Genomic DNA, 72,089 nt, shown 5'->3' with positions numbered 1-72,089 from the left:
TCCGCGGTGCTGAAAAATTAATAATCACCTCTTCGGAAAAATTTAAACGTAGGAAAATGTCGAATCTGCAGCATAAACCCGATGGACTATTGGCCTTTTAAAGCGACCGCATAAATCGGTTTGTGAGAGCATCGCGCTACGATCTACTGCAGAAGTGGTTGTGGGTGGTCCAATTTAGGCATTAATGTTTCACGAAATTAACCTACCTAAGCAAAAAGCGTAAGTACGTAAAACATGAGAACATGTTTTACGTAGTTACGCTGTCTGTCTGCAAACAGCACACGTCTGATTGGCGCAAGAGGCGATAGATGGCGGCAGCGGTTTCGTCGCGAACTTTTCATACCTTATAATTCATACTTTAGTGCACTTGAAAGATAAAAAATGGGAATACGAGAGGCGTGCGAGTTCGGTGGAAAGGCGGGAAGCCCATGCATCTGGTGTACCCTCCGAACTGACCATACCATAGCTCTAAAAATAAAAATAAAAATAAAACAAAACGTGGGGGTTTGGGGGGGGGGGGGGCAGGGATGACTGGGACAATCATTTTACAGAAGACAAGTTTAAAAACAAGAAAACCTTAAATGGCATGCGTTACATTATGCTGGTAACACCGGAACACAAAGCCAACAAGGCGACGAGCTCTTGCAGAAACTGATATGAGACTTGTTCGCCCAGGGTGTATCTCAAAACGTTCCATTCGCATTTGAACCTCGCACATTTCGACCCATTTTCATTTGGTCCTTTTCGTTTGAACCTTGTCATAAGATCCGAATCGTGTTTTTCGCAACTGGACCCATTCTCATTTCGCCCGTTCGCGCTACGACCGAATGGCACTAGTTCGGCGTGCTTATAACGTCGTTATGCCTTCGCGGCTTTGTTGATGAGCCTTACCTTGCTTGGGCCCCCAACATACCATCAGATATATATTATGTGTAGAGGTACGCACTGAGAATCGTACATTGACGCCTGCTTCCCTTCCTCTAAGCAAACGAGAAAAAAAAAACGATGAGTATTTAATTTGGAAACTTTGTTTGAACAGAAATAGCATACATAATAGCACTGGTTCTCAACCATTGATGTTTCGCAAACGCCTTGTAGAAAGGCGGAGATGATGGAGGACCCCGTTCAGGGTGAGGGGAATAGAAAGATATAGGTTTTCATGATAATGATTTAATAAATGTATATAATTAATTGCTAGCGTAAAGTAGACTTACCTCATTCACATACACACGAGAGTACTCTGTCGAAAATTGGAACGTTTCTTCTCAACGTGAAGAAAGACAACTAATATTGCCGTGCCTGACTGATGAGACAAGTCTTCGCGGACCCCTATGATGTCTTCGCAGACACCCTTTTGAGAACCACTGCATTATAGAAGTGCTGGCATTGTCCCAAGTCGAGAGACCTCAAACAACGTGACATTTCGGATAATCATCGGGCTGCAATAACTAGTTGGTCTGTTCTATTGTCTGCTAGTAGCTTTCACGACGACCTCGACGCACTGCTAAAATCCTTAGCAGAGAGAGTATGCCTGTAGTGTGGCACACACACACACACACACACACACACACGCAAATTATATCAATGTATTGATATTACCCAAAAAAACGATTTTGGTATAGAACGATTCAAGTGTGACGGGTCAAAGCGAGATATTTTTGAGAATGGCTGCTTTGAAGAGGGCCAGGTGAAAAGGGCGAAACGAGAACGGGCCCAAATGAGGAGGGTTCGAATGTGAAAGACGAAACGGGAGAGGGCCAAATGCGACAGGTCCAAGAGAAAATATCTTTTTGAGAATGGTTGTTTTGAGAAGGGCCAAGTGAGAAGGTCGAAAAGAGAACGGGCTCAAATGATAACCACCCGTTCGGCCCAAGTGGAGGCGATGGTCGCTGCGCACACCCAGAATGTGCATTGTGACGACTTGTTTTAAAGGGAAACCTCCTAGCTGGAGGCCGCAGGACGGAGGAGAAGATCGTTGTGGAGAGATGGTCATGGAGCAGCATTTCGACAGGTGGAAAGAAATAATTTCCTCGCAAAGGCTTTGCCTCCTCAAAGTAGATAACCTTTTAGAGTAAAAAACAGCGTGCTTTGTCAATGTCAGTTTCCAGCGAGTGATTATTTCACTATTACTAAAACATATTGCATGGGTACGAAAACAACAACAACAATACAACTAAACACTTCCTACGAGTAGTGAATGCGAAAGCATGAATGGCGCTCTTGCACGCGTCATTGTGATGTTGTTGCGCCTCGCTGACATCGGCCGTGCCGCGCCGGCACGGAATCGGCTGCAGGAATCGGCTGGAGCGCTAACGCGCCATTCAAACCAAACCGTGACGTAAAGGGCCGGAAGTGATTACGTCAGTAAGGGTTCCGGCTCCCGGATTCCGTATTCCGTGTCTGTTCGAACCGCGCTTTAAGCAACAGCACGGCCGCCCGAGCGCGCCAGCCGATTCCGTCGCGCTGGCGGCGCGGCGCGCAGCGGCATGGGGTGGCGCTGATTGAAACTAACGCGCGGCGGCCTCCTTCTGCTTCATTTACTTGCCGTTTTGCGTGGCTTTTTGAGCGGCTTCAAAGCTGGGATGCCTCAGATCGCGGCTTCACAAATTTATCTGCCGTTTGGCGCGGCTGATGACGTCGGCTCACTTCATGAGCCAGTTAACGCTTTCGCATTAATAACAACAACAACGGTGTTGTGTTTTAGTTGCGTTTCGCTGCAGGCCACGTCAAAATGCGAAAAGAATCCCCTCTCTTCTATGAAGGTTATTTTCTGCTGATTAAACTGCGACAAACTTTGTAGCGGGCCACTTCAAGTATGAATTTTTTACTCCTTGTTTCGTTTTTTTTTTTTTTTTTTTCACACGACCTTCCGTGATATCCAGGGTAGTAAAGATCACCGTTACTAGATCAACTCAGTTATGGAACTTCCCATAGACGCTGTACATGGGAGGGGGTCCGAAACCGTGTCCGATTTTTTTGCAGCTAGGCGGCGCTGCCGGCGCATTATTCCAGCCGGCAGGGTAGCGAGGGAAGAAAGGAGGAAGTGTCAGTTCTAGCGGGACGAACCGCCAGTCCGCAGGCTGTGGTCACTGGTGGTCGGGTGTCCAGCCTGTTGGCTGGCGGGCTCGACGACGCTGGAGAGCTGAGTGACACTCAGCTCAATGGCGCCTTCGAGCAGCAGGCGTCGGGCAGTCAGGTGACAGGAGATAAGTACTACCAGTACCCTAGATCCAGGGGGATCTAGGGTAGCGGTAATGAGGAGCTCTAACGTAGCACGGGTTAAGAGGGGTGTACATAACAGGGTGAAGGGAGACAAGAAGGTAACCGTAGAGGTCCAGCCAGGGAAGTGTATGGTGGATGCTATGGCCACAGCACGTGAGGGGGTGTGGGATAACCGGGAGGGAAGGAACCTAGTAATAGTTCATACGGGGCTTAATGATGTGCTCAAGGGCAGGAGCCAGAACCTTGGAAAGCAGCTAAACGTGGGAATGCGTGAGCTGAGGGACGTGACTGAGAATGTGCACGTGGTTGTGTGCACCATTCCAGAAGTTTGGGGGCAGTCCGGGGCAACGGAGAGGAAAGTTGTCGAAGCCAACAGAGTAATTAAGGGTATGAGTCGACCACTTCGGTACGACGTAATGGAAGTAAACAGGGAAGTGTACGCGGCTGGCTCCCGCCCTTTTGCAAATGTCATTTACTACAGTGAGGCCACGGGTTATAGGGTGGGGGATAGGATGGGCCGCAGGGTGACTGTTTTTTGGGGGGACCGAGGGCCCTGGGGGCACTAAAGTAACTGAAAACCCAACAAAGTCAGGAGAGGCACCCAGGGTTAAAAAGAGGAGAGAACGTAAGAACAGGCATAAACAAACAGCACAATCAGACATTGGATATATTAACATGCAGGGTGGTAGAAATAGGTTAAAATGGGAAGAGGTAGACGAGCAACTAAGAAAGGAGGATTTAATGGTGTATGGGTTTGTGGAACACATCTCAGAGACATGGAGCAGCCACCTTGCAACCCTGACTATGTGTGCGAACAATGCAACAGAATGGGGGGAACGAGGAAGGGAGGTGGAATTGTAGCATTTATTAAGAAGAATATGAACTTTAAAAGGATCAGAAAGGAGTGCGCTGAACATTTGTGGCTGAAAGGAAAAGTCGCTGGGGAACCAACAGTCCTTGGGGTTGTTTACTTATGGAGAGGGACAGGTGCCAAAGAGGAAAACAGAAAAATTATTGACTGCATATCAAGAGACATTACTGAGCTAGGGGAAGGTTCTGAAATAATTATGATGGGAGACATGAATGCCCATATCGAGGGTCTGGATGGGTATACGGACTCAAGTGGAAGCATATTACTAGAACTGGTGGAAAAGCATGACTTAGTTTTATGTAATACCAGTCAGAAGTGCGACGGGCACATAGCGTGGGAAACTGGCAATATACATTCAACTATAGATTACGTACTCATGTCACACAAAATATAGGGTAAGTTACAAGTAACGAAAATAGATGAGGAAGGTTCCAAAAGTCTTGGTAGTCATCACAAGCGTATTAAGATGAATTTTGCCAGAGAAGTAAATGTTGAAACTAGACAACATAATTCAAAGCGAACTTTCTGCAGCGACAAAGAGTTGGAAATAGTTGCTAAAAGAATAAAGGAATCAGTTTCAGGGCAACGGTATACAGATTAGACCGATAAGAGCCTAACCAGGCTTTTTGCTCTGGAACTAGACAAAGTTCAGACCAAACGAAAGGGGAAGCAAGGACATAGACCAAAAAGCTGGTGGGACAAAGAAGTGAAGCAAGCGATACAAAAACGTCAAGAAGCCTCTAGAGAACACAGGTATTCCAAGCGCAGTGGGGATTCAGAAACGGAAGTAAAGAGAAAATGGGACACTTTTATAACATGTCGCCGAGAGACATCCAGTTTGATCAATGCGAAAATTCAGAGAAAGGGTGAGGAATGGATGAGTAAAGTAAGCAAGAAAGATAGAAACGCAGCTAAGAAATTTTGGGAGCACTTGAACTCACTCGGTGAAACGACGCAAGCTAGACAGAGGTTCATACTCTCGCATCAGGGAGATCAATTAGAGGGAGATGATGCAATACGATATATAGGAGCAGTGATGGAGGAGAAATTTCGGGAACGGGTACATGTGGAGGATAGGAGAACCGAAGGAAGTAGCAGTCCAGCTTGTGACATCGCGGATTTTGGACAAAGAGAATGGGAAAAAGCGGAACGAAGAGCCCCTTATGGCACATCGACAGGCACAGATGGGATCCCAATCAAGCTGGTGAAGAATTTGGGTCCTAAATCTAAGGCAAAACTAAGGGAGGTAGTGAGCACTATGATAACAAAAGGAAATATTCCAGATGAATGGAGGCTTAGTAGGATGAGTATGATATACAAGGGAAAGGGAGATAAGTCTGATATTAGGAATTCTCGTCCCATAACCGTGACACCAGTTATTTACAGGTTGGTAATGCAGATTATAAAGAATAGACTGAAAAGTGGGTAGATTGCGAGGGCATACTGGCGAGTTACAGAACGGGTTTCGAAAACAAATAAGGTTGGAGGACAATATATTTTCTGTAACACAGTGTATAGAAATAGCGCAAAAACAAAACAGAGAGCTCTGGCTGGCATTTCTGGATATCAAGGGTGCCTATGACAATGTGAACCAAAGGAACCTGTGGGACATAGTGGAGAGCTTAAACCTAGATGAAGGACTAACAGCCCTATTAAGGAACATTTACAAAGATAATTAGGTGATTATAACATAGGAAGGAAAGGCGACGGGGAAAATAGAGATAAGACGAGGCCTTAGTCAGGGGTGCCCGTTATCGCATTTGCTGTTTATATTGTATCTGAGAGGATTGGAGGATAGACTAGAGAAGAGTGGGCTTGGATTCGACCTTTCGTACAGTAAGCTAGGCCAAAAAATTCAGCAATCCTTACCGGGATTGATGTATGCGGATGATATTGTACTAATGGCTAACAACAAGACAGAGTTGCAGGAATTAATGAGCCTCTGTGGTAAGGAAGGAGAGGAATTTGGTTTAGAATTCAGTAGTGAAAAATCAGCAGTCATGATTTTTAACAATGATGAAGTTGAGAGGCTGAAAATACAGAATATTACAGTTGAGAGGGCTAGTAAATACAAGTATCTAGGAGTATGGATATGTGACGGTGCAGAATGTCTCAGTGTGTTAATCTATTAATCTGAATTTGAGTATATCTCAAGTACAGTTTATCAGTTGTTGTTCAATGCAACAACGGGTGGCGTTGTGGCTAGCATATCCACTGTTGTTGCTCAATGCAACAACGCGTGGCGTTGTGGCTAGCATATCCAACCAGATATTCGATATATATAATCTTTTGTTACTCAATTGCTCAGGGGAGCCTCTTTTTGCTAAGGGAGAATCTGCTGTTGCTAAATGCAACAACAGATTCTATATCCAATATCCGGTCGCATATGCTAGCCACAACGCCACGCCACCAAGAATTGGTGGCGTGCAGTTGTGGCTAGCATGCCCAACCGGATATTGGGAAACCCGGAGTATCTGATACTGAAGGAGACTTCATGAAAACAAAGAAGAATTTGGACAGCCCCTGACGCTAATTGCCGAAACTCTGGCATTTAAAGGTCGACGTACATTTCGCGCTTTCCCCTTTTGGCCGCCTCGTCCTTTCCTCTATCCTCTCCACTTTTTGCCTTGCCCCAACTCCGTACTCAGCCCCACTTGGCTCCCCTGCAGTTTAGGGGAAGGGGGCACTAAAATGAAAATCTTCCCTGCAGAAAACTGAGGTTCTACATCAGCCTAAAAAGCTATCGGAAGAGCGTCACATGAAAGATGTTCTGAATATGGTTTAGTGAGCAATGCCGCTGTAAAGACGCCCATGCTGTGGAACAATCTGGTGAGTGGTGGCTTAAATTTACTCAGGCAGTACGAGAATAAAAGCTCTGTCAGCTGCGGCGTAGTCAGTATCTGTAATTGTGACAGGGATTACTCCACGTTGACGTCACCGTCGCACGCGTAATCAAAATCAGGACTTGTGGCGCTTTTCCTGAATTCAATTTTGAAATCAAAAACCACAAAATAAAAACACAATTACTGAATCATATGTCACGTTAAACTATATTTACGTAACTTTTGATTAAAATGGTTTATCCTTCCCCAATGACTACTTACGAAGCAAAGCTAAGCGGAATTTATCAGAAAGGTAATGAGCCCGCCAGCCAGCAAATATCAACTAATTTTAAAACGACTATAGGGCGGTTTCATGTGACGTACTTCCGGCTCACAACCTCGTTGGACACCATGTTGATGAACTTTGCCATGAGTCTTTGTATGCGCGGAGACAGTGTTTTCCAACACGCTCGAATTATTTTGCATCGTGATCGACTGCTCCAGTTACAGTAGTCTGGAACATAAAGGAGCATCATCTGGTACATGTTTTTTTTTATGCCGTCTTTAATTTGGGTTTAGGACATATAGCCGACGATCAAAAAGTCGATCCATTGGCGGCCATTATGGCCCCAGCAGATGCCGCCGGAGTGACTGGGAAAGGAAGGAAAGCGGAGTAGGCATAGGTCAATGCGGCCAAAAACGTTCTCGGTCGTACTTATTAGCTCCAGCCGCCGACGGACCCACCTGTTATGCTTGTGCGCTTCACCATTGACAAAAACAACGGCAGTAACTAATCGTGTGCATGACAACCAATCTGAAAAGTGTCGGGCTATCTTCATCAACCTGGTGGAAAGCGGCTTGCCCGGAGTGAAAAGGCGTATTGTGAAACCGCCCTACGAGCGCGTATAACCACTGATAAGGGGACGACGGCAGGGCGCCTTTTTCAAGCGCCCGGCCACCACCACGCACTCGTAGCCTTTCGCTGTGTTATTCACAGGCTATTTATTTGCAAACAAGCTAGCTACTGCCCGCTACCGGCGGACACCTGCGCGCTTCCGGCTTTTCTTTTCTTTTTTTCTTGCACCTTTTTGTTCTTTCAGCTACTTGCTACAATAGGCGCGTGTTCTTACGAACGTGTTACAGGTACTTCTTCGAAGGAAACTCTTCTTACCCAATGGCTGTGCGTTGCTGAAGAACAAATAAATACACTACCAGAAGTGTACTGTGCCACCAGATACCGTGGCGCCCTCGTGGTATCAACTCCCGTCAAAGGCAGTGAATAGATGCGCGTGAACGCTCGAGGATTACGAGACGCCGAAGCGCTATCCAACGTAGCGAGCAAACGCTGGAGCATAGCCTCCTCTCTACTAACAAAGCCTGGCAGATCGCCACGAGAAGCGGCCGCCGAAATTGAAGAGGTAGAGCAGCAGCTAACGGATGAGAGGAGAGCCACGTGACTGGCGCCCCGCTGCGACGAGAAGCCGAAACGGACTTCTCCCGAGCGATGGAATGTACGCTCGTGCTCCTCGCGTTCCTCGCTCTACCGCTTCTTTTCTCGTTGCGTTCCAAAACCAAGTTTCGGGTCCTTGCCACTGCAAAAGCTGTGTGCTGAATACCAGTTTCCTCGAGAAATGGTCTGCGCTACCAGGTCCTCGCGCTCCAAATCTGCGGCCGGGCACTCTATGGCTCCGTCGTCGAACTGCCAGGTTTTGTGAGTAGGAAGCTACGGCTGGAGGCGGGACAATTGGAAATACTCCCTATTGTTCTCATTCCGTCACTGACTATAGCGACAGTCACTCTTCAATAGAAGGAGCGAAGCCCGATAAGTTTGCCCATTACACCAGTATATCGGCATTTATCGAATGAAAGGCACATATTATAACAATTGGACACAAATTATTGCAGGCGTGTGTTTGACATTTTAAGCTTTGTCCTTCAACTGGTAACACATTTTATAAACCTGATAAAAAGAAAGTGTCATTATATGGATTCATTAATCTCTGCGATGTAGGATGTTTACGTTCCATCTGTTCGATGTGGGAAAAGGGCAAGCTTTCAACATGGAGTCAGGCACGCAAAAAGCCCTTTATTCACTTCTTCCTCTTCCCTCGTGTCGGCCAAACCGATACGAGAGGTGAATTACCTCACACATCTCCCCTACTAAGTCTCACACCAACAACCAATCACACATCTCCCCTCCTAAGTCTCACAACAAACACTCACACCTTTTTCCCTCTAAGTCACACCTGCATCGTTCATTGTTCTTGATACCTCTTTGGTGCTTGAACGCATCTTCCACTTTTTGTGTGAGCGTGGCCGCCATCGGCGCAATGAGACCCAGCCTCTGGAGAATAAGCATCGTCTTCTTGCACATTCTCGGGTACCTGTAGTTCTGATCCAGAAGCCTGACTGGGTAAGGGAATCAGGTGTGTTCTGTTTCTGCGGATAGAGTCTCCGGCGTCAGTGTCGATCCAGTATGATCTGGGTTCATTTACACTGCTTTGGACGACTCCTTGTCGTTGCAGGTCGACTACCCACACGTCAGTTCCCTCGTCCAAGTCGACTAAGTCTCGGACGCCATGCCGGCGGTCGAGGTCTTCTTTTTGTTTTCGTCGCTGAGACATTTCAAATTTTCTTACGTTGTTGAGATCTGGAAGGCAGGGAACGAGGCGGCTAGACGAGAGTGGGAGATTTGTTCGTAACCTCCTGCCCATCAGAAGTTCTGCCGGACTGTATCCATTTTTCAATGGACTCGTTCTGTAAGCGAGTAGGGTCTTGTACGGGTCTTCTGTTTTCTTCAGAGACGACTTTATTATTTTGACCGCGGCTTCTGCCATTCCATTGCTTTGAGGGTACCTTGGACTGGAAGTGATGTGGCGAAAACCATAATCCTTTGCGAATTCATCAAATTCGCGATTAGCGAACTGGGGTCCGTTGTTGGATACCACCACGTCCGGTATCCCATGCCTCGCAAAAATAGACTTGCAATGGGTGATCACAGTTCTCGATGACAGACCACCAAGGCGGACCAGTTCTGGGTACCGTGAAAAATAGTCAGTTATGATTAGCCACCAGGCTCCGTCCCAGAAGAACAAATCCATCGCTATTCTTTCCCAGGGACGCTGTGGGAATTCTGTTTGCAGAAGAGGCATTTTGCGGTTGACACTCTGTTTGAGGCATACGTGACAGTTTTTGATGAGCCGCTCAATATCAGAGTCAATCCCAGGCCACCAAACAGAATCCCTTGCTCGTCCTTTGCATTTGTCTATCCCGAAATGACCTTCATGAAGTTGGCGAAGGACGGTGTCGCGCATTTTCTCAGGGATTATCACTCTAGAGGTACGAACTATTACGTCGTCAACGAGTGAGATGTTGTCTTTATCTTCCCAATAGGGTTTGAGCTCTTGCTCGAGATCTCTTCTTCTTGGCCACCCTGTTAGAATGAGTTGACGAAGCCGCGCGCATACTCAGTCTTTCTGTTGTTCACTGGCGACCTGCTCAACACTGTATGACGTCAGCGGCATAGAGGAGACGATGTGTTTGATGTAGCCATCGATCTCATTTTCGAGGTCGAAAGGCTCCGATTGTGAAATAGGAGACCTTGACAGAGCATCGGCTGCCGTTAGATCCTTGCCGGGGACATAGACGATGGCATACGTGAAACGCATGAGTCGCATGCGCATTCTTTGTAAACTCGGTGTCAAGTCATCGAGTACTTTGGACCCAAAAAGTGAGATGAGAGGCTTGTGATCAGTTTCGAGAGTGAAGACTCTCCCTACGAGGTAGTCTCGAAACTTTTCACTGGCCCACACGAGTGATAAGCCTTCTTTTTCTATTTGTGCATATCGACGTTCGGTCTCTGTCATAAGCCTTGACGCGTAGGCAATTACCTTGAACCGTTGTCCCTCCTTCTGGCGCAAGATAGCACCTAGTCCGTATGCTGATGCGTCTGCACTTACAACGGTTTCTTTCGTGGGATCGTAGATACCCAAAACTGGGTCTGAAGAAAGCATAGCTTTCCACTGGTCAAATGCAAGCTGTTGAGGTTGGTTCCACACAAAATCATGTTTTGTGCTTAACATCGATGGCAATGGTTCCAAGACCTGTGCACCATTGGGGACAAAACGTGCAAGATACGTAGCCATTCCCATGATGCGGCGTAACTCCTTTTTTGATGTGGGACTTGGCATCTGCAGAATAGCAGACAGCTTTGCTGGATCCGGACGAACCAGATTGTTCACGATCAGGTGTCCTAAAAAGGAAATCTTCGTAACGCTGAAGAGACATTACTCTTTGTTTAGCGTGATCCCAGCTTGAGTGAGGCGCTCCAATACTGTTCTTAGACGACCATCGTGTTGATCTTGTGTGGACCCCCAGATTAGGACGACGTCCATATGGCATGCAACTCCTTCTAGTCCTAAAAGAACATCGGCTATCCTCCTTTGAAAATGTTCTGGCGCCGAAGAAATTCCGAACGGCAGCCTGTTAAAACAGAACCTGCCAAAAGGTGTTATAAATGTCGTCAGGGTTTTACTGTCCTAGCTCAAAGGTATTTGCCAAAGCCCTGAGTTGGCGTCAATCTTCGAGAAAACGGTTGCTTTCTGGAGCATTCCCAAAGTGTGTTCTACTGATGGAATCGGATGCCATTCCCTCTGGACGTACTTGTTCAGTTGCGTAAAGTCAGCGCAGATACGTATGGCTCCTGAGGGCTTAGGAACCACTACCATCGGTGCACACCACGCCACTGGTTCTGTCACTGGTGAAATTACTCCGAGTTGTTGCGTCCTCTCCAGCTCCATCTTTGTCTTGTTGAAAAGAGGCAGGGGCACCCTGCGAGGCGATGTCAGGGCAAAGGCCGTTGCATCAGGTGCTAGCTTTATCTCGTAGTCCCCTTTCATAGTGCCGAGCCCTTCAAAAAGACAAGGAAACTCCTCCTCGGGGCAGAGGCTCCGCACCTGGCAAATCACTGGGAGAACCTTGAGCTTTTCTATAGCTGGCCTTCCAAGAAGCGGTGTTTTGAGGCCTCGGAGGACGTAAACTTCCTCTTCGTTCCTGTAGTTTTTGAATGAGAGGTTCAGGCTTGCGACGCCCAAGACGTGAAGTCGTCTTCCGTCGGGCCCCTGAAGCTGGCGCCTCGGCGGGTTTAGAGTAGGGTCTTTGAAGAGACTCCTAAAAAGGTATTCGGGGATTACTGTTTCGTCTGCCCCGGTGTCTACCTTGAATAGTACTGGGTGGTTCTAAACCAGTATCATTAGTTCCCACTTTGAAGTTTGGGTGTTTGACGTTGTGCCGAGGAATCCTGGCTCTTGACCGTCGTTTCTTGTTTGGGTAGCTGGACCTGAGGTCGTCATCAAATGTCCTTTTGAGAAAAATCCTTCTTCTTGCTCGGTGACATTCCTGAGAGAAGACGTCGACCGGCAAACTGTCATAAAGTGTCCTCTTTTTCCACAACCTCTGCACACCGCGTCTTTTGCTGGACAACTTGCCCGAGAGTGTGTTGCGTGTCCGCACCAGGTGCAGGATCGTTCTGGATTTTTGGCGTCATGCTGGTGACGTTTTGACAAAGTCCTATCCCAAGCGACCGCAGCCTTTTGTGGCACTGTAAATGATCTGCTAGTGCGAACCTGGTGTACTGACTCTGGGCTTTCTGTGGGACGTAGCTCTTTCTGTTGTATTCGGACTGTTTCATGTTGACGGGCGATCATGAGCGCCTTCATCAAGTCTAACGACGAGTACAACTGTAGTTTTTCTGAAACTTTCTTGTCCTGCAGGCCTACTACCAAGCGGTCTCTGATTAGTTCTTCTCTGAGTTCGCCGACGTTGCACGTGTCGGCTAACGTGTGCAGGGCCGTTGAAAATTCCTCCACTGATTCACTCTCCCCTTGTGTTCGGGTGTTGAATCGTGCTCTTTCATAGATTATGTTGCGTTTTGAAAAAAAGTAGGCTTCGTAGTGGGCTAGCACGACATGGAACTTCTTGGCGTTTTCTGTACTTAGCTTGAAAGTGTTGAAGATATCTTCCGCTTGAGTGCCCATCAAATAGACGAGCGTGTCAACTTGTCTTTCATCGGCTGCATCTTACAATCCAGAGGCTGTGCGGTACCGAAGAAAACGCTTCTTCCATGAGGGCCATTCATTAGGAGTGGCGAAGGAAAAAGGCTCAGGCGGATCTATCTGGAACGATGCCATGGAGTACCTGGTGTCCGTTTTAAGGATGACCCGAGATATTGCCCGTAGCAGCTGCTTTAGCGGTCGCTTCGGCGTCTGAAGAGGAGCCGGTTGCTTCGCGAGCTGACGGGTTAAAACAGGTAGTATTCCGATCCCACTTCTGACACCATGTTCGATGTGGGAAAAGGGCAAGCTTTCAACATGGAGTCAGGCACGCAAAAAGCCCTTTATTCACTTCTTCCTCTTCCCTCGTGTCGGCCAAACCGATACGAGAGGTGAAGTACCTCACACATCTCCCTTACTAAGTCTCACACCAACAACCAATCACACACCATCTGCCACCAGAGCTAGAATATTGCGCCGAATAACACATGCGGGACTCACGGAGCTGTTGCGAATGCAGGTGCAATTTGTCCTCTGATTCACAAAGTACAAACAGCAAACAAATGTACGAAAAGCTATTCGTAACCATCCATAAAGTAACATAAAGAAAATGAAAAAAAAAAAAAATAGGGAGATCTAATTTTTTTTTAACAAAATGATGAGTTGGGCTGATTAGTTCATTACGTACATTTGAGCGCCGAAGTACAAAGACAGAGTGAAGAGAGACGACAATACAAGGCGCATTCGCAACTGAATTTGTGTTTGAAAGATATTGGCTTAAATACCAATTAAAAAAGCAACACATAATTTCCAAGGTACCCACTCATGCTCTCAAAAATAAAAGTTCCTTATCTATCAAAGCCAATGAAGACTCGCTGACATTCTTATCAGGACCCCTTGTTTTGATTACATGTGCCTCATGAATTTCTCATGTAGTTTTTTCGCTGTGTCCACCCAAAGTCGCTGCGTCAGGAAAACGTGGAGCGCACTCACATCGGTTGCAGTGAACGGCTAAATGCCCTCAGGGTGACTGTTTTAAGGGGGCTGCATGTTCACTGGTGTGGTAATTCATACAACTCCCAGTCGTATGATTTTTTTAATGCGTTAGCATTCGATCGAACACTTGTTTTGACGAAAGCCCGGTCGTGTATTTCGTTTGTCAGAACCGGGAAGAGAGGGAAAGGAAGGGGGAAAGGGTGACGCGCGCAACACTCCCATTGGTTCGCAGCGCTGACGTCAGCACGCGTCAGCCTCTCCCCTCTCCCCGGCGCTGACAAACTGACAGACACCGCCGTGTATTTCGACGAAACGAGTCCTTTCGTTTTCGTCAGTCACGCGCACAGCTTTCGCGGAGCCACAGGAGGAGGCGCCGCGCAACACCAGTGCTGAATGAGATGGCGTCATTAGAGAAGGCCAACGCTGGACACAGATTGGAAACGAGTGCTGCGTCAGCGCTCAGCTTCCAGCCAAGTTTGAGCCGAACGCTGACGCAATCGTCTTGTCCAATCATCGTACAGCGTTGACCTTCTCTGATGACGCCTCTCATTCAGCACTACGGCTTGGTTTTCTAGGAGACGATTCGCCGCGGCGCGGTGGAATGTGGGTGTGCTCAGCCGCCGCTCTGCCCTCGCTGGCTGTTGTTCGCACTGGGTTTCCGTAGTAGCGGTGTGTAAGTTGTGATATGTGTGTTTGTAGTAAAAACGATGAATGCGGTTCCCTCCACCAGCGATAGGAATGCGGTTCCTGCCACGAGTAGTATGAATGTGGTTCTTCACACGGGTGATGTGGATGACCGTATCCAAGGGTGTCGATGTACACTGACAGGCACAGTACGGAAAGGGGGAGCAAACAATTACAGGGAGATTCATTGGTGGTTTTTTAAGGAATTCGTTAGCATGACCCTTGGGAAAGGCCACACACGTCCTACTTTGGGAAACGCTGACACTGAACCCGTAACGAGGTCAAAAAAGGCAGAGAAAGCAAAAGAGAGAGCCAAAAGAGAAAACCTAAGAGGTCAACGTTGGGCGTTTTCCAAAAAGGGGCGTGTGAGGCGTTTTTAAGGGTCATGCTAACGTATTCCTTAAGACTCCACCAATAAATGTTCCTGCAACCTTTTTTCTTTTAATTTTAGCTTATTTATATTAGTTTCGTTTACTGCTTGATTTCTCCTCAATCTATATTAATAATAAGAACAAGAATATTAATAATAATAATAATATCTTTATTTTTCTATCAACTGATGAAAAGGGAAGCTAAAAGAAGCCTGTCAGAATAGGTTGACCGGTTCCCGGACACCTACAATGACAGAAGAAAGCAATTCAAAACAAAGAACAAAACAAGATAAACTTTGCCGAGACACACACAGGCATAGTTATACAAAGTTGTTTTACACATAAAATTTACGAATTTCTTTTATGCTGAGTTAGTCGAAGTGCAAGTCGTGGCTAGTTAAATTGTTCAGTAAGTGCGGTAACTTATATGTTACCATTTGAAGACCGTAATTAGTTCTATGAGTAACCATCTCCCAGCATTCAGCACGTAGGGCTATAACACTTTTGGTCGGGGTGGCAAGACTTGCAAAAAAAATCAAGCTTTTGTTCCTTCTTAAAACCAGCGGTTAACCTGTAATTCTATAACTCCTTATACTGTATAAGTTATGGATACTTATAATATTTACTTTAATTTACTTATATTAAACAGATCAGCAGTATGGGAGTCATATGGAGCGTTGCAGATAATTCTTATATTTTTCCTTCGAAGACAAAATGTATTTTCCAAATGTCCAGCGATAGTCGTACCCCAGATCAGGTGGCAATAACTTCAGCAGGAAAAAAGAGGGAATTGTAAATAATTAATTTGGCAGCGGTTTGAAGAATAGAGCAGTTTCGGTTTAGTAATCCTATGAAGTGGGACAATTTCGAGATTCCGTACTAAACATAATAATTCCAGGACACGTTTTCAGAGAAAAAAGAATGACGCCTAATGTCTTGGAGGTGCTGACAATTTTAATTTGTGTCATGGTTAAGACAAGGCTGTTTGTAATTATATCACGATCATTTTTTGGACGAAAGAGAATAGCCCGGATTTTGTTTGTGTTTATTTCTAAAAAGTTTGTCTGTGCCAGGGTTCATGGTTTACAAAAGGTTAGATTTGGAAGCGCTATCAGTAAGTTTGGATCGTCAGCATAAAAATATATACTAGTGTCGTCGGCATAAATAACTAGTTTTTGCGTTTTTATCCACGTTTACTATAATTTCACATATATATTAAATAGAAAATGGCCCAGTACCTTGAAAGTCATCTGACGTAATGCGCCTAATTAAAGAGCAACAGTCGTTTAAGTGTACGCACTGTTGGTGGTGTTTTAAGTAAGAGTTGAGGAGCGTTAGTACGCCGCCGCGAAAACCATAACATTCAAGTTTCTGCAAGCGGGTCTTAAAATAAGATATAAAAGGCCTTGCTAAAATATACGAAAACACTAAGTACTAGTTTTTTTGTTGTTGTTGTTTTTTTTCCAAATTAATACAAGATATATATTTTTTTCGACTAAAGTGAATATTTTTTGGGAACAACAATCTCTGAACCTTAATTGAGCGACTTTGAGTAACCTATGTTCTTTTTATATAAAAAAAAACATCTAATGCTTTTAGCTAATTGAGCGATGAAGTAGTAAAATTTTTCAAAAACTTTTGAAAAAACCGGAAGTATTGAAATAGGATTTTAGTTTCTTATATCGTCTTCCGCTCCCTTCTTATGTGTAACGGTAATGACATCATATGACGTCACTGCTGGCTTGATTTGCCACCTGGGTTCGGCTATAAAAGGGCCTGCACGATGGCAGATTAAACAGAATGTATCTCGCAACTGATGTGATCATTGCTTACGCTCGAGCCATGGCGCAGCCGACAGGATCGTGGAACAAGTAGGCTTAGCGCTTCCGACGACCGAAATGGATACGCTGAAACCTCCCGAGCCACTGCGACTCTCTGGCAACCTCGAGCAGAACTGGATCAAGTTCAAGCAAAGGCTGGAGTGGTACCTGAAAGCCACGGGTTTTGCGAAGAAGAAGGAAGACGAAAAGGCGGCCTTGCTACTCCGTGTCGCCGTAGAAGAAGCGATCGAGGTCTACAACAACTTCGTATTTCTCGACGGAGAGGACAAAGAATCGTACAAGACCCTGATGCAAAAGTTTGAAGCCTACTGCATTCCACGGAAGAATGAGACCTACGAGCGGTATGTCTTCATAGTGACGCAGCAACAAGAAGGTGAGCCTTTTGAACAGTTTCTTCGAGGCTTAAGAACCAAAGTCCAGTCGTGCGGGTTCGGAAGCATTACAGATGCGATGCTGCGGGACCAAATCGTGTTTGGAATTTCTGAAAAAAAGTTGCGAACAAAGCTCCTACGGGAAGCTGACCTCACGCTTGATAAAGCGGTACGAATATGCCAAGCTGCAGAAGTTTCAGAAAAACAGAATCAAGCATCAGAAACAGACGAGGAGCAGGCCGATTCAGTCAGAAGAACAAATGCGGGACAGATGCGTAACAAGTCGAGGAACCGCTGTGGTCTTTGCAATTTCGTTCACGACTTTCAATGTTGTCCCGCCTCAGGGAAAACCTGCCACAACTGCGGAAAAAACAATCATTTTGCTGCGTGCTGTCTGGCGGGTCGGCAAATGGAAGAGACGCAGAACTGCTGTATAAGCAAGAACAGCAACGGTGGATACAGCAGACAGCTGTCTGAGAATGAAGACTGATATTCTGAATGTTGGCGTCAAGAGTTCACAAAGTCAGGCGGACTGGATTGTACGCGCTTCAATTGCGGGAGGAGGGCAAATCACGCTCAAAGTGGATACGGGGTCTCAGGCAAACTCGCTGCCTTATTCACTATGCGCTAAGCAGCACAAAGCACCAGAGGTAAAGCCCAATCGAGCTGCACTTCGTAGTTACGATGGCGGACTCATAAAACACTTCGGTATGACGAGACTTTGGCTCAAGATCAACGGAAAAGAAGCGTACGTCGATTTCTTTGTTGTGAGGAATGGTCGCCAGCCACTTCTAGAACTAGAGGCGAGTGAGGTGTTTGGACTGGTGTCACGTGTATGTACCGTCCACGCAAGACTATCTATTGCAGACGAGTTTTCCAGAGCTTTTGTGGGAACCGGATGTGGAAAGCGCATTACCATATGGTTCTTTGGGAAGATGCCCAGCCATTCGTGCAGCCCGCTCGACGAGTACCCCTGACGCTACGGGAGCCCCTCCGCACTGAACTCCGACGGATGTAAAAAGCAGGAATCATCCAAGGAGTCGACGAACCAACTGACTGTGTGAGTCCTCTCGTAATTGTTAAGAAAAAAGAGGGAAGTCTACGTGTATGCATGGACCCCAGAAGGGTAAATGAAAGCATTAAACACGAGCACTATCAGCTGCCTCGCAGAGAAGACATAGAGGCAGAACTAGCAGGAGCGAAGTTCTTTACAACCTTAGATGCCAAAGCAGGTTTTCATCAGATCCCCCTGGACGAAGAAACAACAAAAATTTGCACGTTCGCTACTAATAAGTGCACCAATGTATAGGCTTTGGCTGTTTTTGGGCACTCAAAATAAACAAACAAACAAACCATTTGGCAGATACCGCTACTTGCGCCTTCCTTTTGGTAAATCATCGGCACCCGAAGTATTTAAAGAAACACTAAGCGAAATTTTCGAGGGACTCCAAGGAGTGCATGTGTATATTGATGATCTTCTGATTTGGGGCCGCACCCAAGAGGAGCACGACATTCGATGAAGGACGACATTGGAAGTAGCCCAGCTTGCCGGGCTAACGTTCAACGCAGAAAAATGCAAAATTTCCCAAACAGAAGTCACTTATCTGGGCGACGTGATCAGCTCCGAGGGCATCAAGCCCAGCCCTGCGTTAATGAGCAGTTTGTTGGACATGCCGGCGCCTGAAGACAAGAAAGCGGTCCAGCGTCTCTTAGGCATGATTAATTATTTCAGCAAAAACTTACCACACTTCGCAGAAAATGCAAAAGTAGTCAGAGAGCTGACAAGACAGGACGTTATATTTGAATGGCTTCCAAGTCACCAAAAACAATTTAAAGAACTAAAATAATCCCTATCACAACATCCCCAATTGGCAATTTTTGACCCAATAAATCCCACCAAGGTGTCTTCGGATGCATCCAAGTTTGGAATAGGTTCGGTGCTGCTTCAGTGTCATGGTAAAGAGTGGCGACCAATTGCCTACGCTTCCCGAGTCCTGACAGATGCCGAGTCCCGATATTCACAGTTTGAAAAAGAGACCCTTGCCCTAACCTTTGGTTGCGAGAAATTTCACCCGTTTGTTTATGGCATCAAGTTTACAGCCGAAACTGATCATAAGCCACTCATTCAGATCGCCAGCAAGGCGTTGGGGGAGATGCCACCCAGACTTCAACGTTTTTTTCTTCGCCTGCTAAAATACGATTTCAATCTCCAGTTTGTTCCACGAAAGGAGTTGATATTGGCCGATACGCTGTCCAGAGCCCCAAAAACAACAAGCAACGAGGATGCTTTGGACGATGCCACCAATATACTCTTCGACAGAGTGCCGCTAACGACCGTCAAGAGGCTGCAGGAAGCGACTGCACAAGATACTGTACTGCAGAAGGTGGTTACAGCAATCACAAACAACAAAACGATCGATGGCGGTTTTCGACACAAGACACCAGAGCTGTCGGTTCTTAAAGGCATTGTGTCTAAAGGAGAACCAGTAGTCGTTCCTCGGTCGATGCAATCTGAAATATTAAAGCGCATTCATGATGGTCACCAAGGAGTTTCTAAATGCAAAGCCAAAGCTCGTCGCCTTGTTTTTTTGGCCCGGCCTAAATGCGGACATAGAGTCTATGGTCGGTAGATGTAGCATCTGTCAGCGACATGCTTATTCTTAACCTAGTGAGCCACTGCTAATGCGTGAGACTCCTTCTAATCCCTGGACGCGGATTGGCGTAGACCTATTTGAATATGCAGGCAAGACATATTTGGTTACATATGACGCACACTCAAACTTCCTCGAAGTTCAGCCACTTGATGACACTACAGCGCGAACTGTAGTTCAGAAATTAAGTGCCACATTTGCGAGGCACTGTCTACCCATTGAAGTGTGCTCAGATAATGGTCCACAATTCTCGTCAAAAGAATTTAAGATGTTTTCTTCTCTCTATGATTTTCAGCATACAACATCAAGTCCTCGGTTCCCACGTTCAAACGGGCTGGCCGAAAAAGGCGTCCAAATAGCAAAGCGTATTCTGAAGAAAACCACCGAAGGGGAAGAAGACTTCTGGCTGGGTGTCCTTAATTATCGGACAACTCCACTTGAAGATGGCCGGACTCCGGGTGAGCTACTCATGGGTCGAAGGCTATGATCCCGCGTGCCAGACTTCTCTCGGACACCAGGAGCGCAAGTGAGGAAGCACAAACAAAATGATGGTGGGCATTGTCTGCGTGCTCTCCGGCCAGGTGATACTGTCAGAGTGGCATCTCCGACTGGCTGGATCGTTAAAGCGAAAGTACTCTGTCAAGTTGCGCCGAGGTCCTATGACGTTATCTCAGAAGACAACCGCGTATTTCGTAGAAACAGGCAGCATCTGAAGCACACTCAAGAATCCTTCTGCCTACACGGCGACAGTGACGACGACGAAGATGACGGATACCCTTTGTACCAGGCACCCGAGTCAACAACACTTACATCACCGCCACTGCCCCCCCCCCCCCCCCCCCCCCAACCAGCCAAACAACTGCCTCGAGCTATCCCAAACCACACCATGGACAAGTCCATGGACAACAATTCCGCAGGTCAGCTAGACGGCGTCACCCCCTTACAAGACTGAGTTACGACGAAAACTTCCACCAAGAACTCGTGAACTCTGTCTCAAGAGGGGAGATGTATTGGTTACGACATCACATGACGTCACTGCTGGCTGGACCTGCCACCTGGGTTCGGCTATAGAAGGGCCTGCACGATGGCAGATTAAACAGAATGTATCTTGCGACTGATGTGATCATTGCTCGCGCTCGAGCTTAGAAAAGCGCAAATGTGCTTTATCAAGACCTTCTTTAAGAAGAACAGGAAACGGAAAGAACCAACACCACGGCCGGCAAAGACCTGACTCCAAAGACGCTGTCACAAGCAGTCCTTATAAGACCCACTTGCAGAGGTGACGTAAACGAGTTTTTACAAAAGCATACTAAGCCGCAGCCCACACGACGGGCGTGACGTCATGGAACCAGAGAGCTATGAAATACCATGAGAAAGTCATTATTATTGCACCGGTCACTAAAGACGAAGAGGCGGTAGAACGACTTAAGCGTGTTTCACATGCAGCGATTTTGGACCTAGAGCGGCGCAATTTCTGCGGTTGCGGCGCTCGTGCCGCTCAACCGCTGGTGCTGGCCAGAGCGCCGCGACGGCAGAAATTGTGCCGCTCTAGGCCCAAAACCGCTGCATGTGAAACACGTTTTAGGGCCAAAATCGCTGCATGTGAAACACGCTTTACACAGATCACCAAAATCGGCACTCCACACCGAAATCGGCACTCCACACGGAGTCCTGAAAGTGAAGGCGCTGCAAGCACAAGCTCCACGGCTCTGAAGCTCCCAACTAATGTAAAAGGGACGCACACTTTAGATACGCAAAAGACGACACCAACAAGACTATTTTTCTAAAGCTCGAATGCAGGACTCATAATATTCTGGGCGTACACATCGCGGGACCCATGAGGTCCACAGCCATCCTCACGTACGAAGGCAACACGACACCGCAGTACATAAGATGCTGCAGAGAAACCTGAAAGGTTTACGAGTATATACCAAGACCGATGGTGTGCCTCAACTGCAACGCGATTGGGCAAAAAGCTGACATTTTCCCCGGAAAAATCCGCCGCTGCGGAGAATGTGGAAGGACACACACAGAAAGCGATGGCTGCGAAATGCTGCCGGGATGCTACAACTGCAAAGGGCTGCACACTGTGATGGACAAGAAAGGTCCGAATCGAGCAATCCTGCCGCCCGGCAAGGACTCCCAGCATGCGAAAAAGCCACAAACAAACAATTTAACACAGATGAAATTTCCTGACCTCTGCTACCGAACGCTAGTGATGCCGACACGATAACTCAAGGGGCGTCGGGCAAGCCGTGGACAATATTAGGGGTCGATGCTTAGGCAGGAGGCAGAAGTTTGCCTCCAATAAAAGGGGACGGACAATTTTTCCACATCATCAAGGCAGGAAGTGCAAGTCTAAATGAAAGACTACGATCTTTCGAAGACTAGATGACAGACATGAAGGCAAATATTACCGACCTATTCAAAGGCATGACGGGACTCATCGAGGCTTTCGATGACAAAACATAGCTATTTGAAATGCAAAACCAGCAACAAGAAAGAAGGCCTCCGTGGACCCTTCAGTGTAATTGCAGCGGCATCTGTTCCCGAAACAACAGAACTCAAACTAAGAAGCGAAAGAACGGGTAAGAACGTACCTCTTGCTCTATTACTAAAAGAAGTGAATACTCAGAACATCAATATTACAGGGTACAAGGCATGCCAGATACCGACAATCCTAAATCAACAGAAAGGACTGCACAGTCCTAACGGGTCATATGCTCTTCTAATCAGGGACAGTGTAAAACACTCGCACATAGTCACGACACATATTCCATACGAACTCAAAGAAATTGTTGCAGCACGGCTTCACACCGTCAAAGTAAAGTTCATACTAGTCTCGGTCTACATCAAACCATAGAAGGAGGCAGACGAAAGTAGGAATTGGCTACAAACCTGAATCAAAGAACGAAAATGCGATGAAGAAATCATCGTGGCAGGCGATTTCAACTCCGAGAGCAATACGTGGCGCTATCTATATAACAACGCAAGAGGCAAAAGCATAGCAGAACAGGCAAAAGCCGCTACGCTGAGACTTCTCAACCGCCCGCATATACCCACTGGTATCGGACAAACCGCAAGACACAATGACACCTCACCGGACCTCACTTGGGCTTCAAGTGACGTCAGGGCGCGGTGGACCGTCTTAACCGACGGAATAGGCAGCGACCATCTCCACATGCAGATTGACCTGATGGCGGAACGACACCCAGACACCAGGTGGCAATCAAATTTCATCAAATGGGATAAGTTCCGCCAAGCATTTAGTGATCTAACGAACGATGGTGATCTAGGCCTCGTAATCACGGAAGCCCTCCGAAGTGCCACCAAAATGCATCGAATTAAATCAGACGACACCGACCCAGACCTTCACCTGTTTAACCACTAGGCCAGTCGTCTTCCAGCCCAGCAACCCTACAAAAAAAAACAAAAAAAACAGGCGATTACAAATTAAATTCAACGTGGCGGCGGCCAAAGTCAATAGATACACCAATTAACTCAAGAGATCTCGGTACCGCAAACACTGTGACGGTTTTCACACCAAGGGGGAGATCCAAGATGTGGCGGATCTTTCGCGCCTTTACGGGCAAGGAAAAGGCCAAGTGCACCGCCCAAAACCTCGCATTCAAATTCGGAATAACCGAACGCAAGCTAGCTGATACAGCGAACGATCAATTGTTCGCACAACCACAACATCCTAAAGACATCCTCTCAGAAAAACCAGAGTACCATGATAAGATTGGCGTAGACGCTCTGTTCAACATTGGAGAACTACTCGAAGCATTGCATGCAGCCAAGAACTCCACACCTGGCCCTGACCATAGCATGGTTGCCGCCTAACGCAACTTAAACTGTAGTGGGAAAAGAACAGTCATTTCGGTACATCAACAAAGTATGGGAGACTGGGAGGAGACCGGCGGGGTGGAAACACTCTACCAAAATATTTATGCCCAAAGCAGGCAAGCCAACCGATTCGATACTGAACCTGCGGCTGATATCCCTCACTTCCAATTTGTGTAACATAAAAGAACGTATGATACTGGCTGGGAGAACGTGGCAGCTGGAATACAAGAAAAAAGCAGACGACGAAGGTCCGGGCCTTTTTTCGGTACAAATGGGGTTTCAGCCTGGTCTTGCAACCCTCGAGAGTATCGCCCTATTACACAGCGACATACTGGCATGACCCCCCAATATGTACCCAATACCAAAGTTGCAGTCGATATAAAAAAGGCATTCGATACCGTACCTCACGATTAAGTGGTCCAAGGTGCCATCAACCACGGCTTTAAAGGACGCTGTCTTAGACTTATAAAGTCTTTCTTAGAAGACCGGACGTACGAAGTCGTAGTCGGGGACGAACATGGACCGAAGAAGAACGAAATCAGAGTACCACAAGGAGCGGTATTATCTCCAATGCTTTTTAACATGGTGATGGCAGACTTAGCCTTTGCACTAGAGAAGGTAGAAGTTCTGGGACATTCAATCTATCCAGACGACATTATTATCGAATCGAACGAACGAGATGTAGAAGAAAAAAAAGGAATCCTGCAAGAAGGCCTGGCCACCATCCACTCGTTCCTACAAATGGTGGGAATGAGGCTCTCTCCAGACAAGACAAACTTTGTTACCGTAGCAAATAAGAAAGGCAAGTAAGAGAACGGAACCTGAAACAAACTTTACCTAAGCGTGAACAGCACCCACATACAAAAAAACAGACTCTGTCAAAATCCTGGCAGTTACCTTTCAATAAGGTGGCAGAGCAAGCAAATGGTATCGTGGACAGTGCTTAAAGTCTCCCGCAAGCTGAGGGGGGTCCCTACAAGAAGGTTGGGGGGGCGGGGGGGGGGGGTTGACGTATTGATTACTAGATGCACATAAAATAAACCCCACTGCTGACTCTACCCACTCTGCACCTGCAACCCTCAGATTGATAATCCCCAATTAAATGTTACATCCCCGAAAACAAAGCTATTTACTGAAAGATATATTTATATTTAACTAATGCTGGGGCTGTGGAGGAGGGTCTCAGAGCATCCTTTAAAATCAGTGGGGGGTCTGAGACCCCCTGAGACCCCCCAGACTTTAAGCCCTGATCGTGGAGTTAAGAACCACTGGAAAGCTACACTAATTAAAATAAAAAAATGTAACCAGCAAGTCGCCGGGAGCGCCCAAAGTGCACAAACCAAAAAACTAGTCAGAGTCCCGTTAGTATTGAAAAGCAACGGAAGGGACTAGGCAGTACTTAACCGTATGACAAAGAGAGTCGTCACAGGTTTACCTAATTGCACCAAGATAGAAAAACTGGAAACAATCGCCAGAATAAGCTGTCTCAGGGATATCGCTCAAGAAGATTTTTAAGCCAAGCAATTAGGCTGCAGAGGACTACAGCTGGCAGGGACATTCTGATGAAATTAGACATTGAATGCCCAGATACAGCTATCCCCCCCCCCCTCCCCCGGGGGGTGAAATGATGAAACAGTTGTGGACACAAAGCCTTTACCAGAAAACCTAAGTAAAGAGCAACCGTAGAGAAGGAAGACAGCAGCTAAGAAACACAAATATGATCTCCAAAAAATACCTGAAGACCCGAGGCAGACATATACTACACCGATACATCGAAACTAGAGCCACAGGTAACCATCGCAGCACACAGATACAGGGACCAATTCATGGTCACAAGAACGAAACTACCAAAAACGGAAGTAAGAGAAGTGGAATTGATGGCCGTCCAGCTGGCCATCGACACCGCAGCTTTCAGCCCACGCTAGAATTTCTACACCCACACAGACGCCAAGAAGGCTTCCGATAAGTATCGTAACCCCTCGAGCCGAAGAGAAACGCTGCAAACCGTCAAAGCAATTGCACGCATATACAGAAGCGAAGGAAGACAAGTAACCATGAGGTGGATTCTAGGACACCAAGAAATACCCGGGAACGACGCCGCCCACGCTGCCGCACGGGTCTTCGACCATCCTCATCAATTACCCGGATTTGGCACTGACAGCGACAACGCGCAAAAATTGGACACTGGTTTTCTAGTCCAACCAAGGCAGAAGGAGCCGTAGACCCCTTGGCACTCAAGGCTATCGAACGCCAGGCACGCCGCGTGCGGCTGGGGAGCCTCCTCCAAGAAAGCCCGCATCCCTTCCCAGCGGATAACTACACCCGCTGGGAGAAAGTATGCCTTAGAAGACTGCGCACCTATACCGCAATGGTTCCTAAGCGCACAGCCATTTTTAAGAAAAGCTGACAAGCAGCGAAACAGCAAGAGCCAGAACTTCAGGACTCACAAGCAGGACCCTCAATCCAGCCCAGAAACGAGAGCCTCAGTGAATACTGCGAGGAGACCGCCTCGGAGAATCATGTCTTCTGGGACTGTCCCTGCAATCAAGAGACGAGACGGAAAGCCTTTTAAGCAGGGGTGCACAACTTAAAAAGTAGACGGGCCAAGATTACGTTTATTGAGAACTGTACGGGCCGCACCAAGTGCGATGTGTTATATATTTTGGCTGCGGTCAGGCGTCCGATATCAGGTGCCATCGCACTCGTTGCCGTCTTTAGCACATCACGCAGTGTCATGTACGTCATGGCAGATCGAAGGCGGTCATTGTTGAGAATAACATCAGTGAGAAGGTCTGCTCACAAACGGGTCCATATCACAAGAGCGAATGACATTTTAGCGAACGGCGACATTTGAGCGAATGGTCGTTTTAGCGAATAACGGGGGCGCGCGTTAACCCATCCGTCGCGCTGCGCTTTACGCTGCTTCGCGGCGACAGTCTACGGCAACTCATTACAAAAATATGAACTCACTTGGCCCACCCGAAAACGCCGCTTCGCGGCGTCCGATTATTCGCTAAAGTGTCGTTCGATGAAACGTGGGCGTTCGCTAAAACGTCATTCGATCAAGTGAGTGCCTCCCGCTCACAAACATACGTGCTCCCGAAAAGTAACGACAGCTTCAAGGCGTTGTTTACCAGGTTTCCAAACTTGCTTTTGTCCGGGTTATTGCAGACCTGATACAGCTGAGACTCGTGATGCATAGTCTTCAGCGCCGGTGGACACTGGAGGTCGATGAGCTCCAGTTGCGTCATCGGATCGGAGTCCTTCGTTCCGATGACGCACGGGTTTCCGTGCGTCATGATAGTTTCCGCCGTGCGTCATAATAGTCTCCGTCGTGATAGTCTCCGTGGCAAAATAGCGAAGGGAATATGTTGAGACTGAGCAAATGTTTTCGCGTTCCGTGTACAGACATGCTGAGACAGAACCACACTATGGATAGGGACGGCTGTACAAGCTGTTTTATTGTCAGAGAGATTAGTGGAGAGAGAATGTTGAGCTGAGAAATCGTAGTTCCTTCACCGTAGACTAAGAAAAGTGGGTCATAAGGTTTTCTCTACTGCTTGCCAAGCGGAGCGGGCGCTCGGTGGATTAAATAGCATAGTAAGCAACTTTTTGCCCTAAGCCGGTTTGCGGGCCGTAAGTTGTGCACTCCTCCCCTAAAGGCATTACCATTTCAAATACAACCGAATAGCCTCTAAGAATGGGTCGTGCCCACTGGATCTCCCGAGCATCGCAAAACATTCCTCGATTTTCTTCTTACATACGTGAAGGAGGCCAAACCCACTCAATTCATATAAAAAACGAAGAAGAAAAAAAAGCATATCCTCATCCGCTCAAAGAAGATGACTTAAGTCAAAATTGGCGAGCGCAGGATTTCTAGGTTAGACATTGTACATGTTCCTTTTAAAAGTACACGGAAGTGGCGTCTTCGCGTCTGATTGGTTGGAAGCAAAAGTGACGTAATTTCCCTAGAAAAATGGGGGTGGAGTCGGCAAAACTGGGCGGAGTCGGCTACCGGACGTGACAACAAACTGGCGTTTCGTTTTGTACCGAGTACGTTTCAAAAGGTACTTGCTCCTGAGTAGGTGTCCTTCGTTGGTCATATTTTCCAAACCGCGTCGTCGTCGGGCGATTATGCCACTTTTCAACTTATTGAGTTATTGTTTTCGCCGGGAAGACTTACTGGCAGCACCGCGCAGCATTCGAGCTCCCGGAGGATTGCAAGCGTGCGACGCAGTGCCGGCAGCGCGAGACAATGTTGGCGCGAGGAACCGGGGGTGAAGAAACTGCGAAACTAAGCTCGTGGACGTTCACGACTGTGGAGCTTCAAGTGGTGTACACTTCGTTTCTCCGACACGGAGTGCTTCCAAAGTTTGGAGGCGAGCGACGAGCACGTAGCGCGGGACTGAAGACAGTCGGCATCCGTCGCTATCGTGCGCCGTGTCGGGGTCCGGTGCAACTGGCTCCGCTTCCCCGAGACGCCGAGCGAGAGGAACGACGTGGAGACGGGCCTCAGGCCGCTCGGTAGGATATTCGGCGTCATCGGTTGCGTGAACGAAACGATGATCGCCATCGTCGGCGCGTCCAAGAACGATCCCGCCGCCACGAAGGCGGTGCACTGTGCCGCAAGCATTTCTACGCCCTCAACGTGATGGTGGTAAGTACGCTCGTATTACGTACTCAAAATCAGTTCCATGTGTGTCCAAAAGAATACAGCGCAACGCCGGGACGGTGTCGATAAGCCATTTTATAAATGAGAAGTGCGGGCTTGTGTGCTCCACCAGGGGCGGCCGCAGGTATTTCTAGGGGGGGGGGGGGGGGGGGGGGGGAGCAGGTTTTTAATCAGCGTATCATGTTTACCCCCGCCCCCCTCACGGGTTTCCACGCCCTAAATTTTGATACATGCAGTATTCAAGAGGGGGGTCAAGTCATCCGGACCACCCCATCTGAATCCGCTCCTGTGCTCCGACTGCACGAACGTGTGCTCTATGTCGTGACTTTCTAAACGTGCATCCTTCCGCCCGCCACATTATGTTCGCTTCCATGAAGGTGTGTTGCAATCATGTTAATATTGTCAAAAGAAGTTGGAAGGTTCTGGAATTGACACTGCTTTGTGAACCATGAGTGGAACATTCAGGTAAATTCATGTCGTTATCTCTCTCATACTTCCAGATGAGAGAGATACCAGTGTTGTGTCGTTTACCCGCAGTCTCGGGGTTTTTTCAACCATGTGCAATGTACACCAGCTCGTTTGCGCTCTTACTTTTTGTTCATTAACCCTTGAACAACCTTGGTTCATACTTCCAACATTAGTTTATATCTTTAAATTCCAGTGTGAGGTCGAGGAACGTGATGGATTTGTTCACAGGTATTTCATGTGGTGTGTTCAGAGACGGACGGTACTGCCCCCAGATATGTGTTAAGTGCATGGCGGGGATATTGATAGCCTTTCCATTTTATGAGCAGAAGGCATGAAATGCGTGGGATAATGACAGTGAAAGCTTGCTCGTTGCCAAACTTACAAAGGTCACCTGTTTCCCCTGCAAAGAGCCGAGAATTACTTTAGACCATCTGTAGACCTGTAAAGACCTATTTCTTAGTGTTGATAAAAACAGGAATCTTGCCATCTTGGGTACTGTTTCATATCCCCTGTGGTTTTAAACATCCCGTTATTACCTTCTGTATTATGACTACACCACTTAGGTGTGCCTTCTGATGTTAGTATTAGGATTTCTGTCAGTTAAGATCTCCAGGGAATATTTTCGTCATTCCTGTCCAGCTCGCTTGCACCTTTGCATTTAATTGCATTATAATCATCTCAAGTCATTCCAGGTTTCTCCCTCCCCCTTACTTTTTGTCACAGTTCCTATTTAAGCACTTTTTGGAAAATAAAAATTTCAGCTGTGTTTGAGACCTTTCGGTGTATGTGTCCTTTTTTACGTAGCGTATCAGGGTTTATGTTACGTTGCACAGCTAGTGTATTTTTGAAAGGGCTTTATTTTTAGAATGCAAAACCGCAACTTGAAAACGTAAAATGATATGAAAACAGGTTTTGCACTATTTCATTCTCGAAAGTAAAAATGAACACACTAGCATAGCACAGCGTAAACACTTGGAGATTCTTAAAACATACGTTATGTCAAACATTGATCTCTTATTTTAACACGTTTTGAGCACACTACCTCTAGGTTGTATTTCGTAACATATCTGTTAATAAACACGAAGGCCTGCCATATTGAGGAAAAGGTTAAATGCAGCTAGGCAATCATATACTTTAAGCGACCTATTTTTTTGCGATTTAGGTTAAAGCTTAAGTTTTGGAATAATTCGCGGGTTCTAGTTTTCGCGACGCGGTGGGATCTCAATATAGATACCAATGTGTTGACATCTTACCGGAATTGTAGGCGATTCGCGAAAATTAAGTTCTTTACAGTATATACAAAAAAGACGTGGCGAAGTTTGCTACTGAGGTATTCCAGACAAGATGAAAGTAGTTGCTGTTGCAAGTTATGACTACACTGTAGGTCTCAAAAAAAGGTGAGCGCGCGGGCGAGCTCCTGAAAAGTGGACATACCTTGACCTGAGACAGGGAAGGAAAAAAAAGGCGCGTCTCCGAACACACAGTTGTTTTTGGAGACGCTGTTTGTTGACCCTTCCTCTTATAAATCTTGTTTATTCCCTTTCAGGGTAAGTCATATCAACCGAATGTTACTTGGGTTCAACAAAGCAAGCAGTCGTCTTTGTCCAAGTCGTCTGCTTGCTTCCGCGCCTTCATTAAGCGCCGGGACCGCGAAACGCTGGTAACGGGGGCAATTTCTGTGCAGCCATCAGCTCCGCGATCCTGGCTTGCTCCGATATGTTGCTTCAAAGAAGGCGCGAAGCGCGCATCCCGCATTCCTTGTAATATTGAAACAACTTTATCTTCAATTAACTCTTAAGTGTATTGCAAAACGACACAAAAAAGCGGTTTGTTTTAACAACGCCCAAAAGGTTTTTATTGTTTTTCAATAATTTTGCCTGTACTAGAACAGATGCGACGGCCAGCGACGCACAGTATTGGTTGCCGTTCCTTCGCTAAACGCAGGAACTGCTTCCCGCGTCATAGCAAATCTTAAAACGTATCCCGCGCGTAGAGACGCCTCAGGGAATGCGTAGCTCCTTCCGCTCGTCGGGGTTGGCTCCGGACGTCGCTCAAACGGGTGACAGGTGTCAAGTTTGCGATGACGTAGCGGCGTCAAAGTGGGCAGAGCCCCCACGTGAGTGTTGCTAGGATACGTTCCTCTTTTTCATTACGTCACTTCCATGTACCTTTTCTCAAATGTCGAACCTAGCTATCCAGTTCACATTTTTATAATTATAATAAAGGCATTGTCCAACCAACCTTCGCATACCTTCTCCCAAGGTAGGTGGTGCCATCTATTATATGTCCTTCAAAACAGACATCGGAGATGTGTCTGAACGGCCGTCAGTTTAATTGATAGTTCAACCTTTCAATAATATAGCGTTCCTGCACATTCAGAGTCAAAAAATATAGCACATTTTACGCCGTGACACCTTTCCTTTGAGGCTTAAATATAAAACGTTTTCTTACATCACCAAGGTAAGCGTTACCAGACCAGTTATGTTACTTTAACCCGATTACGCGCGGAGTGAATTTCTTTTGTTTCATTATTATCAGTCGTCGGTAAAACAGCCTTATAAAAAACGAATTGCTGAAGAATTCAATTTATATTTCCAACCTGTGTTTTATGATTTAGATGCGTACACCTCCGTTGTTACTAATACCCCGACAGAACCCCGATTTTATCTCGTTTCGCGGTGTGTTTGTTATGTTACTAAACTTGAAAACAAAGTCTAGTTGTGGGCCTGATAAAATTCCAAACGCCTTCCTGCGTAGATATTCAGAATCGCTTGCACGTTTTCTTACTGCCATTTTTCGAGCTTCTTTTAGTTCTTGTGTGCTACCTACTGATTGGCGAACCGCACGTGTCGTTCCCACTCATAAAATGGGTGATCGTTGAGAAGTCAGTAATTATCGTCTTATTTCTATTACGAATACTTCGTGCAAACTTATGAAGCATATTGTGAGTAATTATGTTCGAGATTTCTTAGAAGAGAGAAATTTTTTCACACCATTTCAGCACGGGTCCCGAAGGAGTTTATCTAACGTTACGCAACTTGTCATAACAATTCACGATTATGCTGCTACTGGCAAATCTGGTCAGGTCGATATTATTTTTTGGACTTTAGCAAGGCCAAACTTCTTTATAAATTAGTGTGTCTTGGAATACCGTCCAAGATTGTGAATTGGATGGGTTTGTACTTGCCGAATGGCAGTCAGTTTGTCGACATTGGTGGTCATGCTTCCGGTATTTCGGGTGTTTCCTCGGGTGTTCCTCAGGGCAGTGTGCTTGGCCCGTTGTTGTTTTTAACTTATATAAACGATATTGTCTCAGTTGTTAGCCCAAATGTAACTATTCGTTTATTCGCCGATGACTGTACTTTGTTCAAAAGGATTTCCACTGTTGCCGACCAAATATCACTGAATTATTCCCTTCCGTCTATCTGCAGTTTGTGCTGCACATGGAAAATGCAGCTATATTTTACGAAAACAGTTCATTTACATATAGCAAGGAAAGTGAAACCACCGAAGTTCATTTATCAATTAAACAATGATGTAATATCTGATGAGACTGAATATAAATATCTTGGCGTAACCATATCCCACGCTCTCCGTTGGTCACAACACATTCAAAACATCTGTTCCTCCCGATCTCGTAAATTGGGCTTGTTACGTCGGAAGCTTAGAAGCGCAGCCCCTTCCGTTAAATTGCAAGCATTTAACTCCTTGGTCCGACCGAAGTTTCCGGATTTTCTTTTTCGGACTGCATATAATTCTTTAACGCTAAAACAGCAAAATCAAATTTTTGGTTGGTTTCCCCTTAAGATAAGAGGTAAAAAGCGTTAATCTTTTTATTGCAAGTTTTAGGAGTCGTGTAGCCACCGCAATTATGAAGTTTGTCATTACCAGTTTAAGACGTATTTTTATTATTCATGTTTCTCTGCTTGATCAGGCGAGGCAGATAAAAACAAAACTCGGGTTTTGCTTGGCAGGTCCTTGTCTTCCCCACAGCAACCAAGAAAAACAACAGGACTACAATAATAATACTAATGGCATAAAGAAATATATATTGTATATAGGTGAGGAGAAGAAAGTAATAAATTATCCAGATTCACCTTATTCATAACAGCCATAGGACACACCTAACAAAGACGGAACATATATTTTTCCTGGTTTGACTGTAGATATTAATATGCAACATAGTAATTTAAAATAGGGATAGCATCTGAAGGTATTGTAATAAAACAGGCGAGCTGGTTAAATTCTAACATTTCTAAAACCCAAGACGGAGGGAGGATTCAAAGAGGGGACAAACACAAGACGTCTCACGACGTCTTGTGTTTGTCCCCTCTTTGTAGCCTCCGACTTGGGTTTTAGAAATGTATAGAATCTGAACATCTAATTCATATCGTTTGTTGTGGAGTGCGGCACTAATCACGCGTCTTCACAATGGGTACAATAGATAAGTTGCCTAAGTTAAGGTTGAAGATCTATAAATTTATCGTCGTTAATTCTAAAAATATTTTTTGAATGCGAAAACGTTTATAGTTAGACGAATTGAAAATATTCAAGGGCTAAAGTGTATTAAACAGCGACCTTTTATGAGTATCGTGCTCAATGTGACATGTAATATGAACTGTTTCTATTGAGTGTGTTTGAATACGATTTGTAGAAGTGGTATAGCCCTCTATTGAAAATCGATTGCTTTAGTGTGCGCAAACAAGAGGGAGAATGTAGGGGACAATCATAACCGGAGGTGAAATTGCATGGCAATATTTCAACATAATATGTAAAACGTACGTTTGAATGTTTTTGACATATACGATACATCGTTCCGTCTAATACCATGTATTGATTAAATATTATCCATGTAACTTTAGGCTTTCTGCTATCTGCTTGTGTGCCTAAAGACAAACTTACTTATGAAAAGAATTTGTAGTTCGTGATCTGATTAAGGCTGATCTTGTTTTATTACCATGATGTGGAAAAACGTTTTGAAACTATCTAGGCATTAAGCTTGTTTGGAAGTTTACATTAACTCCTCTGGCCTTGATTAGTGTCAACCCTTTACAATTATGCTCGTATCATTAGCAAACTTAATTAACTTTAACGACTTGCAAAGCATCAATGTCGTTTTGCACTGCTTCTTGCTGCCTGACTGAAACTCTTGGCATGCGCCATCCTACAGGCCTAGTTTCATAAAGCATAGATGGCGACGTTTTTGGCAGCCAATACCGAGTGTAGGAGGAGGCCGCCGTGGCGAAATAAAGGTGTCCTATAAGTAGGTTTTGTAGACCGCCTATATATGGTGATATTCATTCTGCTGGTTCTAAGCACCCTGGAAATCCCTAAGTCATGACGATACATGGCCGATTTCCCTATAAAAAAAAAGCAAAGATCACTCCACACCGAGGGTATCTCCGGCAATGGGAAGAGCATGTTCCGAAACCAGGACCACTGTCAGCCAATAGCAAGCGAAGGATCCCCTCGCCTCCAACCAGTAAATCCGCAGAATGATATCTCGAATGCGCGCGGACCGTTGCCCATACAGACCGGACTGCAATTCAACTCAACGAGCGCGCGCTCGAGAGCTGACGACCAATAACATCAGTCCTGCAAAAGAAAAAAAAAACATAGTGCGTTGTTTTTGAGACGATTATTGCAGTATTTTGTTCCCTCTCCGAGAAAAATTACCATGTTTCGACTACTCTTATTTGCTTTCATCATCTACAAGAGCAGACACATTTTGTAAAAACAGCGTTAGCGATTTCGACAAAATGTCTCGTTTTCATTGGTCACATGTCGTCCTGGCTGCCGGCAAAATGCTCCTCCCAACGCCGGAGATAACCTCGGTGTGTGTTCGATCACCGATTGTTTTTTTTTAATAAGGAAATCAGCGGCGCATTGTTATGAATTATAAATTTTTAGGACGCTTAGAGCCCGCAGAGCGAGTTATCGCCATATTTAGGCGCTCTCAAAAACCTCCGCAGGACACATTTAAGCAGTGCAATATTCGCAACTCCAGGGGCTTGGTCGCTTTTATTTGTGCTTCGCCATTTTCGCGCCCATGCTCTGCCATTCTTACACCATGTTTAAAGGGATTTAAGACGATGTATTAGCACTGTTTTAAAAATAAATTGTATATAGCTTGGGGTTAATAAATCACCGGCATGCGCTGCCATAGGGGTTGCAGTGAGGTCAGCCAAACGCTCCCTTTCAATTTTTTACACGCAGGTTTGCCCAAAGCACATACTCGCTGAACTGTTACATATACATCCCGTACAACAACCAGAAGATCTGACTTGAGAAGCTTGTAAACACCTAAGAAAATGTCTTCTTATGAAACGAAATGTTATACATAGCACTGGATAAGGTATATTGCCGAGTGCACAGGGTCACGAAATGGCTTCCGAACTGTAGCAGCTGCCTCCAAACACCGCGTCTCTCGAGGTTCTTTTTTTTTTTAATTTTGTTTTGGGAGATTAAAACGCCAAATAGCACCACCGAAACCCATGTCAACGACTCTCAAAAATATTTCATCGTAAACTGAGGAAATTTTATTCTGTACTATGTGGGGATTGTGATCCTCAACATTCTGTCGCGTCAGCGTTTTGGCACGCCGTGGCGGCCGCGCTGACGTAGCGAGAGGTGGCGCTGCTTACCACTGGGAATGGCTTCCTCCTCTCCCCCTTTGGGGCGATTTTCGTAACGAACCCCCGCAGGAAGGAGATCGACGTGTCGCTCCTTGATTGGCCACTTCGCCCCCGCCGTTATCTTAAAACCAGCTTGCTCTCTTCTTCCTGGGATTCGGCGACGGCGACAACGGGGAACCGTCCGGCACACCGGTGAGCGTTTTCCCCGTCCTTTGTACCTTTGTGAACGACCGTTCGGCCGTGGGCGATCTCCACACCGATGGCGTTCACCAGCTTATAGCCGCTGTTTTGTTGTTATTTGTTTTGTTGTAAAAAAAAAAACAGAGTTTATCACCGTTACCAACGTGGCTGGCGCCTGTTTGCGCTCAACGAGCAGCATGCCACGCGAGTACGAACCCGCTTCGCGGTAGAGCGTCTCGCCCCGAACGTGGTACTCCCAAAGGCAGTGGCCCTAAGAAGAACCACAACTACAAAATCCATAGCAAATCTTGTTTTGTTTAGTATTTTGTGACACGACACGCACTCGTGTGCGTCGTGTGTAATTTCTTTCCTCTCTGTTGCCTCTTACTTTGAAACAGCGCAAATCTCGTTTCACAGCTTCAAGACTTTAGATAGATACTAATTTTTGTCGCTGGGGTGTCACTGTGCACGTACGTACGTGTTGTTGTTTTTGACCCTTTGACCGCTAGATTTTATGAGAGGAGCTTTCATTGTTACAGATGAAAAAAATCCGCCTTTTGTTATTGAACTCCAGAAGGTGCAAGATACCTACATCTCTTTACTGGCCACTGTTTGCTCGATCGTTGTACATACTTCTATATTTATTCTTTTAAACTGAGTTGAAACATCTGCCCTTGTGAATAACCCCAAATTTAACGCCGTGTGGTGAGCGCTAGTGCACGTATTCTGGTAACCCAGATTTGCGCAGCTGTGTAATTGTCGTTGCCACTGACGTCAACACAACGTACGCAATGCGGAAGTATCTTCAAAACTAATTCAATTACATCTCTAAGTATTTGTACCCTACTCAAGATACTTTACAGTGAAAGTAACTTGAGTAGCATTTTAAACACTTTATGAAGCAGGTATTTAGTAACTTAACTTAAATACTTTTATCGAGAATTTTGTCCAACACTGCTTGTATTAGAACATGGATCGTGCATGATGGAATTCTAGAACGCCGGTTTCACGATCACAACTTGCAAGCCTTGAAGAAAATTTTAGACGGGGCAGGAATAGCAGCCGGACGAAGCCGAGAACGGACGCCGACCTGCAGCTTTCATGTGTGCGTCTTACGGGCACTGCGGACGACGATAGACGGTGATGGAATAGCAGACGATGCCGGAGGTTGCCGCTCGTCTGCTCGCACAACTAGCAAGCGGCGTCGGTATGGCGCCTAGAACGCGTCTCCGACTGATTTGTTTACAGCGTACAAAAAAAAGTGGACCCTCGATTTCCTCCTGGTGACGTCATAAAAGTGTCACGCTGTCGTCGGTCGCGATCCTGGCGGTGTTCCAGCAGCGGTGGTGAATGTAGCAGACGCCTGTTGTGCAGCAGGTCGCTCTTCCGTGTGACAGTCCACGGAAGCTTCAGCAGCCAGAAGTTGGGACGCCGTGACGACAGCGACACTCGCGTTCGGTCGTGCATTTCGCCAGCATTTTTACGACCAACCGCCAGGATCATGACATCCGACAGCATGACTCTCCGGCTTCTGTGACGTCACTTGTTGAAACTTCGGGACCACTTTTAATGTATGGGCAGGATAAGGCAGACCCTAGGCTTCCGAGCATGTTCGGCCGAGCAGCCAAGCCAATCCAGTAGTAATGGCATCGGGGTCACTGAGCTGTAGGCGGGACTTAGAGCGTGCCGTAACCTTTACCTAAGTTACGTCTAACGACGTAAATATTGCGCGAATTTTTTTTTTCGTGGAAACGTTATTACAAACCAATACGTGTCCTATCTATTCCTTCTTTAAAAATTGTTTTTAATGTGCTTTGTTTTTAAGGTGAAACGAAGCAAAGAGAGCAGTTAGCGTTGAACCCAGTGTATGTTACGTTATGTGGGTGCTCCATGACAGGTCCGTAGTGAATTCCAAGATATTTATAGGACAAGCACGTGAAGATGGGGGGTGGCTGCAGAGAGTATACGTTAAAGCGAGCATACCCTGCACGCCCGTAAATGAGATGAGTTGCGTTTAAAAGAGCTAATTGTAATTTGCCACTTCATGCACCAGTAACTTATTTGGTTAGCATCAGTTTGTAGAGATAACTGATAGGTATGGTTAGACACAACATCGTAAATCACGCAGTCATCTGCGAACAATCGAACGCAGAACAATATGTGAGCGGGGAGGTCATTTACAAATACTAATAATAAAGATGTGGTTTAAGAACATTGCCTTGGTGGTCTCCGGATTTGTCAGGACAATGTGAAGGCGCGAGGAAACATTAATTGCGGTGCACTGAGCGTGACTTGTTAAAAGTTCTAAATTCCGGGATGTTATGGCATTGGTGAAGGCAGAGTCGGTTTAGTTTAATCATGAGTAACCTATGGGATACCTCCTCGAATCCTTTAGAAATATCAATATATATGGCATCAGTCTGTGCGATATTATCTTAGTTACTGTGTAGTTCAAGAACAAGCTGAACCCAGTTGTGATTCACGAGAATAGAATTTCCAAATTCATGCGAATTAAAAACCATACTATTTTTGTTTGCTTCATGGCATTTTAATATATTATGTTATCAGGAAGTTTGCAGTGGGAACTAGTAAGAAAAATGTGACGATAGTAAGAGCATACATTTCGGTCGCTTGATTTGTAGATAGCAATGACTGAACTAATTTACAGTCCAGGAGAAGGTGATAAGAATACAAAGATTGTTTCAAGATATGTAATAAAAAATAAGTTTAGATATATTTTGTAATCTTGAGTAGTTTGGAATTGATTTGCTTTTCTTCCGAACTCGATGAGTGTTTTAACATTTATGTAGTGTTGATCATATCTAAAGCGATTTCAATAACATCTATAGAATATTGATGTAAATTGTTAACGTAAGACTTGATGTTGCAAGCATCTGCGACAAAAACGGAGCTGAAATATTGATTAAGTTTGCTGGGACTTTGCTCGTCCGACAATGGTAAACCGCCATCACCCCTTTGCGGCAGCTGAAGAACTGCTTCACGACGTAGCACTCAATGTAACAGCCCGAGCACGCGACACCAACAAATTAATATCGAAATACCAGTTTCGAAGCTCCTGAAATCCATGGAAATTAAATGTGCTACTGCGCCGCTCCTACTTTTTGTGCAAGCATGTGCAAAACGCTCCCTTTCAATTTTTAACACGCAGGTTTGCTCAAAGCACATACTCGCTTTACTGTTGCGTATATATCCCGAACAACTACTAGAAGTTGTAACTTGAGAATCTTGTAAACATCTCAAACAATGTCTTCTTAGGAAACGAAATGTTATACATAGCACTGGATAAGGTATATTGCCGAGTGCTCAGGGTCACGAAATGGCTTTCGAGCTGTAAAAGCTGCCTCCAAACACTCCGTCTCTCGAGGGCAGTACCTAGCATCCGGCTGGCGCACAAACTCTCTTTAAAATCGCGTCATTTTGGGAATTCTGCGCATTTTGGGAATGCGCAGATTCTGGTATGCCAGTTATTGTGTATTACTATGCTACAAAAGAAAGACTAACAGAGTTCAATTGCGCTGTTATCTGCGTGCAAATAAAAAAAAATAGGGAAAACTGTGTCAGACTGGCCGGTCTCCCCGGCGAAAACTGAATCCGGTGGCTGTACCTTTTTTACTATACAAAGTTCGTACTGATGTAGGCCTTTAGCGACCATGAGTGGATGTCTGAAATAATAAAAAAACATGCTCTTTTGCCGCAACACACGCAGTAGTTGAGGGTAGTACTGCCGGCTGACTCAACTGCTATTTAAGTAACGGAAAAAAGATATGTCACTTGATCATTTACCGAAGTAGAACAACAGAGAGCTCTATGCTGATTTTGGAGTAGCCATAACTATTCTAAGAACGCGAACCACTTCACAACGGCCGCCGCGAGCGAGAGTTCGATGTTGAAAAACATCGAACTCACAGGTCCTCTCCGGAGAGTTCGATGTTCCGTACAGTCCGCCGATACAGCCCAAAGATGGAGAATGGCAACCTCCCGGTTTGTCGTCTGCTAGCGGAGTCGGGAGCGTGCCCTCTATCTCGTTTTACCCCGCCAAACCCGCTGAATTTCCCGGATGTATGGAGAGGGCGCTGCTGTCGAACAAAATTGTGCCGCCCAAAGAGCGCTAAATGGAATGGTCTATAGCTTTATTGGTTTTATCGCCCGAAAACCTTTGTGGCACAATTAGCGAAAACGCTTTTTTTTATGTTTTCATTACCAGCAGTCTCATGCTTATGTTTTCTACGTGCCGTCGTGGTGTCACGTGATGACGTATCGTCACGTGACGTCATGAAATCCCGTGACTAACAGTGTCGCATGAAGTCATTATGTCGCTTGGCGTCACTGTGCAACGTGACTTGATACGATTCTGGCAGGTCGTGGTGTCAACCGGTGCCAGGTAACAGGGGCGTGATGCGCGGCGTGACGTCAATGTGGAATCTTTTGGGGGAGTGCCAGAAATGGCCCGCGTCGATATGGAGCCCGGTCGACGGCGCGAAACCAACGCAATATCTTACTAACTACTATTGCAGTGAACCGCTTGCAGGTAACTCTGCTCGAAGTCACCTTCTGCTCAATTTGCGTGTTTTCACCTTTTTTTCTTTTTTTTTAGCACTGCATTAGGTGGATGACTTAATAGTGTTTAGATAACATAACATCACCGGCTCTTAAAAGACAAGGCCTGAAGAGATAAATGTGGGTAAACTCATTCTACAGCGCGGCGTCTTGCACTACGTAGTCTTTGCCTTTTGTTCCGACAGATTGAAATATTTCACAACTAAATCGTGGTTCATAATATTTTATAATGTTTTCTAACCTTATTACAGCCTTATGTACTTCTTCTTAATTAATCATATCTAAAATCAGGCTCATATTTTCGTTTATAATTCTTGATCTCTAAAAATGGACGGAAAGATTTATTGTAAACGTCACCATGGACAATGGACGGAAACATTTATTGTCAACTTCGTCATTTTCTTGGAAGGTGGCGAAAACCTTCCAGGCAAATGAATCGAAGTTTGGGCTGACGCACCGTTATTCAACATTTACTCATACGTGCAGGAATGCTGAGCTAGCATTGTCCTGTCTTTTTGGTTCCGGACGCAAAGGAATCTCTTTGTTCAAGTGTCGCACCTCTACCCTAGTACATTGAATGCTGTCGTAGTTCATGTTGGCGAACCAAGACTATATAAGTGGCCATACACTTTTCTATACTTCAAGATCATCCAGGATGGAGAAAGTCTTTCGATGCCTGCATCTTGCAGTGGCTGTGGCTGTTTTTACAGAAAGCTTTGGTGAGCATACGTTTCTATTTACTATAACTAGAAACACACAACAACAAAACTAACGACAAGTAAGCGAAGCTTTAAATTATTATATGGTTTCTGGCTTAGCTTTGTTCCTTGGGTTTTTGCCAAGTTCACACTCGACAACTGAACATTAAATGCTTTGTGTTGAGTAGTATCCGCATCTTAACTATTCCTTGCATAGAAGTATATACTAAGCCCTTAACTTGTCAAAATTGTTCGCGCAATTTTTATTTAACAAGATATTTTTAGTTAGCACATGTTCTTGCCTATTCAAAAAAAAAACAGGTACGCTTCTGTTCATGGAACTCTCGAGGTATTTGATTTGCAGTGATGTGATTCGTCTGAGCCGTTTTGGAGTACGTTTTGGAGCAGCAAAATATCCAATCTGGAGCACCAAAAATAACTTGTGGAGCCACTTTGATGAATTATGCGAAACTGGGGCGAGAAAACTAGATGCAACAGCCGTGGAGGAGAAAGGTGGACAAAGTCTCCAATTCAGCTAAACATTTATTCAGTAACCCTCTCTTATATGCATCCTTCCCCCAAGGTCGCCATCCTTTAAACACACAAAAGGTAAAAACCTTTCTTAACCTATGTGTAAAGAGGGTTGCGACATTCGGAGTTAGACTTCATAACAGCAAAACAGAGATTGAGCAGCACATTTAATTCTTACATCGTTTTGCATGATCATAATCGAAACTTCACGTGGCTATATTTTCAACCACAAAGAGCTACTATATCTCACTCTTACGCACTTAGTAAAGGTGTTCCTCGCTACCGCTGCCAGCAGATCCTTTATGGCATCCGGTTGGCCAAAAGAGCATGTCAAGCCCTCTTTCTGCGTCTGGATCACGCCCTGGCTCTGCCCGCTCCTCCCATTTACCAAACTTTCTCTATATATACGGCTCTGCGATCGGCCACTGCACCATACCAAATGGTTGACACACAAAAAAAGTAAATGCACTGTACCAAAACGACATCTTGTAAACCCTGAGGTGGGTGTACAAGATGTCGATTAATTATCAGCTCGCCTGCACTCTCTCACTGCTTACAATTGTACCAAAACCTTTTTAATATACAGGGTGTCACAAAAGAAAATTTACACGGTCTTGTTTACCGCAAAAATAAACTAGGCATCGCAGAACGCTCATTCTCCGCCCAAATGTAGAGCTAGAGGTCACAACCAGATGCCAAAGGTTCAGCCCGATCTGATGACTTAATCAAAAGTTATTAGTTATTTTCTAAAAATTTCAATGGGAAAATGGCGGCCGACGGAGTTTTCAAACACATGGGGCTCTGTGGCACCAAAAACCGAAAATGGGCAAAAATGGGCTCCATTTTCCCATTAAAATTTTCAGATAATGACTTACAACTTTTGATTAAGTTGTCGGATCGGGCTGAAACATTGGCATCTGGTTGTGACCTCTAGCTCTACCTTTGGGCGGAGAGTGAGCGTTCGGCAATGCCTAGTTTATTTTTGCGGTAAAAAATACCCTGTAAATTTTCTTTTGTGACACCCTGTATATGAAAGGCTAGTGACGTCACTCCCCACGTCGCAAGGTGCTGTCGCCGCAGCAGTTTACGCAGCTAATCTTTACCAGGTTTATGGTGAGCGCTACGTGCTTCGCGTTGTTATCAGGAGCGCCTTATCATCAATATTGTGGTTCGGATGCTTGTTTTCTGCTTGTTATTTACTTAAACGGATGTTGTGCTGTATGTTAATGAGTAATCTGCACTTTTCGCCTCGATCCCTGAAGCTTTTTTTTTTGTGTCAGGACGCCAACACGAAGAAGTTCAATCTACGAGTCATATACAGGTTGGCTGTAAAATCTTTCTGTGTTCTACCATATATCCTAGCCAGTCTTATTTTTTACCGAAAGGTAAATTTTTTAAACACACACGGCTTTTAGTTTTAATACATTCGACGCTTAGGTGCGTGTATGCCATACCGCTATGGAGGACTGATTTCCCTTTAGTACGGAGGCGTGCTGCGGCGAACCAAAATACGCAACATCGCGATACCTACACTGCAGTCCTCGCCTCACTGCAATGCACGAGAGCCCGGCTAGAAGCGCACTCAACGAAGCTAACTAACTTAGCTGCCAGAACAAATCACGAAAATTATAAATATTCCGAGACCTCGGAGTGCCGTGAGCGTCTGACACAGAGATCAAATCGAGTAGTATGCTGTTCGAAGTTCTGAAAATTAGCACAAGCCTACCGGCACGATCCGGCTGTGTAGCAGAGCCTGAGCGCTTATATATATTTAGTAAAACATAAATCGAAATTATGCTTTGGGGCAATGTTGCAGCAAGTGCATTACATGTTTTGCCGAAATGTAGCAAAATGTAGCAGGGTAAGCATTTCGGCGCAGGTTGGGGCAAATGGCACAGAAATCACATCACTGAATTCGGCCCATGTAAATGCTGTGCCGACATAAACTGACCAAGGTGGAATTTCTGTACATAAATGCTCAGTGAATTTAATATTTACACGCTTTTGTGATGAGACTGCTCCACAGATTTCCGTTGCAGCGTGATCGACTGCGTATCAACCGCTTGTAACCGCCTAAGGCCAAAGAACTCGCTGGCAGACTGGCACATTCGCGCCATCATGTAGCCCTAGAGCATTTTCGGTGCGGGTAAAACTATACTCCGTCTCACTAAAACCGTGCAGTACGGCCAAAGCTACAGGGGAGAAAGTATATTCCGACCTGTCCAGGAGGAGGGAAAGGAGGAATGGGTGAATCCCAGCCCTTCTGTCCCGTTCCTCCTTTCCCTCCTCTTGAACAGGTTGGCATGCGCTCTCTCCCCTGTAGCCTTGGCTGTACTGCGCTGTTTTAGTGAGACTGAGTGCAGACAGAACGCCTGCTGCATTTGCGAGAAAAAAAATCAATTGATTACCTGTAAGAAATGACCTCTGTAGAATTGTCACAATCATTTGAAGCTCGCAGGTGAAGTATTGATGAGTAATAAATGCTTTGGTCCAAAAGGTTTCAGGGCTTTTCGATAGGTGGCGTCGGTATGTTCCCCCCTCGTAGGCGGGCCAAAAGCGATTGCAACGCAGTCGATCTACTCAAACGCAAAGCTGTGAACCAGCTTTTAGGGCGATAGGGTCATGTCATTTCTGTGGCAGGATGCGCGCCCTTGCTCAGAAGTTGTAGAAATTATTTCCTCTGGCAGCGAATGCCAGGTGCTCGTTGTGCATGGAAAGAAGGAGTATCTAAACACATCCGTTCTACATTTATACTCTCGCACTTTTTTCGAGTGATCACGCCTTCCTGATGAGTAGTGGGCAGGCAGCATGTACTTAGATTTGTCAATGCCGAGATAACTATGAAAAATGCTGTTGTAAAATTTTAGCCGCATAGACCGCCTTCTCTGGAACAATGAAATTAAATCAAGTTCTATTTTTAGTTGAGTCTTACTTGGTCCAAAGTTATGATTACCCGATATAACACGAGCTGCTCTGTTTTGAACTGCCTCTAGCTGGTAGACAAGCTAGGCCTGGTGGCTGTTCCAGGAGACACAGGCGTACTCTAAAATTATTCTAATATAAGTTAGATATGGTGTTCGTTTGGTAAACGTGGGACAATATTTAAAGTTACGTCTAATAGAGATCAGCATTTTGGTCGCTTTTGTGGATGTGTAGTCCACGTGTTTGGCCCACGAAAGGTTTTCTGTAAAATATACACCGAGGTGTTTGAATTCAGAAACAGTTGGTAAAGAAATTTCTCTGATAACGTATTTGAAGGCGACAGGCTGTTTCTTGCGCCTGAAACATGCATGTTTACACATGGTTTTGTTCAAAATCATTCCGAATTGTTCACACCAGGCGGAGATACGACAGATATCTTTCTGCAAAGCCAAGCAATCTGACGTGCAGGAACTATCTGCAATTGTGCAGATTGTTCCTGCACGAATCGGGTTTTGGACCAAACAGATTTCTGTGGCTGGTCATTCTCTAAATTTCTTCCGCAGATCACGAATACTATGTCAAGAATAAGTGGTATGCACATTGTTTTAGAGCATAATTTGCTTAATTCCTGGCCAAGTTATGCCTGTCTGGTATGCCACTGAAAGGTCTACGCTAGTAACACAGGCTTCAGTTACATCTGATTTATTTGCGGGCATATGTACAACATTGGGCAATACATTCTTGTGTTATTGGTACCCTGGACAACAGTTTAACGTGCGCACTACTCTCATGAAAATGTGAAACCACTGGGAAGCGCAACTAAGCTTTCTTAGTTTTTTCATCAAGCATTGACAAGGAGCTCTAGTAAAAACCGTCAGGCTCCATTGGATACAACCAATTAGTGATCTATTATGTAGTTACCTTGACAGTGTACTACGGCTTCCCGTAGCACACAACTTTCCGTTCATTTGGTTACAATGAATGCCATCGATTTCACATATATTCGTTAATGTTTCACCAGAAATAAATAAGAACAAACTACGTATGTGCAAAAGTGAGCGTTTATAGGGTTGTCTATTGATTTCACGTATACACTTGCACCCACGCCCCCGTCAACGTTTTTGTACGCAGGTTATAACGAGGATCTTGATGATGTGTGCAACGCTGCTAGACCTAAACCAGGCTATTGCAGCGGGCGCACACGCAAGTATACTTTCAACATATACCTGAAGCAATGCCAACCCGTTTATGTCTGCGGCTCTTCTGGCACTAAGAATACCTTCGACACTAAACAACAATGCCAGCAAACCTGTCCGATTGGTAGGTATCAAATCCTACAAACTAATGCTTCCCCCAAGAAAATTTAACAGTGGCAACATGTCTGCCTTAAAACATCTGACGAATTTATTTTTTCAAAAGCTCGACTAAAATAATGGTTTATAGTCAAACAATGGGAACATAAAATTATCCGTGCCTTTTACACATAACAAAATGAACTAACGCTAACTGCCTTGGCAACGCTCAAGCGTAAACAAACAGAGACAAGAAAATTTGTTTTTGAAAAACCAAGGCTCAAAACAACTTACTGAACAATCTACTGCATATGACTATTCTAAATAACTGCTCAAAAACATATAACGCTTTACACTGTTTAAAATAACTATACGAAATAATTTACTGCCTAAACGCAAAACTGTAAAAATATATATAAAACAATTCTGAGGGCACGCACTTCTTATGAGTTGTGAATGCGAAGGCATGAATGTCGTTGTTCCGCGCCCTTAGCTCGTCCCCGGCGTAGTGGCGTGGACGGCCACGCTTCGCTACTGCCGAGGTTGCGGCCGACGGCCGAGCGCACGCTCTTCTGAAGTGGCCGCGCCGCGCTGAGCTCGGCCGTGGAGCCTATCCGGGATGTACCTAGGCGGGCTCTGCCAAAACCTAGACCTAGACCGAAGGCCTTCGCATGGTCTCCTCTGGGCCCGAGCCCGACATTCGACGCGCTGATTGGACACGAGCCCCGGCCGAAGACTGACATAGCACTCCTGTCCAAATCTCACGCCTCGATCGATCTGACTCTGATGACGGGTGCGGAGGCCTTCTGTCTAGGTGGTGTTGGTTCTGCGGCCAGCCTCTCACCGGCGGCAGGGCCGCTGCGCCGCCATGGAGAGGGCTTCGCTGCGGGGTGGCGTTCCTTGGAACTACGCCGCGCAGCAGACAATGGGAGCCTACCCATCAAATCGCGGCTACGGACGACACGCTTCGCTTCATTGGAACAGGGGATTTTAGGTGCCGTTCGTCGCGGCTTCAAAAGTTGATGACGTCCTTTCGCTCCATGGGATAGTTAATGCTTTCGCATTCAATCAAATAAAACTTAATATTTCTCAAAGAGAAGCGTTCGAAGGAACTTACCTTTTTCTGAGAGCGCTTACTATTGACTGTTTGACAGCCAGTGAGACTAGTGCCATCGTAAGGCTACGCTATTATTAATCGTATCGACAAGCACCACAGCGCTCTCTATTCATGCATTTCTGTAATATAGATTATAAATTAAACTGAAATTTTTTCCAATTTAATAATAACTGCGACTTTTTTAGCTTCCAAACCTTCTAGATTTTGTCTTTCATGTTCAATTATGTATAAAACATGAAGGTTGTACATGCGAAAAGGAGTGACACGGGAATTTTCGACAATAATCAAAGCCTTAACGAAATGTTGACTGCCCCTCCCATGTCTCTATAAGGTTTCTGTTTTAGTCAAATACTTATTTAGTTTTAAGACTCTATGCTTCTTTTTTTAACTGTCATAAAATCTTTATCCTCGTTTTCAAATTCCATACCTCGTTTGAACTAAAAGTACAAGTCTCGGTCAATTTCCTACGCAAATGTAAAAAAATGAAGTTTGATATTTTGATCAATTCATGATTTGTAATATATAGCGTTTATTACATTCACAAAAGACGTGCTTTTAATAGGCATATTGACTAATGCCCGATATAATTATGCCAATTTAACATGTTGTTGTAAACTTCAACGTGCAACGCACATACTCGTTTCTAATACGTTAGTCGTGGTGTAAATAATCAAAATTATTAGCAAATTCAACATGGTGTTAGACGTTGTCGACCGCTGGATACGAGGCGCTAGGAGGGTAGGAGGTTATTTACAATATTTACAAATGGTGCATGCAGGTGCAGCCGAGTCAGGAGTGCGCGGATGTTCTTCGTTTTTCATGTCGACTAATGAATGGCGCAGGCGTTTACAATAATATGGGCCTTCACACCAGTATCGACAACTGCCATCCGGACCTAACAAAATACTTGAGATTTGTATTTGTTTTGTAGTTGCTTTTAGAGCGCAGCTCTTAGACGCCCGTTTCCGGCTTGAGCGGCGTCTGCGTCGCCGTCGGCGTCGGCGCAACCGCGGAAGTTTAGCGGAAAAATTTTCACGCTAAATCTAGCGGACAGTTTTCACGCTAAATCTAGCGGAAAATTTTCCCGCTAAATCTAGCGGAAATCTTTCCCCGATAAATTTAGCGGAAAAAATTTCCCTACTAAATTCAGTGGAAAAGTTTGCCCGCTAAATTTAGTGAAAAACGTTCCCAGCTAAATTTAGAGGAAAAAGTTCCCCGTTAAGTCTAGCGGAAAGTGTCCCCCGCTATATCTGCGGGGAATTTTTTCCACTAAATTTAGCAGAAAATTTTCCCCTAGATGGGGGCGAGCAAGAGAAGAGGAGGGGCATAGCCCGCTCTACGTACCTTCCCCTCCTCCTCCTCAAGAGCTGCGCTCTAATACGGCGTTATAGGGAGTTGTTAACGAATTTCCTTTTCTTCTTCTGATCATTCACAGTGTCTATCTTCCTCCAGATCAGTTCTGCACTATTGGAAGAGCATCCACTTGGTGCAGCGCTGACGCTAAAATAATAACTACGTGGTATCTGCTCCACCTCACCAACAAATGCGTTTATACCACCGGCTGCGCTTTCATGGCGGCCGATTTTCGAACAAAGAGGGAATGCCAAGCGGCCTGCAGAAAACGTAAAATACGATTGAGCCTTTTATGCACGGACTCGTGTGTTCGGCAACCTTTTAGCCACAAATCGTCTCGCGCACAGTCTCCACCAATAAAAAAGAGAGAAAAAAAAAAAAAAAGATCTAATCGGAGGGCGTTTCAAAGACGGCGGCAGAGGGGGGGGGGGGGGGGGCGCTGCTCGCGTTTGTGGCCTTTCCATATAGCGGCGAGTGAAAGAATGGATCTTCGTCAGTGAGCGCTGTTGTAGTTTGGCTATTGCCTCATTTCATTTCTTTTTCCTCGGACTAATACAGAATTGTCGGTAATGCGCACCGCACACCCACCAGTCACTGTCTTCGAGTGGGTCTTTCATATTGGTGGAAACTGTCTATGTCTGCGCGTGCTGTGCGTGTGTGTGCGCGTGTGCGTGCGCGCGGGCGCATGCTTATGGCTGCATGGTAGTGCCCGCGTGCCTCGTGCGTAAGTGCGTGCGTGCGCGCGTGTGTTTGTTTTTGCGTGGTCTCTTTCTCGCGTGAGTTGAAGTGTATGGTTCGGGCGCGGCAAGCAGCCCCCAACCACCTCCGTTTCCGAACTAGACGACCGGGTTTAGCAGTATTTGCAAAATCAAATATACCTCGCCATCTTCAGGAAATGGCAACCTTATAGCACTGTCCGATATAATTTCCTCTCACGATAAAAGAATGATAAGTAAAAAACTGGGAGAGATCCGTGAACCGAAAGTGAGTGGGGGCTACACAATAGATGGCGCCTCTGAGCTTGTTGCCAAACAAAACGGGCAAATATGTTGATATAATCGCACTCGAATTCATAGCTGATTACGTGCCAGACAGGTCAAAGTTCCCAGACAATTATATACTTTATAAATTGATAATATTATTTATTTGCGACAGGTAGACGTACCTTAGGTTGCTCTCACGGCTAGCTATTAGCGACGTTCACTAACAAAAACATCGCCCTGGTCGGAATTCGCATTTGGCCGAAGGTTGACTGTGACGTCTTTATCTGGACCAATTTCTATTTCAGGAACAAAAATCAGCGCAACGTGCAAGTGTAAACTTTGAAGACGTCAACTTAAGGTTGTGATGACTCCAACGTTATAACACGACTTTTGATCGGGCTCGTTGGTTCACACTTGGAATTAATAAAATACATAGCGCAAACTGAACAATGACGAAGGGGCACACATACTACAGGACTGCTATTGTTACAGATACCGTCAAACTTGTAGTGCAAAACTGATGATAATTAGTCAAATATTGTCACGGGTGGTGACCAATAAACAAGAAATAAACAGGAATAAATAAACGTTTAATGTGGCGAACTTGTGCCAAAAATAAAAGGGTACAAAAGATAATAAGAGAGCGTCGCGGGCGTCGAAGTCGGCGTAACAGCAGAGTCGAACGCTGGGGCGAAAACTGACTGTGGCTCGCCATGCGGAGCCCCTTATGTACAGTGCTAATCACACTTGTCTATAACGCGCGAGCGTGCGGCTCTCTCCGGGGAGCGCTAGACTGGTGGCATTCGCAAAAACTCAGCTAGTCACGTGGTGCAACATGGAACGGCCCGCTCGAGGGGTGTCGTCCTGCCCACTCTATCAGCTGGCGGCGAACACGGAAGGCTGCTCGCACGCTTTTTGCAAACATCATTCATTGCTCGAACAATAAACACACTAAAGCATGAAGGCGTATCAACGATTTCGTCATCAAAAAACGAAAAAAAAATATCATAAAGCACTTTACTTTTATCGCTTATCAAGCTGATAGAGTGGGCAGGACACCCCTCGAGCGGGCCGTTCCATGTTGCGCCACGTGACTAGCTTAGTTCCGCGAATGCCACCAGTCTAGCGCTCCCCGGAGAAAGCCGCTCGCTCGCGCGTTATAGACAAGTGTGATTAGCACTGTACATGAGTGGTCTTCTGGAATAATCGGCGTAGAAACTTCGACGCGTAGAACATTCGGGCCTGGAACAAGCAACATGATTCTCGAATTCTCCAGAACACTAAATTGCAGGAATAAACAAAAGACACTTCACTCCCAGGATTCGAACCCTAGCTTTTCGCGTGGGAGGCAAGCGCGATAATCGTTAGGCCACGCGCGCGCTGCCTACTTGGCTAGCTTTGCGCGCGGCATTACTCCCCCCTTTAAAAGGTGCATCGACCCGATGCAACCCAAGAACAAAACAAATAAAAATAACGGTAAACTAAAGAGTCCTTGGAACATATGAGGTCCACAGTCCTATCTATAGCGTAGTACGGCTTCAGTCGCACGACGTGGACGACTTCCGGTCGTGGTGGGCGGCGTGATGATGTTCTTGTTCCGTCGGGCATCACCTCGTAGTTCAGGTCCCCGAGTCGACGAAGCACTTTGTAAGGTCCAAAGTAACGTTTCAGGAGTTTCTCGCTGAGACCGCGGCGGCGAATCGGTGTCCACACCCACACCCTGTCTCCGGGCTGGAAGTGGACGTCCCAACAACGAAGGTTGTAGAGGCCAGTGTCGATACGTTGTTGGGCTTGAATCCGGAGTCTGGCGAGCTGACGGACTTCTTCTGCCCTTTGGGCAACCACCTGGGCGTCGTCGCTTGCTTCGACAGCCGGTTCGTGGGGTAACATAGCGTCCAGCATTGTCGTTACCTTGCGCCCATGCACCAGTTGAAAGGGTGTCACTCCGGTGGTTTCTTGTACGGCCGTGTTGTAGGCAAAGGTGACATACGGCAACACCTCGTCCCATGTCTTGTGCTCCACGTCGACGTACATGGAAATCATGTCGGCGATGGTCTTGTTGAGTCTTTCCGTCAGCCCGTTGGTCTGAGGGTGGTACGCCGTGGTGCGACGATGGCTGGTGTGGCTGAGACGAAGGACTTCTTGTGTCAGCTGGGCCATGAACGAGGATCCACGGTCTGAGATCAGGACTTCGGGAGCACCGTGCCGGAGGACAATGGATTCAATGAAAAACTTGGCAACTTCCACAGCAGTTCCGAAAGGAAGGGCTTTCGTTTCGGCGTATCGCGTGAGATAATCTGTGGCGACGATGATCCAGCGATTTCCTGACGTCGACGGCGGAAAAGGGCCAAGTAGATCCATTCCGATCTGCTGGAAAGGTGCCGTTGGCGGAGGAATTGACTGCAAGAGTCCGGCCGGCCTCGTTGGAGGTTTCTTTCGTCGCTGGCATTCATGGCATGATCGTGTGTATAGGTGGACGGTTTTGGGGAGCTTGGGCCAGTAATACTTTTCACGAATACGGGCCAGTGTCCGGCTGTAACCAAGGTGTCCGGACGTCGGGTCGTCGTGGCAGGCTTGGAAGATCTCCTCTCGAAGGTCGGTCGGGATTACCAGCAGCCACGTGGAGTTGTTGTTGCCGAAGTTCTCTTTGTAGAGAACTCCTTGTCTAATGGCGAAGGTCGGCAGGGCTCGTGAAAAAACGCGTGGTATGGCACTCCCACGCCCATCCAGGGGCTCTATTAGGGCACGCAGCTCAGGATCGTCTCGTTGACGTCGGGCCATGTCGTCGCTGTTCACTGCGCCCAGGAAACACTCGTCGTCATCGTCGTCGCTGCTGTCGGAGGGTGTTTCGACGGAGCTCTGGACAGGCAGTCGGCGTCGCTGTGCTTGCGGCCCGACTTGTAGACTAAGGTCATGTTGAACTCTTGTAGTCGGAGACTCCATCGCGCAAGGCGTCCTGACGGGTCCTTGATGTTCGCAAGCCAGCAGAGCGAATGGTGGTCCGTGACTACGCGGAACGGGCTTCCGTATAAGTACGGACGAAACTTCGTGATCGCCCAGACGACCGCAAGGCATTCTTTTTCAGTCGTGGAGTAATTTCGCTCCGCCTTGGACAATGTCCGACTTGCGTAGGCGATGACTCGCTTGGTGCCCTCTTGTACTTAAACCAGTACCGCGCCAAGTCCTGCGTTACTTGCGTCCGTGTGAATCTCGGTTTCCGCATCCTGGTCGAAATGTCCAAGAACAGGAGGCGCCTGCAGTCGTCGCTTCAGCTCGTCAAATGCCTGCTGCTGCTTCTCGGCCCATTCGAACTTCTCGGCGTCCTTCGTGAGGCTTGTGAGCGGTGCGGAAATCCTTGCGAAGTCTCGAACGAAGCGCCGATAGTAGGCACATAGCCCAAGGAACCTTCGCACGGCCTTCTTGTCCGTCGGCGCTGGAAATGCTGCGACGGCGCGAGTCTTCTCTGGGTCGGGGCGAACGCCTTCGTTACTGACCACGTGACCTAGGAACTTCAGCTCGTCATAGGCGAACCGACATTTTGACGGCTTCAGGGTGAGTCCAGCGATTCGTATGGCTTGGAGAACAGCTTGTAGTCGTCGCAGGTGCTCGTCGAAGTCGCTGGAAAACACTACGGCGTCGTCGAGGTAGACGAGACAGCTCTGCCACTTCAGTCCTGCCAGTACGGTGTCCATGACACGCTGGAAAGTTGCTGGCGCCGTGCACAGTCCGAAGGGCATCACCTTGAACTCATACAGCCCATCCGGCGTGACGAAAGCTGTCTTCTCTCGGTCCCGTTCGTCGACTTCGATCTGCCAGTAGCCGCTCTTCAGGTCCATCGATGAAAAGTATCGGGAGTGGCGCAGCCGGTCTAACGTGTCGTCGATGCGGGGGAGTGGATAGACGCTTTCTTCGTCACCGCGTTCAGTTGCCGGTAGTCCACGCAGAACCTAAGTGTTCCGTCCTTCTTCTTAACCAGTACGACTGGAGAGGCCCAGGGACTGCTTGAAGGTTAGATTATGTCGTCGTTCAGCATCTCTTGAACTTGCTCCTGGATCACTTCCCTTTCTTTAGCGGAGACTCTGTACGGTGACCGATGCACAGGCCGCGCGTCGTCCTCGGTAACGATGCGGTGCTTCGCAACGGTGGTTTGGCGCACCTTTGACGACGTGGCAAAGCAGTCGCGGTATTCAGTGAGGAGGTCACTGAGCTGTCGTCGTTTCAGGCCCAGAAGCTTAGGGTCAATGTCGAGCTGCGCTGGCGACGTACTGTCTTGCTGAGGTGGCGAGGATTCGTCAGTAATGGTGGCGATAGCGGCGGAGTTTCGCAGTTCCTCGACCTGGCCGACGGCTGTACCTTTTGTGAGGTGTTGCGCTTCATTTCGGAAGTTCGTCACGAGGACCACAGTGCGGCCATCCTGAAGTTCAGCAACTCCTCTTGCGACGCCTATTCCTCTTCCAAGAAGCAACTGGAGGCTTCCTTCGAGCAGAACTTCGCCGCAGAAAGCTTCGGTGATCCCGACGGGTACGAAAACACTCGACCGCGGCGGTAAGTTCACGTGGCTTGCGAGGACTCGTACCGCAGACGACGTCGCTATGGGTTCCTCCGGTGGTGAAACAGGTTTTCGTAGCGTTAACCGGTTTGCTCCGAGGTCGATGACGGCGCCATACTCGCAGAGGAAGTCCATTCCGAGGATAACGTCCCTGGAACAGTCTTGCAGAACGACGAACTTCACAGGGCACGTCTCACCGTGGATCTCGACGCGAGCAGTGCATCGCCCGACTGGTGTGATGAGGTGCCCACCGGCGGTTCGTATTTGAGGGCCTTCCCACGGCGTTGTCACTTTTCGCAGGCGGCGAGAGAGCCTCCCACTCAAGACTGAGTAGTCTGCTCCGGTGTCCACGAGTGCCGATGCGTCGTGGCCGTCGATAATGATGTGTAGGTTGTTGGACACCGATGCAGGGACGTCGTTGTGATGCGTAGTGTCGAGAGAGTGGGAGCGCTCCGGCGTTCTTGGAGGCTCTTTACGTCGGTCGTCTTGGGCAACTCCACCTCCAGGGGTTGCCGCGCCTAGTTTCCCCGGCGTGGAGCGAGGGGCGACAGGCTTTCACGTCGGGGTCGGTGCATCGGCGAGGCTGGACGTCGTGGCGACGGTGACCGGAACTCTCGGTGGGACGCTGGCTCAGGGGACTGAGGTCGTCGCAGGTACTCGTCGATTTCCCGAGGGCGTTCACCATAACGTGGCCGCGGGTCGTTCGGGTGGAACCCGCGCAACCCGAGTCGTCGGTACGGGCATCGGCGGTAAGTGTGGTCTGCTTCCCCGCAGTGGAAGCACAGGGGGCGTCGATCGGGCGTCCTCCACACGTCTGTTTTTCTGGGTGCGGGCTGTTCCGGACGGACGTACGGGACCCGCTCTTCTTGTCGTCGGACGTAGTGTGGCGTTGGGGCGTCTCGTCGAGGTGGCGGCGTGTATTGGTGAGCAGCCGGTGGTGGTCGTCGCGCTACTGAAGCGTAGGTTACCACCGGTTCTTCTGGTTCAGCGATGTCAACAGGAGACTGCGGTTGAATGGCACGCTGCACTTCTTCTTTAACGAGCTCGGTGAGTGAGAGCGCAGCTGGTCGTTCTGCTGCCGGCACCAACTTCCTAAGCTCTTTGCGGACAATGTCTCTGACCATCTCACGGATCGCAGTGGGGTCAGAGTTGCCGGAACTGATGCTGCGTGTAGATGGTGAAATCACGGTGACGCCATTATACCGCTGGTAATGGCTCGCCCTCGCGAGGAGCGCCCTTTCAAGGTTGGTTGCCTCCGAGATGAAGCTTTCCACCGTCGACGGAGGGTTACGGACAAGGCCGCCGAAAATGTCATCCCTGACACCTCGCATGAGTACCCGCAGCTTCTTTTCATCTGTGGCCTGCGGGTCGGCGCGGGCGAACAGGCGGAGGACATCTTCAGTGAAAGATGTCACGCTTTCCTTGGGTCCCTGGTTTCTCCCTCGAAGCAGGTCTTCGCCGCGCTCACGTCGGTGTTGACTGACAAATGTTTTCTTCAATTCATTCTTACAAACTTCCCACGTGGTCAAGGCGACTTCGTGATTTTCACACCACTGCCTTGCCGTTCCTTCCAGTGAGAAGTAGATGTTCTGGAGGCGCTGCTCATCAGTCCATCCGTTGTGGCGGGCCACTCGGTCGTACTGCAGTAGCCAGTCTTCTACGTCTTCGTAGAGTTCACCGTGGAAGGGGGCAGCCGTCCGCGGTGCGACGGGCATGTAGATGACGGTAGAAGCGGCGGGGGCTTGCGACTGGTTGGCCATCGTCGGCCTCGTTGGCTGCCTGGTCCGGGGTGGCAGGAGTCCGTGTTCCGGGGGTAGACCTTGGGTGCGGCGACTGGATCGGGTCTCGATCTGGTCTTCGCTCGGTCCTCGGGAGGCTGGGTCCGGACTTGTACTGCGGGAACTCGAAGGGGAGCGCTGCACGGGCATGCGGGTACCCCGCACCTCCACCAAAATGTCACGGGTGGTGACCAATAAACAAGAAATAAACAGGAATAAATAAACGTTTAATGTGGCGAACTTGTGCCAAAAATAAAAGGGCACAAAAGATAATAAGAGAGCGTCGCGGGCGTCGAAGTCGGCGTAACAGCAGAGTCGAACGCTGGGGCGAAAACTGACTGTGGCTCGCCATGCGGAGCCCCTTAGGTACATGAGTGGTCTTCTGGAATAATCGGCGTAGAAACTTCGACGCGTAGAACATTCGGGCCTGGAACAAGCAACATGATTCTCGAATTCTCCAGAACACTAAATTGCAGGAATAAACAAAAGACACTTCACTCCCAGGATTCGAACCCTAGCTTTTCGCGTGGGAGGCAAGCGCGATAATCGTTAGGCCCCGCGCGCACTGCCTACATGGCTAGCTGCGCGCGCGGCAATATTACATCTTCTAATGTCACGGCGAGGAACAGTCTAGTCGTAACGTCATGAGGAGAGATCATAAGAAGGCGCCACCGAACCACCCCGACCCTAATGCTCCGTTTCACTTTAAGTGCGAACGCATCGACGCTGCAGTCAAATCGAGTCAATGAAACAGCGCCAAAGGTTCCTTCTCAGGTCGCCCATCGTTTTTGTACGTCGTCCATCGCCGGTTAAACCAATCACGCATACTGAATGTACCACGATTGTGCGGGTCTTTCACGAGAAATTGAGGAACCAGTTTTTTTTGTTTTTTTTAGGACGCGGTAACGCGCCCTCAGAGACGCGTGTTAGGCACCGTGCCTGAAGTGATTTACGTGTCCTGCCACTGAACGTCATTCGTGCAAACCAGAAAGACTAATCATAAATGATATAACATATGTGTTGCGTGAGGACCTTCCGATGATCCATGGGGCGCATGTTTTAGATTTCGGTTAACTATCGATTACCAGCTATCCAAGTAAATATGATAGAAAAGTGAACAGACAAAAAAATATGGGCACTGACGAAAAAATTAAAAAAATGTTCGACAAATATATCTTAATAAAGTGAAATGTTCCTCTAATATTGCAGACACCGTGTGTTATCAGCCAAGCAACGAAGGAGAACCCCCTAAAAGAGCAAGAAGCGTTTGGCATTTCAGTCCTGAAGACCAACGTTGTATTCGCACTACAAATTCTGAAAGAAATGGAAGCACCTTTCGCCCTGCATATTATGACAGAAGTGGAAACAACTTTAAAAGTGAAAAGGAATGCATGGAAACCTGTCCCTACGGTAAACATTAAGTTTTAAACAATTATTGTTAATATTCGAGAAGAAAAGAACAACTACATTGCTTTAGTAAAAACATGTATAAACCCCTGCAACTCCCTGCTACCTCAAAAATCAGTAAAATCACTCATCTAACTCTTCGAGGGGATATTTAAAATGTGTCGTTTTCTCTCAGAAAGGGGAAGGACAGGTCAAAGATACTACCGCGATTCGCGCGAGGCAGATCTCCGATCATTTGAAATCTAAGCGTTCAAACTATGCCTTTTTAAATTTAGTTTAACTAACGGAATTGAATTGATTATGTTGAGATGTTCAGATCGAGAACTGCTAGGTCATATTATGAGCTTTTACGATGCGTGGTTGAAATCCAGCAGCAATCAAAAACAAAGACTAAAGAAAGCTACAGAGCGCCTCCAGACGCCCTAGAACGCGCTCGGGCATTAAAGCACACGATACGAGGGCTCACCACCAGTTCAGCTCCCAACCCAGAGAGCCTATAGATTTAAGACAGGGAGCAACTATAATTACCAAGAGCATTTACTATTTAAAGGCGGACGCCTTCTTCGCAGATCGGTCGCCAGGTATTGCCTTCTTGCGAGGCGAGGATGAAAGCGGGCGGAGACGCCGAGACGCCATCGACGCTTTCGTCGTCTCGTCGCAGCTCGCATTGTAAACGCGGCTCGTAAACCACGCCACCCCAATCGAGATGTTGGAAACACGCTGAAATCTAAACACGCTAGTCCGACACGAGAGCGCTAACGGCGCCAATGGGTACTTTCGGTAGCTTCTAATGTTGCTAACGAAGTTTCTTTTCAGTTACGTAACTGTGCGTAAAAAAGGGAAACCGCACAGCTACGGAGAAACATTTTAGCGAAATATTTTGCATTTCTTCGTGTTAAGCCGATCGTTGATACGGTGCTCTAGTCTACCTTGCTAACATTTAACGTTTAAGATGCACAAATAGTCAACGCCTCGGCGCAATCGAACACTGCGTGTGATCTGATCGCATAGTTTCACCGTGTCTGTAGGAACGCCTTTTAAGGAGAATGAACGGTGCGTGACATTTTCTACGGTGCGAAATAAATATTGTTACTTTTTACGCACAGGAGGACATTTAGAGGAATGCAGACTCCCTAAAAATGAAGGCACCGACTGTCCGGAAAAAAGCAAACCTTCCTTCCGGTATTACTACGATGCTAAAAGTGGCACGTGCAGTCGTTTCTGGTATAAGGGCTGCGACAAAAACGCCAATAACTACTTAACAAAGCGTGCGTGTGAAGCAACTTGTCAGGTTTTAAGGTAAGCTTTACTTCAAGATGTTTAAGCTATTAAAATATAACCTGCAGTTTTTCAGTGAACTCCCGTAGACGAATCTTTATATACATGCAAGACACAGATACAAATATGTACGATTTATTATTCCTTTCATCTCACGATGTGCACCATGTTGTTCTGAACATTGCAATGTCAACGGAATTATATGGTGTGTATCATGATCTGTCTCATCCGCCAGTAAGAGTCCTGAATTCACCTGCGCGAAATGCAAAAGATCGTCAAACGATCGCGAACACTAACTGATGGATACAATTGACGAAATATATACATCGCAAAAAACTAAATATTTATTATGCGTCTGTATCAGGTATTTGCATTCATTATTTCCAATCTAACACTTTATTAAAATAAGGCTATACAGTATAGAGGGCGCTTTACCGTACTGCCAATAATCTTAATCCTGAAAAGACACTTGAAGGAGAAATGTAATTTTTCTAGGATTATGTTATTCAACGCAACGGACGACAGATTAAGGAGTGCAAAGTTCCGAGCTAATTATTTAAACGCCACTAACCTTCCGTGAAACGTTTGCCTTGGCTGGCTTACGTCCTCCAATTAATGACATTCACTGCTCGTCGTCAAAGTATGTCCTCGATGCTGCTATACTTTAGCCAGCTATATTCTGCTTACGCTATCCTCTTGCATGATGGGAACCGTGAGGAGACTCAGATACCGAAACTGACCGAAACTAGACGCAAAAACATGGAAGGAATTCATACCCAGAAGTGACGTCCGTATTCGCCACGGGCGCCGGTAGCGAGCCGGTGCAATCCAACCTGCAATGATGAGTCATGTTGTCGTAGTGCTCAAGCCTTTTTTTATTTTTTTCAGCGATAGTTAAGCGTTCTTCCACCCACTTCGAAATTATGATGTAGGGTTTCGGTCGTTGATATCACCAAATTCTTGAAAAAGAAAAAAAAATACATACTACGGTTTTCTGACTATGCAATCTCGGGTACCTTGGTTGCGGAACGAGCGCGCGCCACCACAAGGCCACTCCAGCGATATTTTCACGGGCCACGTAAGAAACCAAATGGGTTGAGGACAGCCGCACATATGAGTCTTCCGCATCGTCCGCTGGATTACCGCAGTTGTGGAGACGTCGGATCACGCCACTTGAGTCTTACGCTTTCAATTAGAGAAGATATTTATCTATTAAGTTTGTGCAGGTTTGCAACAGGGCCAATGTAGAAACATTTTATACGGTTACATTCTGCTCTGGTAATTGTGAAGTGCCTATTCTTTCCGTTCCCGCCTAACCTTGACGAACGCAATGCGCGCCGGCGCAGACCAACGTTTCTCGACCGCTGCTCTACGTCACGCTGCGCCGAGAAGCGTCGAACGACCATGTTTACAGTCCAACGCGGTCCAGCACGCATTGACGAATGCCTCACTTCGAGCAGGCGCGTCCCCATGGCAACCGTATCGTTTCTACACCGTATTTCCACTTCTTGGTCGGGAAACCCAAACATGCAATCATGCAAACGCTCGGTCAGAGCTCTGCGATCGATGTCGTTCGTCCATGCAGTGTAGTCAAGCTTCAACACAGCGATTCGGAGCATTGGTTAGCAGTTCGAAAACAGGCAAATGATGGGGGATATCGAGTGCAAATCGTTTATTGTAGTGTGAGCTACACTGGCCGAGGTTGAGCAGTTTCGCGTGGCTCACATAATGAGCCGTGCTCCGTGCTGCGCATGCGCGAGGAGCAGTGATGTCGCACGCCGCACAGCTGGCGGGGCGGAGGCCCCGTCGCCGCGGGCTCCGCCGCCACCGCGCGCTCCTCGCCGGTCTGCGCAAGCGCGAGGAGCAGTGACGTCACACGGCGCACAGCTGGCGTGCCGGAGACGCCGCCGCCGCGGTCTACTCCGCCACCGCGCGTGCCTCGCCAATCTTCGCATACCAGAGGACTGATTTCATGCCCGCGGCAGACCCGCGGGCGCCGCCGCGTGCCCAGCTGTGTGCCTCCATTGCGCAGTACCCAAGGCTGACGCTGCACCGGAACTGCTTGATAGCGCCTCTGATTTTTTACGCATAAGCTCACGCTACGTATATCCTGGCATAGACGAGCTAAGCCACCACAATTTTTGTTTTCTTCAAAATGTCACACAAATGTTGACGAAAAAACAAAAAAGAAAATCTGAATGTCGCGTCCGTAGAAACTAGATGCTTGGCAAGTTCACCGGGTTCGAGCCAAACGACTTCGGTGATTCCGCCGGGATGCTTCGATGAAATCTATGCACTCGATAGTTCACGGCGACCTCTTTCTGACAGATGGCAAGTGTGTTATCGTAGTAGACTTTCACGTTGACTCCAGTAACTGACACCGAAGAGAGCGGACGATGCCTAAATTATGCGATGTACGTGTTTGAAATTATAGTGCTTCACGGAGTTCCATACAAAAAAAAAAACAGGATTCAGTTCCAATCTCATCGTGTACCGCTCCTATCGTTTATAAGCTTGGACACCCCAGTTGAAAATTTTTGGCCGACGAAGTATAGTTTAGATGTTTTACTGGATCCGCCTTTTCCGTACATTTGACGGCGCTGTTTCGATCGGGAACGGTTGCCGGTGTGTGCGTCTATAGCATACGACCATATATATCACACACATTAGGTTATCCTTAATTCTAATTAATCCTAGCTTTGGCGCGTCATCGAGCTTCCAGCTTTGGCTGGCTCCCCAACACCACAACCCACCAGCACCGGCTCGTTCGGTCTATAGGCCTAACGGGACTCGGGGGTAGCCAGCGCTGATCATGCGCACCCCCAGAGCAGTCTACGCCCACGCACACACACGCCCAATCGAGCGCACGAACGTTAAACACGCACACCAACACGGGAACACGACAACGGGACACGACACACGGCGAGAACGGCAGCTTCAGATCCTGGGACTGAGCGTCTTGCTCACCCCGACCGGTCCCGTCGGCCCCGACAACTGGATTCTGGGCTTCTGGGGTAGCCACCGTCGTCGTCCTGCACGCGGTCGTCGACGACGCGGATAGAGCATATGCTCTATTCCGTTATCAGCTACGCCGAGTCGTGCTGGGAAAAGCTGCGCGTCACGTTGCGCATCACGACGGAGTAGAGACCTTTCCAAAAAGGGGCTCTCGGCCGGTTCTCTTCTTCAGTGTTCGTGCGTATGGCGCGTGATTTGCTCGCTTTCCGAAGCGCCGAACATCCGCGTGCTGGACTGAGGACTTGTAAATATTGGAATGGCGTTACCCCCGTTCGCAGCCAGCGTAGACCAACGCGATCGGACGCGTGAGTTCGTCGACGTAAACGACGGAGTGTAAACAGCCCTTAACCTGACAATGTGGTTGGAGCCACGCGCCCGCCAGACAAATGAGCCACCTCCCTTTCATCACCCAACCACGCAATTGGCGCGTGGGTATGGCCGGAGACCGTGATCAGGTGGCGGAAGATAGTTGCAACACTGGCCCAACGAGGGCGTAGCTTCCACCTCACTGTCAGCTTAGCGGTGAACATTCTCATAACGACGCTGAATAGTTCATAATTCTTGACTAACCAACATACAAAGTGGTTGACTTTAATTCAGACAAGTTTTTTTTTATTTTATTTTGAGTAGTTTAGAGTTAGACGAGTGCCGTCTTCACCGTGTATTTATCAGGCTCGGTGGACATTATATGTGGGAATAATCGTCAACCTAAGTTGACTAATTAACTCAAATTTGTTGATTAACTTTTTCTTATTTATTTCAGGGGTGGAAGTGCAGTCTTGAGATAATTACCGTTAGAGTACAAATCAATTTAAAGATTTTGAGAGAAGGTAATAATTTTTTTAAGTATTATTAATCAATGTTCGCGTGTTTCCGCCCAATTTAATATTGGCGCGCAGATAGAGCAATTCAAGTCCTGTCCAGAATTACTTTTCGAATACTGACGCAGTCGTTTGGGCCATGTCATCAGCTGTGTCGTTGAAGCACCGAGGATACGTTGCCGAGATATTGACGACCTGATTGAAACCACGACGTCATTCTTCCAAGCGTCGTTGTGGGCGCAAAAAATTGGTCGATATATATATTTTAAAAAAACACATTATTTTTCGCATTTAGATATTTTTTAAATGGGTTAGCCTTTAACAGTAATTACCGTCCTTTGTACAATTACAAAAGGACACCAAACAACAAAAGACAAAAAAGTAATTTATAAATTTTCTTTAATTGGTAGACTTCAACCGTGACGATTATCCCCTCATCTAATCTGCACAGATTCTGATAAATAAATATATGAAGACAGAACTCGTCTACCTTTTAACCCTATATAAAACATGAAGGAGGTTCTAACTTCGCTTTTAACACTGGAAAACGATAGCGTAATCGGACCCCGTTAGCCAATCCTTCTCATATAAACCCGCGCTCGTTCCCAAGGCGTGCAAGTGCATGTGCATGGTCTAGTTGGTAGCGTCACGTGTTACGTAACGTCATGTCATGTGACGAGTGACGTAACACGTTGTTGTGACGTAATGACCTTGTGGAACCGCTAAAATATCGGATATTTTTCCATTAAACTTAGCGTTAAAATTTCTCGCATAGTTTTGCGTGAAAAGTTTCTGTTAAATTTAGCGCAAAATTTTCCCGCCAAATTTAAGGGGTCGATAGGGTAACGTTACGACCACGTGTGATGTCACACGTGGCTGCGCGCGTTTTATTATGGGATTTTTTGTCCCACCGACGCCGGATTTTCTGCGCCACGGGCTCCTAGCCCTATCGCGTTAAAATATATGCTCGAATTAAAATCACATACCTTGTATATTCCTCACGTCAGGTGGTATCCGTACTAGATGTGAAGAATTCCCGGCGTCTAAGCAACACAATTGGACCTGCACAGTTGAATGTGGCCGCTTATTTAATACTAAAATAAACATAGTAGTCTTCCTTGAACCATTTTTTTATACTTTCTTACTCCAATATATCTTTTATTTCAGAATACCATACACAGCTGAACCTTCCACGTCTCTTTAACGAAGCCTCTCGATTATAAAAACGATAATAAAAATTGCCGCATCGAATTACCAGGATCGTTTTTAAACAATGAAATTGCTCGGTGCACAGGTGTACTACGATGTATAAATTTTTGTAGAACTACGGGTGGGCGGCACAAGAAATGAGAGGGGGGGGGGGGGGGTTAAGGCTTCACCGGATCGCGCTTGAGAGTAGCGTGAATTGCCCGTGCCTCAGGGGACGCAAGTGTGGCCACTCGGCCGCTGTCCAAAGGCATGAGCAAAGATTGTGGAATCACGGCTGCCGGAGCGGCGTCTATCGCAGTTTCAATCAGACAGGAGCGCGTCGCATTGAAGCGAGCAAACGAGCAAGCCAGCCGATGAGAAATTGCTGCAGAACCACTATTGTTAGTTGTCTATGAATTGCGATAGCATTCGTCTCGCACAACCTCAAGGACGACGTCTAAGGCGACCTCAAGGACGACGTCAAGGGCGATGTCTAGAATTACCTCTAGGGTGATCTTAAGGACGACCTCAAGGACTACGTCAAGGATGACGTCTTAGAGTACAACTAGGACGATCTCAAGGAGTGCCTGTTGGACTACCTCTGAGACAATCTGTAGGACGATCTCAAGATCGACGTCCTAGAAGACGACGTCAAAACGACGTTCAGGTGGGGCTCAAGAACGCCTCTAGGACGATCTTGAGGACGACGTCAATGTGAGAGTATGAGAAGGTGAGCTGAAATGGTATACTGTGCATAGCTACTGCGCATTAGGACATCAGAAAGTCCGAGAAATCTGGGAGGAGAGGGCGGGGGGGGGCTTGCTAAAGAAGGCCATTGGATTAAAAGGATGCGCGTGCGCACTGCGCGGCTCTCGGCAGCAGGCACGGCGCGCCATCACGGAGTGCGGCGATGCGAATCAATCGGCGCTCCGGTGTTATCTGTGGGACGAAACTTCTGGGATCAAGCTTCCGTGAGTGACATTGACCTCCCAACTTTGCATCCCCTTCCAAGCGCGGAGAAAGACAGTTCACTACGTCAAAAACACAAGGCATCAAATTGATGGTCAAGACAAACTTGTAGAAACCTCAGGGCATATAAACGTGGCATATAAAGTTTATAGCAGTTCCTGGAACGAAGATATCGGAGCTAGTCGGGTTTTAAAGCCTGGCGGTTTTCCAGAACCTTCGATTCTCACCGGAATCAGGCAGTCAGCGTTGATCAGGTGACCTCTCCACCAGTCAATCATCGCCGCGCTTCGTGGTAGATTTTCTTTTCTTGGGCTTCTCTAAATCTGGCAGGATAACTACAGACATGTTAAAACGTGGTTAACCCATTGAGTGAATGAAGAGTAAATTTACATGCGTAGAATGCAAATTAGAATGTCTAACAACAGCAAACACGAACAAACAGACCCTTCTCAAAAGGTCAGCACCAACGCCTGTCCGCCATTGCTCGCTCACATACGCTGAGAATGTGCTGGACACAAGTGCGACCTCAGCGTTCGGCGACAGCTCGGATCCAATGACGCGCTTCGTGTCCAAGCAATGGCGACCAGCAATATCAGCTTTATAGACTTTTGAAAAGGGTCTATTGCCCGCTAGGCTATAGTTTTAAACTGGTATTTGGCGCTTGAAAATTGCGAGTTTCGCTCGAGGATACCCGATCGAGTTCACGCCATCGAACTTCGGGTATTTCTTGCAGCTAGAAACTTATTCCACCATTTAAGGCCACGGTCCCACTGAATGTGGCAGTTTAGGTACTTTTTGGTAGGTCATTACTCATCTTCTTTTGAATAGCTTTTTTGTGGGATTGATGTCGTTTGAAAGGCAATGCAATCCTATTTCATTTGATATTATATATGTATTGATTTATATTGTTCATGCGCATTTGTAGCGTTGCGAATAAGATGGCGCGAACCCTGACTTGCTCTGCTGGTTCATATTTTATGAACAATCTATTATAGATAACACGATTCCAATGAAGCAGATTTGTTAAGACGATGTCGGAGCAGAATGTAACGATATGCTTTTTTGGTATTTGCTCTACACTCTAAGAAAAAAGATAGTCACAAGCTACCACCATGGGGTGGTAAAAAGTTGTCCCAATTATAACAGCCCCTATTGTAAATATGACGACTCCACACATAGTCAAAAAGCAGGTAATGAAATTTGACTACCCCAAAAGCAACATGGCGGCCGGTTAGCGAGGCTCGGATTTCCAGGTAAGGCCTAGCGAAGAGCACGGCTTTTCGGCCGAGTGAGAGAATAGGGCGCATACGCCTATTCGACGGCCTTCCAAGCCCCATCAGACACTCTAAACATCCGTCCTTAGACACCGGTACCGTATCTATTAGCCGGAAGGACAGCAGCGGGTTTACCGAAATCTCCGCGATTGCACCCGACGGCATCTCGCTAGATTGACTGTATTTTTACCGCCGGCGGAAAACGCTCAAAAAGGAAATCCTAACGCGAGAAATGGCCATGCTGACTTTTTTTAAGACAACGTATGCTTGTCGTATGCGGCGGCGAATCGCTGGGCACCTGCGTCGACTTTGACGGGAGGCGTTCAACTCGCACCAACGCCCCGCTATCTTTCTTTTTTCTTTTTTCCCCCCTATCTCTTCTTGTTTGTGCATACCTCAACCGACTTGGTTATACATTGCTGTCTGCAGTTGCGCAGCTCTTCGACGCTGAACAATCATTTAGGAGGCTGAGTGTCAAGCTGAGAGGCACGTGGGGAGCCCAGTGGACCGCATGCCAGCTGTTTGTAATCAATAGCTACATGACTGCACAACACTTAGCTCATTGAATCAGGCGGACTTGCGCCACCTATAAAGTGTGGTAGAAACCGCTAGATGGCACTAAAAAAATGCTCAGTCACCACTCATACTGTTGAGCTACGTAATGCACGTACATCACCTCATGCGCCAACACACGCGCCAACCACGAACGACACCGATCACCGTTACAAGAACATACATATCAACAGTACAACAAGGCACAAGCAACTGCCAATACAACACCTCCGCAACTCTACTCTAACTACCCTACCATGTTCTGACAAGGATTAGGCAAGTGACTGCCGCTTTTTACTAGATCAATAGAAGGAGTGTCTGCAAGTATTATTAGTATACAGGTGCTCTGTGTATTTAAATTGGCAGGCTAGACACCACTCTCAATCTAGCGCTTCGAGGGGCAACATGATATGAAAGTAATCGACTAAAGTAACACCGCACGGTATGCTCCCGATCAGTTTCGTTTTCAGATTCGCGCAGTAATCAGCTTACTCAAGCCATGTTGCCCCATGCTCGTTTCGCCCGTGGGATTAATAGCAGCAAAAGTTACAATAATATCTACATTCCTAGTCAGTAATCAGCTAAAGGTAACATAATTCTTAGTCTTGTGTTGTTTAATTCGTTCTTTTTTTCACTTAAATTTAGAGCTTGAGAATAGGTGACAATTGTAGCGGGAAAACGCTGGCGGCACGCTTTCCTGTGTTGATTGTGTGACCGATGAGTCGCTCTACTCGCTCCAATTTAAAATCCCCTAATTTATACTTGCGGAAAGAAAAAGGCTTGGGGTACCTGTAAAAGAAACAAAAACAACTAACGTAACCAAGGTTTCTTCTTTTTTTTTGTGCGGCATTCGGAGAACGTATACACCCATATCAAATAATATTAACTCTTTCAGTTTTCTGTTGACAACAAAAGGTTGGCACTTTCCAGGTAGGGGGATACTTGACATAAACAGTGTATTAAGCTCAAACCATTAGGGCATTACAACCAAAACTATACTGTATATATATATGTATAAAGTGGCTATAATGAAGACAAAGTGTTCAGGTGGAAATTGTTTGTATACTTTTATTTTCTGCACCTGATTATACAATTTTATATTGAAAATATTTTCCTCTAGAAAGAAAGTACGACTTCTAAAACAACCTTGTACGTACTTTTGAAACATTCTGGAAATGGAAATCTGAAAAGGAGACTTTTTCCAGCATTGGACTATCAAATTATAATAATTATAGTAATGATACTTTCTGAATCCAGAAACAACCTTGCAGCCTTCTTTTTGGCACTTTGGAAATGAAACAAACCATAAACCTTACATAAAAACAGGGAACATTTAACCAAAAAATGTTATGTATGCATTACAAACATATTAAATCATCAATATATGCAACATCACAGTCATTTCACCATTCTAAAAAAATACATGAAAATATGTATAACACAAAAATGTATATGATTTACACCAAGCAAGATACTGGGCCATAGAACCAAAGTTTCAATAATAAAAAAAAAAGTGTGAGGGGGTACCCAAATATAATCGAAATGAATTTCAGGAGGCCAGGCATTCGTAGTACCAGGATCTACCGCTTGCAGCGCCATGCGCTGCAACCCACCAGAACAGACCACGAACAAGAGACTTCTTGTGAAACAGTGCTTCGTGCTTCGTGCGAAATGAAATCAAATAGTACGTTATTTGAGGCGAATATCGAAAGTACGGAAAACCCGCCACGAGCCTACACTAACGATTCGCCCCGGTAGCGAGGCCTGCAGCTGTTATATTTTCAGTATTATTTAATTGAACTTAAGTTCTGGTGCAATGTTGGTGCAAAATCCTCACATTTTGGTCAAATGTAGCAAGTGTAGCAGAATCAGCACTTTTTTCGCAGTTTGGCACAAATGGCGCAGCAATCACATCACTCGGTGATTAGAGGGAGGCGGTTGACTGGTCCGCCAGGGTGAACAAAGTATAGATGGTGAACGCTTTTGAAAAGGGTCTATTCAAGTGTAGCTGACAAGCTGTTGGTGGCTGCAATACAAATAGCAGAGGCGCATACTGCAATGTTCACTCGTCTCCTATCATTTTTATATAGCCTTTGTTCTTCTCATGGGAAACACTGGATCCCACCGCTGCCGGCATGTCGTGGTCAAGACATTAACGACGACGACTGATTTATTGCATAGAGTACGTGGTCTTGTGGGTTGTCGGGCTGGGGGCATCGATTACATGAAGGGCTTTGTCTGCTAACCCTCTTTCGCATCTTTTTGCTGGTGCTTGCCACAAGAGGTGCTGTGCTCGGCGGTGAGCTCCGGTGTTGCCTACAACGTTCTAAATCACTATAAAAAAAAAGAAACAAAGTGATAAACCTGTAACAATGCAGCAAACAGAGATGGTTTAGGCTGGCTTTCACACGAAAATCTTTTTCAACATTTTGACATCGCAAGGCAAACAAAATTTCGGAAGTTTCACGATCTAAACCAATAACCACGCACCCCAAAAGGTTAAGGATCCATTCCACCGCTTGGCTACGGTCTGACGAGCAGCTGAACTCTCGTTACATCTTGAAGTCGCAATAGCTGGAATTCCAGTCTCTTGAGTTCACGAGCAGCTACCTCTGAAACAGCAACATGCTATTTCTGGTATGATCACCATCCAAAAATGCAATTATTTCATGTTATATAGACCCCAACTTTCGGAATGATGACATGCAACTGTGCCTATGACTTTTGCTGATGCCCCTGGAACCATAAATTACAAAACCAGAAAAATAAACCAATCAAATTTTGTTGTCAATTAACCTTCTGACCTTGCAGTGATAATGAAATTAAACTACAAGCATATACCGATTCATTAAAAATATTTTTAAAATTTATTTTGAATGAATTGCTCTATGTTTATTCTAAATGTCCCATTCTTGCGAGCAGATCCAACGCAGTCATTGAAATGTGACGGAGACATCTTGTGACATTTGGGATGCGAGTCACTTTACCACGGCCATTGCTAGCCTGGCTCCAAGCATGCCGGTTGGCCGTGTCACCGAATACTTTATCAGGAAACATACATTTGTCTCCATTCATTTACGGCAGCGCACCCACGGTGCCAAATGTTGTTCTCCTAGCCGTGTAGACACCACGCATCTGAGAGAATGCATGAGGATCGCACCGTCCACATTGTACAGCAGTCATGACGCACCAAGGGAGAGGGCTTCCGTGGGCACACCGAGATACCGGGTTGGCCGAGACAGTAGAGGCAGAGGTCTCAACTCGTCCTCGAGGTGTCCGTAATCATAAATGGCAACAGTCATCTATTGCTGCCATCAATCGTCCCAGTAGACAGATCTCACCAAGCGTTCCATGCATGCATAATGCCACCATAACTTTAGTTCACAGGTGGCAGTGCACGAGACGGCTCGTGCCGTCTCGTCACGTGCAAAGCTCCAACGGGGTTCTCCCACATGCAGAAAGAGTAAAGTTCCTTAGATGCATTGTGGCAGCGGCGGCTTAACGAAACTGGCTGGTGAGACTGGTCTATTCAAAGGCAACAACCCTGAGGCTGCTGCACATCCAGTCGTTCCAACCACGCAAAGCCTGTTCGTACCAAGGCCATTGGATTCTCATGGGGTGAGATATTTTAGTAGTAAAGTATTTGGTGTCGTCTTGTTACACCCTAGCGGTTTTCAACGCCCATCGGCTATATAATATCTCTTCACTTTCAAATAATTCAGTTACATCAGAAAGATGAAAGGTTGAAAACAGGGATGGAAAAGAATGTCAGAACAAAGGAGAGGTGAAGCAAAGCGGCTGACCGAATCGTCCTGGGCGAGCCAACGCAGGACACCTGTTTGTGCGGAGCACGGGCTGGGGCGGTGTGTTGCCTGAACTGGGGGGCCTTTGAAGGAAACCTAGCCCGGGCTTGGCTCAACTGCCAAGACGCCACTTTCATCAGACACGGGGACACCTAGCACAGCCAAGCATGCAGGGGGTCTGAACCCACGCTGGGCTTGGGGCTCATAGTGAATGGTGACACCACTCGCCAAACACCCACAAGCGCACAGGTCTCCTCTGGCAACGCAACACTGTAAAAAAGACATTCAGTAGATGAAGTAGAGACTGATTAATCCAAGCGAGAGATACACTTTCACTGAAAAAGTGAAGGCTCAGCTGAGACATATGATAGAATCCAAAGTGCGGGTTGTCTGTCAAAATCAATGTATTTTACATGCTCCAAATGAACAAATAGTTATCATAGATAAACTCAAAGCTACAAAGCAAATTGTGCCAGAATACTGAAAGCTGCGCGTAAGTATGCACATCTTTCTTAACCGAAATACCTAATAATAATTTTGTTTCACTTGTCTTTCTAATTACGTGACACCTTTTTTTCAACTACAAATGAAATATGCTCATGTGGAACCTATAACTTCATGCTAAATCAGGGTCATTCCTTTTCTGCAGTGTGCTGGCTTGCTCAAAATGAAACTAGGTGGCCTTATCTCAGTCTGAAGAAAAACAAAATTGTCAAGGCTACTGCTGCCTTAGCAAAGCTTTTTCTTTAGGCTTCCTTAGATAAACCGACTGAGTTGCTTTCGAGCAAACCAGCCAATAAATAGGTTATGGACAAACAGAATCAAAATTAAACATTCTACTGAAACGAGTAGCTAAATGAAATCGCCAGTTAGGTGAATTCTCAGGCGGTCGTAACCTGCCAACTCGGTTGCCTTCAACAAAAACTATTTTCATTGCCTCAGTTGGCAAAGTAGATGTGCAACACGTGCACGACAAAGACAGGCATTGTATAATGGTTCCCACATCAATCGTAGCTGGCGTCTTATGACACTGTGACATGGCACGTCCTAAGGTCACATTGTGGTGAGCTGGCCGACGCAAGCAGAAATTGCAACTGCATATTTTGGTCATTCAACTGTAATGTCAGCTGTATGGAGTTTGAATATTTTCGTGTTCTGTGAAGTTACTGCAGGCACCATGAGTGAAAAGGAAGATGTTGTGATATCACCTTCTCATCTACAAATAGACAAAGCATTGCAACAACGACAATGATGCCGAGAAGCGGTGCTAAAATGCTGAAAGGTAGTGCATGCTTTGGTTTTGCTGCATAATTAGTTTTGTTTTAAAGTTTAGAATGTGAAGAGGAAATGCAACGGCCAGGGTCCTCTGGGGTAACAACCGCAACGAAGTCACGTAAGCAGTGTGGAAGGTGTTAGCTGTGCCGGGGCTTACGTTTCGTAATGACACACTGTGCCTGCTGTCAGGCGCCCGTCACTATATACCTCGAGCAGTGCGAGAAAGATGTGCGTAGGTAAACAATCAGAGTCAGTCAAGCAGCACCAAAACGGGATTTGGAAGGGTACATAGGCTCATCAAGCTTTGACACCAGAGAGTTCTGAGCCAAACTGGGCTTTGAGTGGAGCCTGAGCAGAATGGACGAAGGAGGACCAGACGGGCCTTCCTTCATGTACGTCACAAAAAGGTGCCTACCACACACTATTAAGTATATAGGAGGTCCAATTTGGGACGTAGTCCTTCCTCAAAATAAGCTTTAGTCCCTTTCCATAATCTCGTTTGCTGCTTGGGGTCTCGTGAAATGACAGCCTTGGCAAGTTCTTGCCCACAGGTACCACGACAAATGCCAAAAACAGCACCAAGAATACAACAACGCACCGAAAGAAGCTTGTTTTTATTCACATTATCTGCCTTGCATAGGAAAGCGACGCACCCTTGTGGTGATAGCCGGCAACTGTCAATTGAGCAGGCAATATCAGTATACAGGAGGTTATGTTCTATGACCATTAAAATCTTAATCTTACTTATGCTCCATGACACCTATCCAGACAGGTCAGTCATGTAGAGCTTGGCACGCACTATCTTCTGGTACCCCAGTCTTGACAGAGACATTTAAGACCATGTAAGAAGGTGCGAAACATGTGCCCAGCCCTGTTAAATGCCCGAGGTACAGGTTCGAGTCAGCTGATTGGATACCAAGCAACGCTGAAGATGGCTTATATTATGCCGCACTGCTGGAGAGCTACGTGATACTGATCGTCGTCCACTCGGACACAAAGCAGATAGAAGCATCGGCCGAGACCACA

The 72,089-nt window shown here is 46.5% G+C and overlaps 1 protein-coding gene across 1 annotated transcript; it reads left to right on the top strand.

Moving 5' to 3' along the window:
• The first annotated feature begins 40,913 nt into the window (after window positions 1–40,913).
• On the top strand, window positions 40,914–58,191 carry LOC120842945 (carboxypeptidase inhibitor SmCI-like). The gene is made up of 5 exons (XM_040214182.1): window positions 40,914–40,977; window positions 45,541–45,729; window positions 48,271–48,441; window positions 56,691–56,891; window positions 57,995–58,191. Exons 1-5 carry the CDS (start codon window positions 40,914–40,916, stop codon window positions 58,189–58,191), a joined length of 822 nt encoding a protein of 273 aa, XP_040070116.1.
• Window positions 58,192–72,089: the final 13,898 nt, after the last annotated feature.

This window comes from Ixodes scapularis, unplaced genomic scaffold, assembly GCF_016920785.2.
Source record: "Ixodes scapularis isolate PalLabHiFi unplaced genomic scaffold, ASM1692078v2 PGA_scaffold13__105_contigs__length_92229423, whole genome shotgun sequence".
Lineage (NCBI taxonomy): Eukaryota > Metazoa > Arthropoda > Arachnida > Ixodida > Ixodidae > Ixodes > Ixodes scapularis.
Note: the sequence above shows the minus strand (reverse complement) of the source record. Positions and strands in the feature narration are given on the sequence as shown.

What these genes read in the sequence shown, in the direction of transcription:
- LOC120842945 (XM_040214182.1), top strand. Translation starts at nt 40,914, where the DNA reads ATGGAGAAAGTCTTTCGATGCCTGCATCTTGCAGTGGCTGTGGCTGTT. An exon ending in TGTTTTTACAGAAAGCTTTG is followed by an intron (nt 40,978 to 45,540) that starts GTGAGCATACGT and finishes TTTTGTACGCAG; the next exon opens with GTTATAACGAGGATCTTGAT. An exon ending in CCAAGCGGCCTGCAGAAAAC is followed by an intron (nt 48,442 to 56,690) that starts GTAAAATACGAT and finishes CTAATATTGCAG; the next exon opens with ACACCGTGTGTTATCAGCCA.